The 72,089-nt window shown below is 37.7% G+C and overlaps 1 protein-coding gene across 2 annotated transcripts; it reads right to left on the reverse strand.

Annotated features, from left to right (window-relative positions):
- Positions 1-5,143: 5,143 nt before the first annotated feature.
- On the reverse strand, positions 5,144-29,397 carry LOC5567778 (luciferin 4-monooxygenase). 2 transcript variants are annotated; one of them, XM_021856635.1, is made up of 4 exons: positions 28,979-29,397; positions 28,709-28,916; positions 27,305-28,597; positions 5,144-5,424 (listed from the first exon to the last, which is right to left on the reverse strand). In XM_021856635.1, exons 1-3 carry the CDS (start codon positions 29,108-29,110, stop codon positions 27,306-27,308), a joined length of 1,632 nt encoding a protein of 543 aa, XP_021712327.1. In that variant the 5' UTR covers positions 29,111-29,397; the 3' UTR covers positions 5,144-5,424; position 27,305. The 2 variants fall into 2 exon arrangements, with proteins under 2 accessions (XP_021712327.1, XP_001657679.2); XM_001657629.2 differs by lacking the exon at positions 5,144-5,424 and having other exon boundaries at positions 27,234-28,597.
- Between the last annotated feature and the right edge of the window lie 42,692 nt (positions 29,398-72,089).

The following is a 72,089-nucleotide window of genomic DNA, read 5'->3' on the forward strand; positions in this document are numbered from 1 at the left end:
GGATCTTTAGAAAAAGAACCAATAAAGGCCCGAAGCTTTGGATTAGAATTGAAATTTGCGTTTTTGCTAGTCTTATAACTACATATGCTGAAAACTACACTAACGCAGATTATTGTACCCAAAATAACTTAGTATTGAACAATTTTAAAAGGAAACAGGAATCAAGTTCAACCAATTTTCCAGTTCCAACCTTCCCACGTAATCTTATAGCTAATTTTCAAGCAGCACTCAAACGAGTGTATATTATTTCAAATTTTAAGTTGAAAATTAACATCGTAATCACATTACCATCGTCAACGATCGCATAGGTTAGTTCATATATTTCATATTCGCCCATACACCATTTTGTATTTGAGGGTAGCTACAAACAACAGAAGTCATCTCGTAAAAAGGGAAATGCTTCTATTTTTACGGCATTCTCACACCTTTGCGCCGTAAGGCTTTTGAAGAGCGCTCTCCTCTAATGGAATGCTGTACACTATAGACTGGTTTAAACTAATTCATAGAAAGTTGGTTGAACTTTAGGCCTACTGATCCATGCAATCAATTCATTTCACACACAATCAGTATAACGAATTTTTGTTCTTTGCGTTTGGATTTTCACCTTTACCCTGAAACCATGACACTGAAATCGAGCTCAACAATGGTGTTGAAGTAAAAAATCTTCTTCTTCTTGGCATTACGTAACCACTGGGACAGAGCCTGCTGCTCAGCTTAGTGTTCTTATGAGCACTTCGACAGTTATTAACTGAAAGCTTTCTTTGCCAAAGTTACCATTTTCGCATTCGTATATCGTGTGGCAGGTACAATTATACTCTATGCCCAGGAAATTTCCATTACGAAAAGATTCTGGACCGACCGGGAATCGAACCCAGACACATTCAGCATGACTTTGCTTTCAAGCCATGGACTCTAACCACTCGGCCTTCCTTAGGCCCCTCGAATATAATGTTACAGCTTCCAGATACAATAATGTTTTATTGGCCGTGGAAAAGCCGGAGATTTCCATTACGAAAAACCCGTCCGGGAATCGAAACCAGACACCTTAGCATGACTTTGCTTTGTACCCGTAGGCTTTATTACTATCCGGATGTATAACAATTCATGTTCCTCATTTTTGTATCCATGCACCAGTCTGCCACTATTGAATGGTACTTTTGTGAGAACGCTTATTATACACTTGGTCGACAAGTGTACCCTACATCTCGGTAACAGTTGTAGAATGACAAACAAGAATGTACCATCGTCCTTTCACCGCTGTGTAGTGATGTGGACAGGACACTATCGACAACAACCGTCACGAGTGAATCAACACTGTCATTAATCATCAAACAACGACTGAACAGCGTCTGGTTTTCTTCGGCTCGTTCCTCCGTAAGCGACTCCATCAAATGAATAATGTCTTTATTATGTGTGAAAGTTCTGCTGACAGACGATATGGCAGCATCAAACTGCACTTTACGGCTTAAGTGTGGGAGGCAAATTCATTTATTTCTGGCATTGCGTTGGTTGTGGCAGGCAAAGTTGAAAAGCTTTCGCACGCGCCGTTTAATGGGACATATTTGGGTGATGGTATGATATGATATTTGACAACATTAAATTTTCATTCATTTAACGCCTACCAGACGATGGTTAGCGTAATGAACCGTAAAATGTGTGCATTTGAGTGGAATGGTGAAATGGTTCGTACTCATGAGAGATGGTTTGCGAAAAATATAACCTTGAATTTCATGATTCTGCCGTTGGTTTGACATGGGACTTTGAAAAAGTTCATATTGAATCATGTGTAAGTTCAAATATTTCAAAAATTTTGGGTCCCCCTATGTAGACTGATAACAACTCAATTTTTGTTTCACTGTCCTCCCTATTTAAAAATGATTATAAGAGAAAACTATATGCTCCAGCGAGGGGCAACTGTCTTGATACCGCTCCCCCGATCCCATTTTACATCTCCATTCTAGCGCCCATGCATATAATATATTCCATAGTATTTAAGAGATAATTTTTATACAATTCAAATACATCACAGTAAGCAAATCGCTAAAGCACCATTATATGACTGCAAACTGCATTAGGGCGATAAGAAACATTTTACAACTTGGTAAGTAATTTTTAAGTTATAGAATATTTAGTAAGCCGAGCAGTGTTGTGAAAAACTCAATTTCTCATAACTTACGCTTGAGATTTATCATGCGTGAATTGTCAATCACGCAACTCAGCAGCTTAGCTTAGCTTAGCTTAGACTGACTACACATATCAATGGTTGCTATTCCGTGATTGACCGAAGTCAGTGAAAATGCACAAAGAATCAACTAGAAGTTCGGCTGGGATTGGCCATAATCTTCTTCAGTGTGCATAATTCAGTGCCTCTATTTATACAGGGTCAATAACGGCGCCGGCCACGTCCTTGCAGTCAGGTGGGATTGGGGGAAGGAATGTTAGTGTGTAACCTTTGCTATTTGGAGACCGTGTTTGCCTCTGCATCTCCACAAAGGTTACTGGGAACGATGTTTGTTAATGGGGAGGATCGTTGGGTCAAAGGATTCACTTTGATAAGTGATTAGACCATGATAAATAGTTTTTTGTCAAATATAAATATGCTTTTATGAAAATATAATATTTTCATTTGATATGAACAATTTCTATGTAAAGGAAAATTATGCCGACACTTGAGGTGACGAACCATTCAAAGTTTGTTGAACAAATATCTAAATGTAACATTCCTACAGCTGTCAGGACGAAAGCATGTGTTATTATATTTTACTTATTTGAAAAAAAAAACAAAAACTCGATTGGCTGGAACATCATAGAACACTCTTATTCTTATGCCGACACTTACAGTGGCGAACCATCCAAAGTTTGTTGAATAAAGTGAACCTTTCGCAAGTCTACACTTGTAGTGTCGAACCATTCAAAGTTTTTTTTTATAATTACAAAAATAAAGATAAAAAGAAAGGGGTGTTTTGAAAACAAAAAAATGTTAAACATAAATAATTCATGAATTAGAGTTTATGTCGACACTCACAGTGACGAACCATTCATAGTTTGTTGAAAAATCATATTTACGTCCTACCGTTGTATCGATTAAATGTGCAGTCATACATATTTTATAGATTAGAAATAGTAGCATGGAACGAGCTCACCAATTGATCCGTCATCCTTGACTGAGCAACAACAATCCACATTCAGCTTAACTCGTTTGCTCGGCTATATAAAAGCACTCAGAGAAAATAGGCGCACGACCCGAGAGGGAAAACAACTGACGACTGCTCGGGCTTTCTTGACGCACTGCCAAGGAGCAATCGTCAAGGTCGAAGATCAAACAGAACTAACCGATCGCGGCACTTTTTCACTTTACTCGACCGACGCGCGACATGTTTGATCCTGCCCTCGTCACCCGCTCCCGCAGGAGCAAGCGTCAAGGTCGGAAGATCAAACAGAACTCTGAATTGTCAATCACGCAACTCAGCAGTCGAAAAATCATGGATGAGTTGGCTCACCTTTTTGACTCATTATCTGGTATTTCCACAGTTTACTAACACACGGCAATTATTTCGTGTTATTCTGGTAAAATTATAGTGATCCTTTCTAACGTAAAAAATAACATTCGGGTTTCACGAATTTTAGACGGGTTTTGCGACTAAATCATTTTTTACGGTTTGAGTTGATTGAGTGATTTTGCATCAAAATCTCAAGCGCGATATTTGCGAAGCAGATCTCTAATGAGTTTGCTCTCACGGAAGAGCGCATTCATTTGGATTTGAGTGTGAGTCTATCAACACTGAAGCCAAGTATAAACGGGTGGGATCCTCTTAACCGGTTTTAATTATAGCTGTCGAGAAGTCCATAAATTTGACCATCCAAATGCAGTTTCTTAACTCACTCGATAGAAGCTTTCAAACGTGCATAAAGGGTGGGTTTTCGCGAATTGTCGTAGTGATTTTACATCCCAACTTTTGCGTGTTGATGCTGAGATTGTAACGTCGAGAATGGATTGCCAAATGGTGAGCTCGTTTCATGCTTGTGATAACACAGATTTGTATCGTGGCAATGTTATATTTAATAATTTGTTAAACAAACTATGGATGATTCGTCACTTCAAGTGTTGGAATAAGCCCATATTTATAAAAATGAGATCCATGTACGTATGTTTTGTATTTATTTTTCGCAATCACTACAAATGACCTTTAAATAGTTCGACATGAAAATGTCAACGCACTGATAGACAACTTTTTAAATCGAGGCTTCCCGACCAGACGGAAGAAACAAGATTATAACATAATGTGTTCCCCTGATATGATTTTTTTTATATCACCAGCTGTTATAAAACATGTACCGTTAGTAGTTAAAATAACAAAAATTCTAACAATATTTGCACCAAATTAAACTTAAATATAACAAACACTGTTACAATTATATCAAAATTATTACAGACTGTGTTGCAAGAATGTTACAAAATAACAAAATTATTGCAAACTATGATTCTGTTTATGACATCGGATGTTATTTGCAACAAACTTATAAATGCGTTGTCAAAAATATAACAATTGTTGTTATAAATGTGTTACTAAAAATATAACACGTTGAGTACAAAGCCATCTTGATAGCAAAATTTTATCAACTTCTGTTATTTGTAACTGCTGCTGATAGGAATGTGTTATAATCTTGTTATGTGGTTCTGGTCGGGTTCATAAATCGCATCACTTACTAAGGTGATCATGTAGCTTTTGAACCCTCTCACTAACAAAACTCCTTCCTGTGAAAACTATGGACATGCAGAGCTGATCTCGGTATCTAGAGCAATGGACGTCACATTAACATTCCTTCCCTTCACCGATGACCGTAAGGACGTGTCCAGCGCAGTTATGGACATTACTAAGTTTGGAGTTCTCGAAATTATACATTGAAGATGGTATGCTACTCCCAAGCTGCATCTGTTGATTCCTTGAACAATTTTAATTATTTCGGTCAATCACGGAGTAGCAAGTACGATTTGTACGGTCATCAATTCTCTAAGCATAAGAATTGATGACCGTACAAATCGTAGCTTTCGAACGAGCATAAATTAAAAACATAAACATTTTGAGAAGACCAGCGAGAATTATTCTTTACTGTATGAAAAACGAATGTAATTATACTCTATCTAAGAGCACATCCAGCAGTCCTTTTTTGAAATTTGATCACGGTTTGTTGGTTGACTGTCGATACATGTTAAACTCTATACCATCCAATCAGGGTGTGTGCGCCAGTCATCGATACGAGTCATTAATCACAACAATTTGTGCAAACACTCAACCCACCATCGGCTATGGTTTACACAGCCTAAATATTGCTACTGTTACGTCCACCGATTGCTGTTTGTGGCACGATATAAGCTGGATACTGACTACCAGTGGGATCTGCCTGGTATTGATATGGGTTGTCCTAAAAAAGAAGAACAACTTGGATTATGTTGCTGACAGCTTCGAGGATATTGAATATGAGTGTGTACAAAATAGTTTATGGGGCAATTCGATACAGGGCTCTGGGACTTGCGTAAAGTTTTTTGTGTTCATCCTGACAATCAATAATGGATGACGGAAGTGATCTGAAAAAGTGTGATACCGTTTGATGTTTTTACAGTATCCATTGGTTGGTGTTAATTTCCAGACTAGACGTTATTTCGAACTTTGATAAAGAAATATTCGAACCTCAATCATCAACTATCTGGATTGTGACAAATAAAATTTGGAAAGTCCAAAGTCCTGTTTTTTAATACAGCTTCTTTTTCATTTTTCAAATGTTATTGTAGTTTAAGGTGAAGATAAATTAAAGCCCCATCTTAATTGTTCAAAAGCGCAAATCGGGAGAACCAGTCGATCATCCATGACTTGATCGATTGGTCGCTCGCTAGTGGAAACCGATCGATCAAATTTTCTGTGTGCACAGTTGTCTGCTGTTTCAGATTTGTTCTGTAGGAAACCTCTGGCATGAGGTTCGAAGCTTAATTTCTCAGCTATTCATAACAATAACCAACGATTTTCTCCTACAAAAAATTTCTATTTGCCTAATCTATGAAAATGTGGAAGAATAGAGACTTTCATGTTATTAGCATAAACTGTATCGTAATCCGGGGGAAAATTTGATAATAGGGAGAATTTGATCAGGTCGGTACCGTAATCCGGGGTGACATTGATCATTTTTCTGAATGTTTATTTAATATTTCGTTGGAAAATGCAAATGTTGCAATTTTTATAATTTTAAAACAAGTACTGCCACCCATAGCTCGAGACTATATACTGTATTTTGTTTATTGAAAGATTTAGGCATGTTAAAAAAATATTTTAGGTGGTTTTTTGATTTAGCTGATATGGGGTAACATTGATCACCTATATAAACAAAGATCGGTAATTCTGAAAATGTACTTACTTACTTAAATCATGGTCCCTGACGCCGAATAAGAAGGCCAAACGCTTACAAGTTGTTTACTTTTTGAGTTATTTAAAATTAAAAAACCTCGAACCACGGAATACGCCTAAAGGTAGGCAATTTCCTATGGGAATTTTACATTCTCAACAGTAATTCGGTAATTTTACCTAATTGAGCATACCAATAAAAGTATTGACAACGGAATCGTTTTCTTCGATGTCATTTTTAGTAAGAATCTCATTTTCCTTGCTTATATCGTTTGCAGAACTTATGTGAGACATGAATCTTCGGTAGTGCCATTCTTAACATTTAAAATCATTATTTCGTAAAGTTGACAAATTTACACATAAGGTAAACGCAATTTTCGTAAAAATATTAACTTTTATTAGCTCATAAATATAAGAAAGATAAGCACCATTCGTAATTTGGAGATGTTTCATCAATAAATAATAATACGAACTTTTGATGGGATGAGTCATTCCGATCAATGTTACCCCGCTGATCAATGATACCCCGGATTACGGTACCAGTATATCCCACCGAGTGCAGCTCAATGTCACACCGCTTTTGGAGACCTATTTGAGCTTTTAGATTTAGGGGGTCCGTTTCTTTTTTTGGAGGACTTCAACGCGCATCATCTCGCTTGGGGAGTGCGCTTTTCCAATTTGTTGCTGAAACAACTTTAGACAAACAACTGGTGATACTGAACGACTGAATTCTCCACTCGTATCGACCCGGCAACGGGTAACACCTTAGCATTCGACGTGTCCATCTGTTCTAATAGTTTGGCGCGAAGATTCACCTGGCGGACCTTGTCGGACATACACATCGGCGACCACTATCCGATAACAGTGTCCATACCCAAATAGTCCAATCATTGAACGACATGACAGAAATGGCTGTACGACCAAGCTGATTGGTCGTTGTACGAACGTCTCACCAGTGGAATGGAAATCATTCGTGCAGATGTGGAGTGGAACGTAGGGGGACTGGGGATAGTTTGCCCACGTTAAGTGTTTTGGCCCTTACCAACTGTTCCACCATTCCGTGATTCGTGATCGTCTAGATTTTGTCCGGGGTAGGTTGAGGCCTTCCGAAGTCTGTAGTTCCCAGGGTAGGTTTGTAGGTGTCCCGAATCAGGTAAGTATCTTCTGGTACTCCAACACTGGTACTTAACGCGTTTGGTACTTTAAAGAACTTTATTACACTGATTAACACTTATTACACTACATGAAAGATTTATTGAACATTACAGATTATTATTGTTTAGTTCGTGTTACATGAATTAATTTGATAAAACCACGATTATCCATAGCTGTGCCTCTCCAACTTCGATTTTGGCCCGCGTTCTCCAGATCTTGTTGTACCTGATCAAGCCACCTCGCTCGCTGTGCTCCCCGCCTTCTTGTGCCAACCGGATTCAACGCTAACACCATCTTTGCAGGGTTGTTGTCCGGTAGTCTTGCAACATGCCCTGCCCAGCGCACCCTTCCAGTTTCCGCAACCTTCTGGATACTGGGTTCGCCGTAGAGTCTAGCGAGCTCGTGGTTCATTCTCCGCCGCCACACACCGTTTTACTGCACTCCGCCAAAGATCGTCCTAAGCACCCTTCGTTCGAACACTCCAAGTGCTTGCAGGTCCTTTTCCAGCATGGTCCATGCTTCATGTCCATAGATGACCACCGATCTTATAAGCGTTTTGAACATGGTACATTTGGTGCGGGGGTGAATCTTTCTCGATCGCATCTTCTTCTGGAGCCCATAGTATGCGCGACTTCAACTGATGATGCGTCTCCGTATTTCGTGACTAACGTTGTTATCAGCCGTTTACAAGAATCCGAGGTAGACGAACTCATCAACCACTTCAAAAGTATCCCCGTCTATCGTAACACTGCTTACCAGGCGGGCTCTGTCGGTTTCGCCTATCAGCATGTACTTTGTTTTTGACGCATTCACCACCAGGCCGACTTTTGTCACATCGTTTTCGTTCGTCAGCCGGTGGGCGCTGAACTTTCCAATCGTCGGTCTGAACTCCTCCTCTTGGCCAACCTGAGCGTTCAAATCTCCTATGATGATCTTGACGTCGTGGCTTGGGCAGCGGTCGTACTCGCGTTCGAGCTGCGCTTAAAATGCATCCTTTTCATCATCAGTGCTTCCGGAGTGGGGGCTGTGCACGTTTATGATGCTGAAGTTGAAGAACCGGCCTTTGAGCCTCAACTTGCACATTCTTTCGTCGATCGGCCACCATCCGATCACGTGCCTTTGCATATCACCCATCACTATAAAAGCTGTTCCCAGCTCACGTGTGTTGCCGCAGCTCTGGTAGATATAAACGTTCGCACCATCGAACCTGTTCAGCACACCTCCTGCAGCGCTACGATGTCCAAACCGCGGATCTTCAGTACATCGGAGAGTATGCGTGTGCTTCCGATGAGGTTGAGAGATTTGCAGTTCCACGTACCGAGTATCCAATCGCTAGTCCATTTTTGTCGCTGTGGTCTTTGTCGAATGTTCTGGTCCGTATTCTTTCGTTGACGTTCCTGTGCTGGTGTATTTTTACGGTTGGCTTGCAGGGCCTGACACCAACCCCCTAAATGTTCGGAGGGCCATAGTGCGCAGTTTAGCTTAGAGTCCTTCTCTGGCACTCGGACGATGATCAGCCGCCCCTGACATGGGGAACAGACGCTGTTGTGAGCCGCTCCTAACATAGGTTACAGACGCTCCAGGTGTGCAGAAGCAAAAGCTAAAGCAAACCACCCCTTACCTGTCAGCATACGACCAAGGTTCCCACCGGGATTGGTTACCCGATCTTCCCCATGGTTACTTGTTCCCCGGCCAGTACCAAAAAAATTGGACTATTTCGTGGCTGATCCTATCGATTTGGCGGTTGGATTAGAAGTGATCTATTTGATCTCTAGAACTAGCTTCGCAAAATAGGTCTTGCACTATTTTAGTGACTCCATGCGCAACATCTAGAAAATGGTATCCCTTTCTCATGGAGCCTACAACCTTCTCACTAACTCACTTGCGGTTCGAGTAAATTGGTAGCATCGAAACAAAGTGTTATACAATAGGCTGACAGATAGCAGCATGGCTAATATAGAGCAAAACGTTAACACCAACATTGAGGAAAACAGCGATTTTAGATGTGAAAAATATTATTTTATGGTCTTTTTTAATTATGATCGGATAAACAAACATGTTTTCTATCATATAATAGAAACAGCTAACCATTTCAGCTCTTCTGGGGTTTCAAAATTACTATTTAAAAACCGCTTGCTTAACTGCATACCCAAGAAATAATTTTTGCCTTAAGGAAAGTTTCCCAGGGCTGTTTTAATAAACTATTAGTTGCTTAATAATTGACTTAGTTAAAATGGAACTATTATTCAAGCCTTATTCGCCCTGAAATGGAGAATCTATTCAACAATTACCATTTTAATGACATAGTATAATACATGTTTGTTCGATGATACTACCCCGGCTATTCAACAGTAGTAGCAATGTTTATTCAAAATTCATACCACCAGGTATGCATAGAGCATAAAGAGATGCTTATTCAGCATTTATAAAACAGGATTGCAAGACGTGTTATTTGGGGGGGTCCGTAGCCTTGAGGTTACGCTTTCGCTTCATAAGCGGAAGGTCATGGATTGAATTCCCAGCCCCTCCAAAAAATAAACCGTCCAGCCACCAGAAGACGCCGCACGGAGGACCGTGCATAGGGGAGCACATCCATCTTCCGTCAGTATCAGATGGTGACTAAGACAAATTGACCCACTTCGCAGGCAGCTAGCCTCAAACGACTCAGGAACACGGCAAAACGAACCACCGCAAAAGAGCAACGGACTATGGCTTATGGAAATCGATTGGACCAACAGCAGAGCACTCTCCTACCTGCTCGGTGTGAGAGCAAAAGAGCAGAAGAGAGTGAAAGCAAATGTAAATATAGATTAGTTAAAAATAGAACTGTATCGGTAAGGAAGATACAGATAAAACTGATTCCGGCACAGTAGTGGCCACGAGCACGGAGTGCCTTAATAAAAAAAAAAAAAAAAAAAAAAAAAAAAAAAAAAAAAAAAAAAAAAAAAAAAAAAACGTGTTATTTCTTATTTGTCTTAGAAAAGTTGTTAATGCAATTATTACTTATGATCACGAGTACACACAATAGTAGTCTTTGTTCAGCATTCGCTCAACAGAAAAACATGCTGAACACAGTTTGTGTTGGTGCTTTGATCGACTGAAATGGGTACCGTAATTCGGGGTGTAGTTGATCAGTGGGGAGAAGTTGATCGTTCGCGTACCCACATGTTTGAACTGTCAAGAGAGCTATGATTCGATTTCAATTAGCATAATTTCTGTGACGTCGTATTACCTGATGGCTGCTCTTAATGTTCCTTAGTTCCGTTTAACATTCAAAATAATTATACAGTCACCCCACGCAGTTGAATCACCCACAATTTATGAATCAGCTGACTTCAAAAGGCAAAATTATTATCAAACTCGTCACAAAACATCACAGAATTATTTTTACTGATAAGAAACTATGTGTAAAAATAATTCTGTGATGTTTTGTGACAAGTTTGATAATAATTTTGTCTTTTGAAATCAGCTGATTCATAAATTGTGGGTGATTCAACTGCGTGGGGTCACTGTACCATGGAAAAACAGATTTTTTATGAAATGTTTGATGAACTGTTGAAGGGTGCTTCTCCAAACAATCGATTATTGACAAGACTATATAAAGACACCATATAAACAAACTGTTTCATACATTCCAGATATATTCTGTGAATCCAGTTTTTAATTTACTTAGTGGATGAATAATCATTTTCTGAGAAAAAAATGGATATTTTTGTGCGCAAGTTGCAAATTTCAAAGAAAATTGCATACCTTTAGGCGTTTAATGTGGTGTGTTCTGTAATTTACAACATTCAAATTTAAAATTGACCGATAAATCATTAAGTTGTAAGATTTTTGAGACTTGATCCAGATTCAGCGACCCCAAATTAAGTGAATAGCATATCCCTTTATTTTAGGAAACTTATCGCAATAATTATTTCATGTCGTCAATCAGAAGTAGACCATTTTGTTACAATTTTACACTTAATATTATATAGTTTGGAAACGTTACTTTCTTAATCTAGTTCGAATTTTGATATGACATAATTTTTTGTTTTAGTTCCGATTTCGTCATAGTAAAGTCAATGGTTTCGCAATGTTTATTGTAAACAGACATTATTTGATTTAAAGGCTCAAATTTGGCATAATTTGTGCGGTGATGGTTTGTATAAAAAATACTACGACTTCGCAGTTGTCTTGAAGGAGCATAAAAATTTAATTTTGATAAAAGTGTCATCGAGTCAATACGATGCGAAACTATATCGTTTACGAACGAGACCATTGCAAATTCGCGACGTTTCTTCAATGTTTGAATATTAATGAGCATGCATCGTGCTTCATAAGATGGTAGAGGTAACCTTGTCCAACCTAATTTTCGAAGTGCGAACAACAGAAATTGTTTTTGAACTGATTCTATACGATTTTCATGGGTTGATGAAAATGGTGACCAAACTATGCTACAGTATTCTAAAATTGAACGCACATAGGTTATGTATAATGTTTTTATAGTGTATGGATCGTGAAAATTATAGCTAAATCGTTTTATAAATGCTAACATCTTGTTTGCCTTGTTGATAATTGTATTATAATGATCTATAAAAGTAACTTTGGAATCTAAAATCACTCCTAAATCTCTTATTCTTATGCATTTTTCTACTGGTTGACTCCCTAGGTAGACTGTTGTGTTAGGTATACTACGCTTTCTGCTAAAGGATATTGAATTACATTTTTTCACGTTCAATTGGAGAAGGCTTTTATTGCACCATTTGTAAAACATATCAATTTCATTTTGAAAAGTATGTATATCTTCATCGTTTACTATTTCAAGAAACAGTTTCATGTCATCAGCATATATGAGAGCTTTCACTTTTTTCAGAATGAAGGAAATGTCGTTAACGTATAAAATAAAGAATAATGGCCCTAAATGAGACCCTTGAGGAACTCCCGATGTAACTTTAATTGGAATAGATTTTACTCCTTTGTATCTAACTATTTGTTGACGATTAGTAAGATAAGACTCTACCCATTTAAGAAGGTCCGGTTGAAATCCTATTTTTTCTAACTTAAAAAGCAACATTGGTATGTCAATGCGATCGAAAGCTTTACTGAAATCTGTATAGAGAGCTTCCACGTGGTTTCCATTATCCATGGCTGTCAAAGAATAATGAATGAACTCCAGCAAATTTGTGCATGTTGAGCGTCCCTTAAAAAAACCATGCTGAGTATGAGTTATTCTGTTTTTAACCATATCGAATAAAATTTTATTTATTATTGCCTCAAAAATCTTTGGAATACAAGAGATAATGGCTATCCCACGATAATTACGTATGTCAGATTTTTTGCCACTTTTAAAGATCGGCACTAAAAATGAGCTTTTCCATGTTTCAGGGAAACTACCTGATTGCAGAGACATATTGTAGAGCCAAAATAGCGGAGATGCAAGTTCGATTGATAACATTTTCAAAAATACAGGTGGAATCCCGTCAGGTCCAGCACCTTTGGAGACATCTAGACTTTTTAGTGCATCTACAATATCATGTACTTTGATTTGATTGACGCAAATGTCATTTGGGATTTCCGGAAGAAATGAGAAATATTCACGATCTCGATTATTTTCCGAATAAGTAGTGTAAACGTCTTGAAAAAATGTTGCAAACAGATTGCAGCTTTCTTCAGGGTTCACACCAATTTTATCATCAAGGTGCATTTCAGATGGAAAGTTGTTAGATTTGTTTTTTGTTTTAACGTAATTAAAGAAATTTTTAGGACATGATTTCAATTCACGCTCAGTTCGTTCATTATACTCTTCAAATGCGGTATCAATGGCAAGATTTAATTGATCGCAAATATTTAAATAGCTAATTAAATTTGCATCATTTTTACATTTTTTGTATATTTTATGTGCCTTTTGCTTACGATTCTTTAAATTTTTGATTTCTCTACTAAACCATATAGGATACTTTGAGTTATGATTCCTTCTTCTTTTTATTAAGGGTATATCGTCGTGTATTATGTCGTTTAAAATTTTGTAAAACATTTTAACGGCAGATTCAACATTTTCTTCGTTTCTTAACACATTTTGCCAACTTACTTGATTGATTTTCTGTCTTATATTGTCATAATTTGCTGAACGATAATCATGAACTTCTTCAAAGTCGCAATCTTTAGGTCTGTTATTTCCATGCACGAATAAAGAAAACTCAATAGCTGTATGAAAAAGTTCGTTTTTCCATAAGGGAGTCAATGATTCTACCACACAGAAATCTTCATCAGTATTGGTCATTAAGAGATCTAAATAACAGTTCTGCTGATTTTTAACGTGGTTAATATGGTTTAGACCTAGACTTGCCGATGTATCACATATAAATTGCAAAGCCTCATTTTCTCCAAATATTGGCAGCAGGATGCTCTCGTTGTCGACGTCTGGGAAGAAATCAATATCACGTTGATTGAAATCTCCATATATATGCACTTTTGTTTCGGGAGGAAATCCGCCAATAACATGTTCAACAATATTGTAAAATTTCTCATAAACTATTTTACGAGCGTTTTTCGGCGGAAAATACACAGACACAAACACATGCGTTTCGCCTGCTATGTGTACTTTCACCCATACATGCTCAAACTCTTTAAATTTAGTGGTTTCTATGATTTCTGCACTAAACAATGTAGAAACAGCAATTAAGACTCCTCCTCCTGACTTCTTCTCAGACGTTTGACAGTCACGATCATTCCTAAAAACATCATAATTATTTCCAAAAACTTCTTCACTATTCACAGTTTCATCCCAGCTAGTTTCTGTTGCCAAAATAACTGTGTAAGGACATGTTAAAATTCTACTATGGATTTCTTTCATCTTAGAAGCGCTTTTCATACGGTTAAAGTTTTGGCAATAAACCAAAACTTCTGTACCTAACTGTGAAGAAGTTTTAAAAGTAGTAGAACAATCTGATTTACTTAGATTAGTAACCTCTTCATCTTGCAATTCGGTACTTGTTAAATTTGAAGATATATTTAGATCTAACACGTCATTGTTGTTTTCTTCATCTAGGGAGAGCGTCAGTTTCGTTGAAAACACGAGTACCTAGTACATCCACACGATTTGCATGATGCAGTTGATGTTGAAGGACAGCTCGGCTCCATCCAGTTTGTTGGTTGGTTGGTGGCGGGAACGTGACGTTGTTGACCATTGCAGACTGGATAGGGGTTTAGAGTTTCCCCCCTTTGGAATTGTATAGGTGGGTAGTTCGTTGGCGGTCTCGAGTATCGATCCTTTGCTACAGCCAGAAGCTCCCTGTCAGGTGGAAGGAAATTGTTTCCTTTTCGACATCTGTTTATGAACACCTTTGGTTTTTGGCTGTTGTCATGATCACTTTTTCCGTTACTTCTGCCCCTGAAGTGACTGTCGTTATAGTTCATAAAGTTTGGTAAAACATTTAACGGCTTTTCTTTGTTGTTCATAATAGTATTTGTCGTGCTCTTAGAAGTGTTGAAGCTTTTCTTTGCTTTCTTCCGCTTTTGGGCCTTTTCTTTGGCTTTTTGCTGTAGTGCACGGCGTTTCTGACGTTTGTCATATTCCGTCCAGTCCGAACGCCAAACTTTTTTAGTTCCAAGTAAACGCCAACCTGCGGTACCAGAGTTTAAATCAGCAGTTTCAGCCAACTCTTGTAATAGGCTTGGCGGTGACTCATTTTCCACAAATCGGGCAGTACCAATGCTAGCGTTATGTTCATTGCAATGAGCAGCCATTTCAATGGTTAGGCTGCTCAACGACTGAACCTCGGTACAGATCTTTTTCAATTCATCAGTCAGATCCACCGTTAACGCCTCAACAAAATCTTCAATATGTTGTTTTGAAGATTTCATTGAAATATCTAAAAGGCCAGTTAAATGGTTTTTTATAGCAATCAAATCGTTGCTGGGCATATCATTTGTATTTCCTGAATATTTTTCGGCCACACGCGATAATGCCGATACAGCATTTGATACGCTCGACGATGTGCTGCTGTTAATGCACAGCACCGATTCCTTGAGCTGAAGCTCAATTTGGTCAAATAATTCACCCATTGCGCTGAGCTTTTTCAGATCAGCAGCTATTCGAAGATTGGCGTCAGTTTGCGCCCTAATTGAATTAATTAGCTGCTGCTGTTGATGCAGCACTTTGCGGGTGTCAATGCCGGTTTTCAAATTTTGTTGACAATCGTCACATAGAGGTACCATGTAGGACAAGATAAAACACTCTTGGTGCCGTTGCACTCCAATGCACGCCGCGTGGTAGTTTTTGGAGCAAAACTCGCACTTCCATAGGAACCGATCGTCACTGATATTACAGGTTTTCACACTACACTGCATTTTTGCCGATTGATCAACTTCACCCCGGAATCAAAAACTCCACTTTTTGATTTCTTTTTAATGTTTTTGTTATTAAGTGATCATTTCGTCGAAATTTCATTTGTATAATTCGATAGACATCCAACCAGTACATGTTTTAAAAATATGTGGATAATAATACATGTATTCTACCTACTAGGAGTTACAGAACAGAATCGCTCAAAAGTGATCAACTTCACCCCATTTTACGGTATTATATTTATTTAAAGAATTGTTTGTATAAACGTAACAAAAGAGGTTTCTTAGATGTTTCTACAACTTTTATATTATAATGGAAATAACAAAAAATCTCGTATTTATTTGTACACTTTCTTACATACTGAAATCTGTGTACCTACAGTATGGCCTGTTAAAAATGCGAACATTGTTTGAACGTGAATATAGCATCCACAAACGTTATTTTCGTTGTTTTTGATAGTGAATTTAATTTCTGATTATTGTAGTATATTCTGACACAACTTCGCTATCCAGGAAAATTTTTGTCATATTTTTCATACTGTCCTAAATAATGTAATAAAGCAAATAAGTTCAAAGGTTTTGTCCGCCCAAAGCTAGAAACAGCGTCTGATTGTCGTATACTCTGATGATAAACTTTCTACCTTCAAAAATCACACTTTATTGTTGAAAATTTTAGTGTGTTTGGTATCAGAGGATGGAGGAGTTCTTAGAGAACGTGTTTTTCATGATCACAATAAAATATTTTACCAGGGTCATAGTTTTGAGGGCATTTGCGTCTTATAGGTTTGATATACCTTTATTTTTTTTTTAAGGTTGAATAGAAAATAAATACGGAGGCCGATAACAGATTTTTGAGGATAAAATTTGTTCCTTCGGTTAGAGACAACTTATATCAATACTAGCTCATAGGTTTTGAGCAAAACGGAGCCGCTTATCACACTTATATGAAGGTTCAATCAAAGCTCTCCCAAATTAGCCATCTTTTCGAAAATATGTTTAAGTCTCCATTACTGGAGACAAGGCCTGTGAAGAATCTTACACCATCGTTGATGTTTTTGAAGCTTTCATCACACAGATATTGAACTGGACGTCCGCATGATAAAATTTGAAGGAATGCTTCCAATTCCTCTCTGGTAAGGTGAAAGTAACAGATAAAAATAATGTCCAAAGCAAAAAACTGAGTCTAAATATATTAAACAATACAAGTAACAAACAATAGTTATGTTTCATTCACATTTTCTATGTAAAAACTACCATAAAACATGATATGACGATTTTTGCATTTTTTAAGGGCCATGCCAATTTGATGCATTATTTTTGAATTTCAATTGGTTAACCTTCCGATTCACAGGCGCATGCATCTTCACTGCTCCAAACAAGGTTGCGTACATCAACAGGTTCAAAGCAGTATTTAAAGATACAATAAAATAATCGAACAAGTTATCGTACATATGATGTTTAAACATCGTCTAAGTGTTTTGCTTCCCTTCGGTGTATGTAAACACCATTGTTGAACATTGTTTGTGAAAAGGTCATAAAAGCAAGACTTATCAAAGCTACCTGCTTTATTGCAGTTTCACAATAGACGAATAATTCCGTTATGAAAACATGTGGTTGAATTAATACTGTACAAAAGCTCTTATTTTGCAGAAAGCTGACAATAGACAATAAAGACTTCTACAACTTTTCTTCCACAATTTTAGTTTTTACTCGTTATGCAAGCCTGCAAGCATTTCTGGATATTCGATGCATAATTGATGGTTTATATGTTGAATAAACATTGCAGAATCTACTTATAATGTTACTATTGTTAAACAGCCGAGGTAATATCATTAAATCAACATGCACAATAAAACGTGAACAAAACGGTTGTTTTTGAATAGATTTTCTATTTCTGGGCGATTAACGCTTGAATAATAGTTTCATTTTAATTAAGACTTTAATTAAACAACTAATAATTAAATAAAACAGCCAGGAGAAATTTTTCTCGAGGAAAAAATTGCTCGTTAGGAGGTTGGTTATTAATTGTATGCTTAAGAGCTTTCAGATTTCGCGTAACGATTTGTGGTTGGTGGAAACGTTGAGTTTCAAGCACTTTAAAGCATACATGTTGAACTTCACTGTAGTTCTGAGCCATTTTAATATAGTTGAAATAGTGATGAAACAAGTGCTGTTAAATATTGGAAAAGCTTGTTATTCAACTTAATGTCGCATGTGGAATAACAGAATCTGAATCCATAGAAGCAGCTCGTCTTTTATTATTATAAAGATACTATAATGCAACTTTGAACATGCATAGGGAGGCGGATCCTATTCTTGGCACTTTTGATTCACTTCGGCAGTGTTTTTTTTTTTTTTTGAAAGCTACTGAACTCATATTTGGCCACAATATGCGTCGTATTGAAGTGCTTCTTATTGCAAAATTTTAGACGATTCGGCCATGACAAAGTGAATCATGGGAGTGGCCAAGTGGCTCTGCACCATATTTCTTTCGTTTTCGAAGGGATTTTCAAAAATTTCAGCAATGAAACCAGACACTATTTTGGATTGATGTTTATTTTTGGGTTTTTGAAATAGATGCTTCCACCCAAAGTTATTAAGCAAGAGCCACTTCCTAGTGTCTTGAAAAACGCATTTTTTTCACAAATTCAACAATAAAACAAAATTCAAAGCAATGACATTAGTTTTTCCGCTTGTTTGAGTGTACCGTGGTGCATCAATACCCGGACGCTTAAGGTGAAGATGAATCGAAGCCAAACTTCAAATTTTCAAGGGCACGGATCTGGAGAACCAAACATCCGTTTAAGCTGAAAACTTAATCGATTGGTCACTCGCTGGTGGTGACCAATCGATTAAGTTTTCAGCTCAAACGGATGTTCGGTTCTCCAGACTTGTGCTCTTGAAAATTTGAGGTTTGGCTTCAATTCTTCCTCACCTTAAGCCGACACAAATGTTCAAATGCTAATATCAAGGTGTTGTTTTAGAAAACCTTCAATATAATATTGTTTCAAACCATGTTTTACTCAAGATCTTCACGCTACTGATGAACTTTTTGGTAAAAATCATGATTTTAACATGAAAATCATTCAAATACTTGAGCATGTCTTGTCTATAAATCCGGACAACTGATGCAAACGGTGTCTTTAAATCCGGACACTTATGAATCAAAATCCAGACATCTGTGTAATAGCACATAATATTCGTTTAATTTTAATACACAATAAAATATAGATATTTAAAAAAACTTGATGTCAGCGTTTGCCTTATAATGTCACGTTTGTAATATCAGTGGTTTGATTACCTCAGCCGAGGAGCGTGTGACTTGAACTGCAATCGGTGCGGCTCGATCTGTTATTATGCAAGTTTAACACTATTTATTTCACATCGAGTTAAATTTTGAATACTCACAAAGCTTCCAATAGTTATTTTTCAGGTTTTCTCTTATTTTTTCTTGCACAAAACTCACTTACACTAATTAAACCAGGGTCTTTTAGAAGATGTCCGGATTTTAAAACACTGGTTCGTAATCCCGGACAGTCTCTAGAAGCACCGATGAATATGTATTTCCGACTTATTCACCATCAGTGGAGTCACCAAACTTTTGAAATATCTTTTCTTTAACACTTATGGTTAAAACTTGCTATAAAATATAGTTCACAAACTGTTCCTTCAATCAAACGTTGTTCGCGCGGTCATCGATCGTTAAACTTGAGTTGGAGTCAAACCGCGGCGAAATGACCTTCAACACGAACAAATTATTGGTTTTTATTTTTATTAATTATTTGACGATTAAAAATAAATGTAAAGTTAAAAATTAACGATTAAAAATAAATGTAAAGTTATAAGCATTACTAAAAATTAACGGAGTGTATAAAAACCAAACATATTGCCATTTAATTTAACTCTAATTGACTAATATAAGCAGAGTGTCCGGATTTTGATTCCCCACGGTAGTCAACATGTTTTAGAAAAAAAAAAATTTTTTTGATTACGCTCAAAATTTTTTTTACTTAAAATATGACGTGAGACCCTACTTTTTGGACCCGTTTGTCTGTAACTCAAAATCCAAAGCGATGACGTATAGTTTTTTTTACATGAATTTGATTTGACATAACGCTTTGCTCGAATAGAATCAGTCACGAGTTGACGAATTGGCATGTATCAGATGAGGAATCATTATCTGATCATCGCTACATCTTCTTTGAACATTCAAATGTAACTGCGCAGACTTTGCGTTTTAGGATTCCCCGATCAACAAACTGGGAACTCTATATTGAATTGGTTGCGACCAAATTTCATGGATATTCTCCGTCCATTGGAAATCCAAGTGATCTGGATGATGCCGTTGATACTACAACATCCTACATTATGGAAGCTTTCGAAGAAGCATGTCCTCTGCGGTCTGTAAAGACTACAAGAGGGACCCCATGGTGGAATTCCGATCTGATTAGACTCAGGAAAAAATGTAGAAGGAGTTGGAACAGACGCCGTTCAGCTGGATCAGAGTCGTTCAAGTCGGCTCGCAAGGCTTACAAGAAGGCTCTTCGTTCTGCTGAACGATCCGGCTGGAAAAACCTTTGTACAAATGTTTCCAGTTTGAGTGAAGTCAGTCGGCTGAACAAAATCCTTGCAAAATCTAAGGATTTCCAAGTGAACGAAATTCGCTTACCTAATGGTGACTTTACTTCTTCTGATGAAGAAGTTTTAGAATGTTTATTCAATACACACTTCCCCGGATGTGGGACATAGCATCTACGGATGAACCAAATGTCTTTTCATGTAGTTACGAGTCACTGACCTCGGCTCGCAGTATCGTAACTACTGAATCGATTCAATGGGCACTTAATAGTTTTGCTCCTTTCAAATCTCCAGGAGCGGATGGGATTTATCCTGTTCTGCTCCAAAAGGGGTTTGAGTTTATCAAACATGTTTTGAAAAAGCTACTTGTAAGCAGTTTTGCTACCGGGTATATTCCCAGATCCTGGCGTGATATTACTGTAAAGTTTATCCCGAAAGGAGGACGTGCGTCGTATGAAGCAGCGAAGAGTTTCAGGGAAATCAGTCTGACCTCTTTTCTTCTGAAATGTCTGGATCGCATTATCGATCATCACATCCGTGATGTTTATTTGGCAAACATGCCTCTTCATGTGAATCAACATGCTTACCAATCTGGAAAGTCCACTGTGACGCTTTTACACAAAGTTGTATACGATATCGAGAAAGCATTCGCTCAGAAGCAATCCTGCTTGGGTGTTTCTTGGATATTGAGGGTGCCTTTGATAACGAGTCTTTCGATGCCATATTGGAAGCAGCACGAAACCATGGGCTACCTACAATGATTACCAATTGGATTCATCAAATGCTCAAAAACCGACATCTTTTCTCGACATTGCGTCAAGCAGCGATTCGAAAATTGAGTGTTTGCGGATGCCCCCAAGGGGGAGTCTTGTCACCACTTTTGTGGAATCTCGTAGCAGATACGCTATTGAGGCAACTCAATAATTGCGGTTTTCCAACATATGGATTTGCCGACGACTATTGAGATTAATGTGACTGATCAAGTAAAGTATGTCGGAGTCATTCTATATTCCAAACTTTCATGGACACCTCACATTGATTTCAGAGTCAAAAAAGCTTGCATGGCCTTCGGCCAATGCCGGCGAACCTTTGGTAAAACTTGGGGCCTCAAACCCAAATATATCAAATGGATTTACACAACAGTTGTTCGACCAATATTGGCATATGGATGTCTTGTGTGGTGGCAAAAGGGCGAAGTGAGAACAATCCAATCAAAATTGGGCCATCTTCAAAGGATGTGCTTGATGACGATGTCTGGTGCGTTCTCTACAACTCCCACAGCAGCGCTCGAGGCCCTTTTCGACGTTGCACCACTACACATATATCTTAAACAAGAAGCACTTTCTTGCTCTTACCGTTTGTGGGTACTGGATCTACTGGAGAAAAATCCAGTGAATCGTAGATCTACACACACTTCGTTGTTTCCACTTTTGGTGAATTGGGACAAAATTGTCCTTGCTCCAAGTGATCTCACAATTGCTTGTCATTTTCCTTACAGGATATTTATCACACAATTCCCTTCACGGGAAGAGTGGACGTCTGGCTATTTGGAAAGAAGTATATCAAACAATATAGTATGTTACACTGATGGCTCCCTTCTTGAAGGTAGAGCTGGTGCAGGAGTATATTCTCGTGAACTAAGACTGAATCAGTTTAACTCACTTGGTAGAAACTGCACCGTTTTTCAGGCGGAAATATTTGCTCTTATGTGTGGAGTGCAATCAGCACTTCAACAGCGCGTAATGGGTAAAGTCATATAGGGCAAAATGGTCCAAAATGCCACTTTAAGGATTTGTGAGGTTTTCTCCTAATGAGATCCACATTTTAACGCCATTCGAAGTCCTAACAGTAACTTTACAATATTTGCTAGCCACCATCATGAAAACATTTCCCAAATTTAAGTTTTTTAACGGGTTTAAATCGTGTAGAAAAGTTGGTTGAAAAATGGGGGTGGTTCAAAATGACCAAATGGATGGGGTAGAATACCATTTAGTATGGAGAACTACTAGTTAGCAACCATGTTTCTCCATGAGTTTGCTCTGTGGTATGGAAACGCTTATTCATTTATGAAATCATCGGAAAACCTTAATTTTTAGGCAAAAAAGGGAAAAATGTTGAATTTCACCGGAAAATTGAGGAAAAATCGATAAGTTTATGTCCAAGGGTTGTGGCGGCAACTCTTAGCTAAACATATTTTAACTTCGTTTGGCAAAGAATACAAATTGAAATGATCTAGGAATGATTTAATGACGTGGGCCATTTTACCCCATCAGTGCGTCTTGGACCATGTTCCCCTACTTCTGTTCAGATAGTCAAGCTGCTATAAAAGCTCTCGCTTCGGCCAACTCAAGGTCGAAGCTTGTTATCGCATGTCGAACTCAAATTGAGGAACTGAATTCAGTCAACTCTGTAAACCTTGTATGGGTACCTGGCCATTCTTCCATCGCTGGAAATGAATTGGCTGATGAGCTAGCTCGCGATGGAGCATCGCATGACTTCATTGGCCCTGAGCCGGCTATTCCAATTTCGAAGTGCTGGGTGAAGCTTCAGATAAATTCTTGGGCGGCAACTCAGCACAAGCAATATTGGAATAGTTTGGAGTCATGTCGTCAAACAAAATTGTACATTACTGAGCCATCTCCAAGGGTGGCAAAGTATTTAACAAATCTGTCAAAGCAGAATTGCAGTCTCTTAGTCAGAGCGTTGACAGGCCACTGCCGACTCAATTATCACATGGCAAATATTCAGCGTGCTGACTCATTTGTGTGTGATAGTTGTAACTCCGATTATGGAACTTCGTATCACCTGATATGTAACTGTCCAGTTTTTGCGCAAATGCGATTCCAATTACTTGGTAAACACTTATTAAGTGAAACTGAATTCAGAAGCCTGAATCTTCAGGACATTCTGTTATTCTTAACCCGCTGTGGTAATGAGCTATAGGCTCTCTTTACGCTCATGCGTTATGCAGTGCCCTTTTTAGGGCGCTGTTCGAACCCATTGTGGTATGGAGCTACATGCTCTTAATTCGCTTATGCGATTTTCCCTCTTCAAGGGATCCCACTCCTATTTCCTCCCATCTTTCCCTTCCCTTTCCTCTCCCATCGGGTAGATGATGAAATAGGCTCAAATATGGCGATGGCACAAATCTCCCAAATGGCGGGGAACGTGCCTCTGGAGCCGGCTTTCTGATACCTGATACCTGATAGTTTTTTTACATGAATTTGATTGTGAATGTCAAGTGAATTTACAATACTTCTTCTTCTTGGCGTTACGTCCCAATTGGGACAAAGCCTGCTTCTCAGATTAGTGTTCTTATGAGCACTTCCACAGTTATTAACTGAGAGCTTTCTTTGCCGATTGACCATTTTTGCATGTGTATTATCGTGTGGCAGGTACGAAGATACTCTATGCCCTGGGAATCGAGAAAATTTCCTTTACGAAAAGATCCTCGACCAGCGAGATTCGAACCCACGACCCTCAGCATGGTCATGCTGAATAGCTGCGCGTTTACCGCTACTGCTATGTGGGCCCCACGAATTTACAATAACACTCAAAATTAATTTTACCCAGAAAACTACATAAAAAATGTATCTCCTGAAAAACCGAATTTAGTACTATACCATTTAATTCCACTAGAGTTTGTATCCTTTGACAGATACGCGTATTTCGACCTCAACTGTAAGGCCGTCTTCAGTGTCGTGTACTAGACTCGACTTAGTCTAGTACACGACACTGAAGACGGCCTTACAGTTGAGGTCGAAATACGCGTATCTGTCAAAGGATACAAACTCTAGTGGAATTAAATGGTATAGTACTAAATTCGGTTTTTTCATCTACTTATAGGTATTCTACTAAACAGCTCGAAGATTTATTATAGTATCTCCTGAGCTTTTATATGTTTGTAAACCAAAACTAAAGGCTATGACTTGTAATTTTTCCGTTATGAATTTTCTTGTAGATGTCAAGTGAATATTGTAGAGTAGAAAAAGAAATTTTTGATTACACTCAAAATTGTTTTAACCTACAAAGCGACATCAAAAACATATTTCCCGAGTTTTTTCGTTTGTTAATAATAGCTGAAGTCCTTGATGTGTAGTTTTTTCGGCAAGAAATTACTTGTAGAAGTCAAATGAACATGTTGGAGCAGAAATTTAAATTTTTGATTACACTCAAAATTTCTTTTACGTAAAATATCCAAAAAAAACCTATATTTTGGACCCGTTTGCTGTACCTCAAAATTTAAAGCAATGGCGTATAGTTTTTTTAGTGTTATCGGAAATTCATTTTTTTCACTCAAACATGTTCACTTGACTTTCAATCAATTTCATGTCGAAAAAACTATTTTTGCAATTTCTCATCGTAATAGGCTGTTTTTCATCACACATCAAACTGTCATGAAACGGCCAACTTTCCTGCACTGAATTATGCAGTGTGGTAATAGTCATTACACAACTGAAACCTGTAGTGCTGTAATGATTTATTACGTAACGCTTTTTCGTTACGCAACTGTTTTGAGTTGCGTGACAAATCATTACACAACATTTTTTTCAAAAATTGTAAAATAATGATGAATGCATTCCGATATGGTTTCTGGTACTAGTCTGGTTAGTGGTCTTCTACGAAATTGTAAAAAATGTTGTACGCCAACTCGTCGCAGAATTCGATTTTTTACATCACTCGTCGTAATTTCAACTTGGTAAGGATGGTATCGGAGCTGAACTCATAAAGATGGGTCCGGAAAGGCTGGCCATTTGTCTGCACCGGCTGATAGGCACAATCTGGGAAACAGAACAGCTACCGGAGGAGTGGAAGGAAGGGGTAATCTGCCCTATCTACAAGAAAGGCGACAAGTTAGATTGTGAGAACTTTCGAGCGATCACCATTCTAAATGCGGCCTACAAAGTATTATCCCAGATCATCTTCCGTCGTCTGTCACCTGTAGTAAACGAGTTCGTGGGAAGTTATCAAGCCGGCTTCGTTGACGGCCGATCGACAACGGACCAGATCTTTACTGTACGGCAAATCCTCCAAAAATGTCGTGAATACCAGGTCCCAACGCATCACCTTTTCATCGATTTCAAGGCGGCATACGACAGTATCGACCGCGTAGAGCTATGGAAAATCATGGACGAGAACAGCTTTCCCGGGAAGCTCACGAGACTGATAAGAGCGACGATGGAAGGTGTGCAAAATTGTGTGAAGGTTTCAGGCGAACACTCCAGTTCGTTTGGATCCCACCGGGGACTACGACAAGGTGATGGACTTTCGTGCCTGTTGTTCAATATTGCGCTAGAAGGTGTTATGCGGAGAGCCGGGCTTAACAGCCGGGGTACGATTTTTACGAGATCCAGTCAATTTGTTTGCTTCGCGGATGATATGGACATCGTCGGCCGAACATTTGAAAAGGTGGCAGACATGTACACCCGCCTGAAACGCGAGGCAGCAAAAGTTGGACTGGTAGTGAATGCGGCCAAGACAAAGTACATGCTAGCTGGTGGGGCCGAGCGCGACAGGGCTCGCCTAGGTAGCAGTGTTACGATAGACGGGGATACTTTCGAGGTGGTCGACGAGTTCGTCTACCTTGGATCCTTGCTGACGGCTGACAATAACGTTAGCCGTGAAATACGGAGGCGCATCATCAGTGGAAGTTGGGCCTACTATGGCCTCCAGAAGAAGCTGCGGTCAAAAAAGATTCACGCCCGCACCAAATGTACCATGTACAAAACGCTCATAAGGCCGGTAGTCCTCTACGGGCATGAAACGTGGACGATGCTCGAGGAGGACTTGCAAGCACTTGGAGTCTTCGAACGTCGGGTGCTTAGGACGATCTTCGGCGGTGTGCAGGAGAACGGTGTGTGGCGGCGAAGGATGAACCACGAACTCGCCCAACTCTACGGCGAACCCAGTGGCCAAAGCTGGAAGGATACGATGGGCAGGGCATGTTGCAAGAATGCCGGACAGCAACCCTGCAAAGATGGTATTCGCTTCGGATCCGGTTGGTACAAGAAGGCGTGGAGCGCAGCGAGCTAGGTGGGCGGATCAAGTGCGTATCGATTTGGCGAGCGTGGGGCAGAACCGAGGATGGAGAGATGCGGCCACGAACCGAGTATTGTGGCGTGAAATTGTTGATTCAGTGTTATCTGTGTAGATGTTAACTAAATATATAAATGAATCGTGCTGTCAAAATCATCATTGAATAAGGGCGTAAGTTGCATGATCGATTTCTCATCATCGATCCTCTCTTTTGTGGGTAAAGGTGACAAGATGCGGGTTTCTTGTCATTTTTTTACTTCAGACCGATTGGCAGCGATGCAATCTTGTGTCCTGAGGTGAAAAAATGCTGACAAACTTGCATCTTGTCACCACAGAAGAGAGGATTTGTTGGGTTAACGGACCCTTCCATACATCGAATAGGGGCTAATTTATTGCTCTGCCATAAGCGGATTTGGGTAGCCGGTTTGGAGCCAGTCGATTCCTTCCTTGGGGTCCAAAACTTCCTCTCTTGTCTTGGTGTTAATATGTTAAGGGTACGACTTATTTCTCACAACATTCTATGCAACAAAACAACCAAAATTCAAAATATATGAGCGAACTTCTCGGAAATCTCATGAACTGAATATTGTTTCCCGGAATATCCTTCTCGAGATCCTAGTGGAGACTTCATTCCTAGTGGGGACTTCATTCCAAGAAAATTAATATTTGATGATAAATCAGCAAGCAGCTGAAAGCTAAGCCAAGGTTTGGATTATTTTCCATATTCTTGAACACTGAACGATCTGTTCAAAGTTTCATAATTTTATTTACATTCAAACCATCACCCACATGACACTTATTCTCCTTTGTACCTTACAATTTTGAGTTAGTATTTTTAGCCAGTTCTCGTAGTTCCCGCCGAAGAATTTTCCCCGTTGTAGTTTTCGGGACTACATCGATGAAACGAACTCCTCCATGTAGCTGTTTCTGCTGCGAAACTTGCTCGGCTACGTATTTAATAATCTCTGCACCGGTTACTTCTTGGCCATCTTCCTTGACGACAAAGGCCGTCGCCAGCTCACCTACCCGTTCATCCGGGAGTCCGATTACAGCGGCATCTTTAACTTTTGGGTGTTTCAGCAAGATTGCCTCAAGCTCGGCTGGCGGTACCTGAAAGCCTTTGTATTTGATAAGCTCTTTGATACGGTCAACAATAAAGAAATCTTCGTCATCGTCGTAATAACCGATGTCACCGGTGTGCAGCCATCCGTCTTTATCGATAGCGTGTTCCTTTCCCACATAGCCTTTCATTATGAGCGAACCTTTGAAGCAAAGCTCTCCACGTTGATTCGGTCCCAGGATTTTCCCTGTCTCTGGTTCAATTACTTTAACCCACTGACCCAGCCGAACTTTGCCGACGCAACCCGCTTTGTTTTCGAACCCAGTTTGCATCAGCACGCCAAGTGTGGTCTCACTCATTCCGTACCCTTGGCGAATGAAAGCAATTCCTAGCCGCTCACGGACTTGATCTTCAATTTCTTTACTCAACGGGGCCGCACCACAAATCAGCGTCATCAGCGAAGATAAATCGTAGTTATCGACAATAGGGTGCTTTGCTAAAAACACCATCAAGGGCGGAACGACCGTCATAAGATTCACCTTATACTTTTGAATACTGTTAAGGAACATATGTACATCGAATTTTGGCATCAGCACGCATCGGCAGTTGTTGGTTACCATATTGATTAACCCAACTCCGGCTACGACATGATACAAAGGAGTAGCAGCTAAGGCAACTAGTTGATCGGGTAGCTCCAATATTTTGCTTGCTTCTTTAGAATGAGCTACGGTGGTCATTATGTTGATATGAGTCAGCTGAACGCCTTTTGGAAGACCCGTAGTCCCAGATGATAGGACAATCAACGCTACGTGTGAGTTTACATCCACCGAATCGGGCACGTAATTACTTGCGGGAGCTGTTGGATCGATTAATTCCGAGAATCTCATTACTTCCGTGTAAGCGGACACCTTGGGGTGATCTCCAAACAGTACAACCTTTACGTTAAGTTGCATCTTCCAAATCACGCCGACAATTTTTTCCAACACGTTGGGCGAGACGAAAATTATCTTCGGCCGCGATAGATTGATTGCATGCTGAAGTTCACCTGAAATAATCAAACACAATCGATTGGATTGGAACAAAAACAACCGACAACGCTTTAGATACGAGCGGTTTATCGGCGTATGCGATAATAGATGAAAAAGCGCTGACTAACCTTCCACATAGGCCGGGTTCAAAAGTGCAAGTGGTGCAGCCACGAATATGGAACCGAACATGGCAAAGCAGTACTCCAAACAATTCTCACTAACAATTGCCACATTATCGGACTTGGTGAGTCCTAATCGAGTCAATCCCGTTGACACTCGAGCTGACTGTTCCAAGATTTGTTGGTAGGTTAGCTGAATTTCACTCTCTGGATCAATCTATAAAAGAAAACATAATTGAAACCTAATTGACAATTATGTCGGAATATTACAACACTGACCAATCCAACATTGTCCGGATGCTCTCGTAGTTCTTTCACAATCATAGCTCCAAGCGATCCATCTTGAAGTAGTTCAGTCGGATCGGGACCACCGTACAAAATGTACTTTTCTTCATCGCGTGCTGACGTCATGGTTGTAAATGCCAACGAATTTTGCGTTTTGCTCGACTGATTAGCTGCTGCCTAGCTTCTTTACTGCTGCTGCTATTGTAGATGCTTGCTCACTGGAACACTGTAGGTAAATGACTAAAGGTACTTTAAGAATCGATAGAATCGACCACCGGTTCAAATCGAATGTGGCCGCCGAACATGGAAAAGAAGACTACTTTTTGTTGGTAAACAGACATTACCACACATAAGAATCCATTGAACCGGTGGATAAGCGGTAAGCACGTGGCTGTTCGGTGTGCAAAGCGAAGCCGAACTTACGAAGCATATCTACACACGTATAGCTAGTGGTGATAAGCATTCGTGCGTGGCGTCATCGATGTCGGTTGGCTGGAACTCGCGAGAGGCTCGGCTGGCTCGTGTGTGAGTTACCAGACACTTAATTATTACTTATGCATATTGGGAAAGCAATTCATGGGCAGCAATGATTTGAGCTAACAGATTTCGCATACGTTTGTGCGGCTGGACAACTTCAAGAATAGTTGAAGACGTTAGCCATTGTGACTAGCATTTTGTTCACATATGTTTATCATGCAGCGACGCGTGTGCTCACAAGTGCTGTTCAATTATGGTGGCTTAAAAATTATTCCATGACTGTAGATAACGTCAACAGTGAACATGCATAAGTACTTGCTTCCGTGAACGGCTTTAGACTATGTTGAATGAATAGTGCTAACATCCGTACTCGTTTTAAGGCACATGTACTTTTTTTGTGTTTGGTTTGACCCCCAAGGCCGGGTTGTGCCACTGAATAGAGACAATCTATGACACTATTTTGAAAGTTATGTTCTTTTAAGCTGTATTCAAGTTTTAGAAAGCCTGCTCAACGTGCGGCCCGCGGGCTGGATGCGGCTTCATTTTGTGTGGCCCACGAATTGTTTTAAGACTTTACTCATATCTACCCCGTTGATTGTTCTGCCAGCGTAAGATGAGATCACACCAAAGGATATATTAGCATCATATTCAATTTCAAGCTATAATATCAGTTCGTCGATTTCTTGTATTTTTTATTCTATTCTATATTCAACAATAATGAATGATTTAAAAGAAGTTTATATAGAAAAAATATTGATTTTATGATGCTATTTAGGAAAAAAAATTCCTCACGATTTGATAGACTGATAAACAAAAATGAACTTTCGTCAAGCTTGAAAAAAGTATTGCCAAAAAAAGGTCAAGCACAATCTCTCTGAATCTTTGGCATGATTTTTACAGAATTGTAAACATGAGTTTTAAGGAAAACTTGGGTTATTTTCTCATAAAATTTTGGAAAGTATTATTAAAAAAAATCTTTAGCAGGATTCCATAGCCTTGCAAAGATTATCACCAAATTCATATATAAACTTTTAACAAACCTGTAGACAGGGTTTTCACATAATTGTTGGTGATTATTTTGGTAGACTTATTAGTAAGATTGAATTTGAATTCTGAATATTATTCTCAATAGTACAGGGCTAGATTTTATACATTTATAAATTTAATTAATAGATTTTCTTAAACACTGGTGGTAAAACCTAGCTTGGTTATATTCTGACGTTAGAGCAAGCTTTTCACAGTTTCCGATACAAGTTTATTGAACCATGAGCAGGATGCTCAAGATTACCATTAAAAAATCTTTTGCTGAATTTTGATTGATATAACGAAAACGTTGGAATTGTTTGTGTTCTGAAAAGTTTGACCCACCAAACAATTTACTTTCTGGAATTTGGCCGCGGCTCAAAATGGTTCGGCAGGCCTGAGTTATAGGTTTGCGAACCAATGAATAATTGTTTTACTTTTTATGAAGACAATATTGCTAAATGCTTCAGTAATGAAGACAATATTGTTATTGTTTTTGGAAACTGCCCAATGACGTTTTATGGTTGAGTTTATAATAACTTATATCAAAATGATATATGATTGCCTTAATGTAATAAAAAAATGACATAATAGTCACGTAAAAGAAGAATAAAAATGTAATTCAACCTAATCCTGTTCATCTCACATATGCCACACTCATACAAGAAATTGAAAAACAATATTTCAAAATTACAACCAATATATGACATGTCATCTTTCTATAGAAAAGTTAAGAAACCCAATATAGCTTCAATTTTCTTAATAAATTGACAAAATGGAATGCCAACAATTTCCAAGAACTTCAATTAAAATTAGTTTGTTTGATATTTCATGCATCACGTTTCGACCGCATGACACTTATTTGAAATCACTTTTGAGAAATCCCGGGATTGGAAAACAGGAGTAAAAAATCATCAATTTCTAAATTCAAGACATAGGGTAATTTACGGCTATGGCACCATTCGACTATTATCGGCAACCAACATTGAAACGTTAATTTACAATATTCTTATATGGAAAAGACTTCGACTTTATTCCATAAGCTTTACTCTGCTCTGGTACTTTTTTTAAGACTGAATAAAAAAGTTTGCCCGAGTTGTTATGAATTAAAATGAATATGGCTCAAAATGTGACGGATTTCATTTTTTCCGAGGAAGTGGTGCCTCTTGTGGGCTCAACGGTTTCTCCTTGATAACCTTATACTGCATACAATTTGTTGAAAAATTCCACGGCAGCACACGGAGGTAGGACACGTGGAAATGTTGTCGAATTTAATTGTTGTTTGCGCGAGTCCATTCGGATCACTCCATATTCGTCGATGAAGGGCGACAGCTTGTAGATAGGGCTGGTTTGTTTCAACAATAGAAATATTAGTAGTAGAACGCTAATGGCGCTGTTCTCACAAAACTGAATTAGTTTATTATCACCTTTAACTGTATCTTTTCATTGTTTGTTCGATGCCATGTTGTAGTGGATGATATTTAAATTTATTTGACACTTTGAGGACCGGTACTCAAGCTGTCAGCGCGTGGCAAACTAGATGTTGGTAACACGAACAGTAGCGACATTAGCATTCTAAGGTTAATGCTTCTACTGTTTCAACAGATACTTATTGTGAAGATGAATTGAAGCTAAACCTCAAATTTTCAAAAGCACAAATCTGGAGAACTCCTTATGGCCTTCTTTCATTTTCTGGAGTAGAAAGATCTATTCTGGATACTCGGCTTCTTACACGAATCGCCAGATGGCATTCTCGGCTTCTTTTGTTTTTTCATGGGTACGATTCATCGGCAATTGTTGGCAAAACGGTAAAGATAGGCAACTGTTCGCTTGAATTTAGTGTATTGAATTTAGAAAAGCGGCCCCAATCTACCATTGCGCTGCTCTCTGTTATATGGTGGACGTTGTCCCGACATTTGGTTCCGCTTGACGTGGCCAAGACTTTTCAAGAACTCTGAACTCTGAACTCTTACACCATCGGCTATCGGCTTGCAGTTTATTGGTAGGCCGCGACTGCTACATAGCGTTTTCATTAGCCTACAGCCTATTAACGCCATCTGAAGCTCCAATCGCGGAATGGAGAGCATTTACAGCGGTGATACTTTTGCTTTCCCACCGACGAGTGCACAGCGAAAACTCTGCTTGAATAGTTGCTCTTAAATATGCTGGCAGTCTCGCTTCCGTCGACGAAGACGTGGAGTTTTTTTTTTCTTCTTATTGGCATTACGTCTTCACTGGGACAGAGCATGCTTGTCAGCTTAGTGATCTTATGAGCACTTCCATAGTTATTGACTGAGAGCTTTCTTTGCAAAAGTTGCCATTTTTGCATTCGTATATCGTGTTGCAGGTACGATGATACCCTATGCCCTGGGATGTAAAGGAAATTGCATTTACGAAAAGATCCTGGACCGACCGGGATTCGAACCCAGACACCTTCAGCATGGCTTTGCTTTGTAGACGTGGACGTGGAGTTGCAGGTCCTTTTTGTCGGATGTCGCCCGGGAAATAGCCGCGTGATACACGCACTTTTTCCAGCTCTTTGATTTTGGTGGTCCATAAACGTCATTGCTCCAGAACCTGCTCGTCAACCGTATCGTCCCAACCAGCTTTCGAACGCAAGATATCCTGGATAATAACTCAGCCGTGGATCAGGAAATGCGAAAGAATTCCTAACGGATCAAACTGGCTCATTACACATCGCAGGATGCCTCTTTTGGTGGGAATTACTGTTTTCACTCGCTGGAGAATACGAGAACATCCACGGCTGTCTTCAATTGAATGCCCACTACGCGCCCTATTTGAGAACCACCATCGCTCACGCGGCATCGATTTCCCCGATCCGTTGCAGAGTTGCCGGGTTTGAGAGCCAGTGTGATTAGTGAATCCGGCTCGCTGGTGCACCAATTTCACCTCCTCTACCACCTGACAAGTTTGATCCTCGCTGTTGAAGCTATCCAGGTAATCATTGAAATAGTGTCGACGCACGCCTTTGTATACAACGCTGCGTGTTCGGTCGCTTTCAACTTCATTACAAACTGCGCTGAATATGGCAAGCTTGTTGAGTCAACGTTGCTACGTCGATGACGATAGTTCTTGGAGATTTACCGATTTCACTGGGCCAAATAAATAGTTGACTGTATCGGTCATCCCGTCGAAGCTGATGAAATATTTCCCAGATGTCCCTACTACGGCAATTTTCCATTCCCGTAATCCGCAAAGCACTTCCGGGAGTGGTTGCACTAAATCCGGACCTTTTAGCAGCATGCTGTTCAAGGTAATGCCGTCCACTGTTGCTGCCGCATCCCATACGATTCGGATCTTGTTTGGCTTCTTCGGGTATTTCGACTGGAAGGTATCACAACCTTTTTGGGTCGGTGTCGACCAACTCATCCTCCGCGGCCTCGTGGATGTATCCCTTGATTTGGTACTGCTATACTGCCCATAACTGCATATTTGTAACATTCGACAAAAGTAGGCATTGAGTAAATGGGGTACCAAGTTTGTATTTTACTGCAGTATGGGAGGAAATTAAAATTTCAAAAAATCATTAAGAATTCAAAAGAGCTTATTTGAGGCTGAAATTTTGCACAACTCATACCGCATATTGGGTGAATAGACAGAAAATTATTCTGATATAAATTTCGTTGCAACTACATTATGAGGCTCATGTATAATCTCAATGTGACTGTTATGCGGTTACATTTGCCAGTGTGACAAAACAACTTGGTATTTTTTTCGAATTTTCTAGAACAAACTCACAGATTTTAGTAAGTTGATCGAAAGTATTTATCATTTGATGACTCTCCCCGGTATTAACTCCAATTTGTCAAAAATGTCGAATGTGACTGTTATGCAGTTATGGGCAGTATATCTGACGTTAGTTACGACCAGACCTACCAGATGATAGCCGACACTTGGTTATGGCTAATTAATGGAGTCATGCGCGCAGTCATATGTGGAATCATAACACCTGTGTCAATAATAGGAAAGCCGGCAGTTCGTCAGTAAACCCAAACACTGATTAGCGGACCAGCAGTGGAGACCAGACGCAGTACCCCAGAATCTAAACAGTTGCATTCCATTCTGAGCTATATAAAGCATAGGGACCATTTGATCATTGTCTTTAGTTTCTATCTAACTTCCAATAGTGAATAATGTGTTAGTTTTAAGTTAGGTTTAAGGAAATAAAAGTTGTTTTTTACTCAACCGAGTAGAGAAAAGCCTAATTGGCGCCCGAATAAAAGTGACAGTGAAAATCTTAGTAAGGAGTTTCAGTTAGCACAGTGATCAGTTAAGCTCTGCAAGCACGCCGTATTAGAGGATAGTGCGCAACTTAGTTAAAGTGTCTTCGAGTTCACACGTCAGAGTAGTGGAACGAAGTGAAACTTCCGAAACATAACAATATCACAATCAACAGTCAACGATTGTAGCCGTATTGAGAGGTGCCCAAGTACCGAAAGAAAAAGGAAATCAACCGCAATACCGAGACGGTTAGGAGATTATCACTGGAGCGAGTGTAGACCTGATCACAGGGAATCCGGCCCTGTCTACACGGAGTAATAGGATTCGATTAACCCGACCTGCGACCACAACTTGGAAGAAGCGTCACCGATACAGGATAGACGATTTCCAGTCACGGATCCCGCAGTCGTGTGTGTACCACACGATGGTCAGAAGTAAACTGTAAGTACCAAAAATTTTTTATATACAAGTGAAAACAAGTAAATACAAGAATTAAATACAAGAAATATAAAGTGATTTAAATATCAAATAAAAGCCAGAAAAAAGGCAAAAGCAAAAAAGCTCTAATAAAGCTAATAAGGTGAAAATGATTTAAATTTTATTCAACCCGCCCACCAGAAAAATCGTCATAGACGATAGTGTGTTTAAAACTGAATAAAGATTTATTAAAATCAAATTAAATTAAGAACGAACGCAACGAGCAACCAAAAACGAACGCAACGAGCAACAAACATAAATTTTAGATTTATATTTATATTTCTATTTTCTATTTTCATTTCATTTCATTATTGAAAATTTAATTAATCTTTTCGATCAACTATCAATCAAAATGACTACTCAAAGTGTCAGTGTTGAGGATATTCTAAGCAAACTATTTGCTTTAGAAAACGCGAGTGCATTAACATCTCAGGATGAGGATCTTAGTGATCCACCATTCTTTCCAGTTGGACCGAATGGTCAGTCTATTAATTTGGATTTTATAGAGAAAATCCCTGATTATGTTAGAGATCTTCCTATATTTAAAGGAAACCCCAGTGAATTATCAGCATGGATAAATGATGCCGATAGCATTATACAAAGTTACAAACCAAAATCAAATAGTTCTATTGATGAACGAAATAAATTTCATATAATCTGTAAAATTATTAGACGCAAAATTAAGGATGAAGCGAACGACGCGTTAGTTTCATCCAATGTTAACATTAATTGGATAGCTATAAAGAAAGTATTGTTAACCAATTATGGCGAGAAACGCGATATAACAACATTAGATTATCAACTTATGACGAGTTCACAGAAAGGTAAGTCTTTAGAAGATTATTTTGAGGAGGTGAATAAAACATTGTCATTAATTGCAAACCAAATAAAAACAAACGGAAAATTCACACACCCTGAAGCAATAAGAGCGCTTATAGATACATACAATGAGAAAGCATGGGATGCATTTATGAGAGGCTTGGATGGTGATTTATTAGGTCAGTTTTTGAAAAATTACCGACCTGATTCATTAGCACAAGCTTACGCTTATTGTGTAAGTTTTCAAAATGTTGAATTTAGAAAAAACATGATTAAAGGTAATAAAAAAGAAGAACATCGAGCGATACCTAAAAATTTAATTCCGGTAAGTACGTTTAATAAAATTCCACCAAAAATACCCCCACGGAATATTAATACTTTTAGACCTTTCCAGCAAAATTATAACCCACAATTACAATATCAACCTAGATTTTTCCCACAGCAATTTAATCCAAATTTGCAGCAATTAAGACAACAACCAGGAATCTCCAACAATAATAATTTCAGACCTCCAGTACCACAAAGGAAGGACAAGGCCGAACCGATGGAAGTTGATCAGTCGTTAAGGTCACGACAGGTTAATTATGCGAATAGACCACAAAATATCAGTCAAAATCAACCGCCACTAAAAAGACAGAAAATGTATTTTGCACCAACAGATTCACAAAATATTGAAGATCTACAATATAACCAACAATATGTAGAGAATGAAACTCTAAATATTGGCGATGGAAATTATGATGACGATCCAAATATACAACAATTTGATAGATATCTACGGACTTACGAGGCACAAGCGGAAGGTTCAATACATGAATTAGATGAGATAGAAGGAAATGATAATGTAGAGTTTAATTTTTTAGGATAAATTCTACATTACCATATTTTCTTTATGATAATTTGAAACAACCTTTGAAAGTCTTAGTTGATACAGGTTCGAATAAGAATTTCATTCACCCACGCTTTACAAAATTTTATCATCTTGTAAAAAGACCATTTAATGTTTCTTCTGTAGGAGGTGACATCTAGATAACGAAGTATTCTCAAGGAACATTTTTTAAACCTCATTCGGATATTATTGTTAAATTTTACCACATGAAAGAATTAAAAACATTTGATGCTGTTTTAGGTCATGATACAATGAAAGAACTAAAAGCAGTTATAAATATAGCGAAAGAAAAACTTATTTTGCCAAATAAAAGGATAATACCTCTACTTCAACATAAATTTCAAGAGGTTAATAAAATTCAAATTAGAAATGATCATTTGAATGATAATGAAAAGAAATTATTGAATAATTTTCTTAGTAACTATCAGGATTTATTTCAGCCACCCGATGAGAAGTTACCATTTACAACTAGAATTAAAGCAACTATAAGAACAACCGATGATAAACCTGTTTATAGTAAAAGTTATCCGTACCTCCAAGCTTTGAAAAATGAAGTTAATAAGCAAGTAGAAAAATTGTTAAGTGATGGAATTATACGACCATCTCATTCGCCGTGTAATTCTCCTGTTTGGATAGTACCTAAAAAGTTAGATGCTTCTGGTCAGAAAAAATTTCGTATGGTTATTGATTATAGAAAAATCAATTCAAAAACAATAAGTGACAGGTATCCAATCCCAGATACAGCTGCCGTATTAGCAAATTTAGGAAAAAGTAAATATTTTACAACTTTAGATCTTGCATCAGGATTTCATCAAATCCCAATGTCAGAACGAGATATTGAAAAAACAGCTTTTTCAGTAAATAATAGTAAGTATGAATATGTCAGATTACCATTTGGATTGAAAAATGCACCCTCTATTTTTCAGAGAGTGATGGACGACGTGTTACGAGAACACATTGGAAAAATTTGTTATGTTTATATTGATGACATAATAATTTTTAGTGAAACAATTGAAGAACATTTAAGAAATTTAAAAATAGTTTTTGAGACTTTGAGAAAAGCAAATTTTAGAATTCAGCCAGATAAGTCAGAATTTTTGAAAAATTCAGTAGAATTTTTAGGATTTATTGTATCTTCTGAAGGATTAAAACCAAACGTAAAGAAAATTGAAGCTATTAAGGATTATCCAGAACCCACAAATTTAAAGGAATTACGATCATTCCTCGAACTCTCAGGTTATTATAGACGCTTTGTCAAATATTATGCTAAAATAGCAAAACCATTGACAAACCTTTTAAGAGGGGAGGAAATGGTTAAGGATAACCATAAAGCTGATGTTAAAGTAACTAGACACAATTCGAAAACATTTAAAATTAGTTTTGATTCTTTAGCGAGGAAATCTTTTGAATTATTAAAGAAAATTTTAACTTCAAACGATGTATTAGCATTCCCAGATTTTGAAAAACCCTTCATTTTAACAACAGATGCTTCAGATAAAGCAATCGGAGCAGTTCTGTCGCAACAATTTGATGATGGTGAGAGACCAATAACATTTATTTCAAGAGCTTTGTCAAAGACTGAGGAAAACTACGCTACAAATGAAAAGGAAATGTTAGCAGTAGTTTGGGCCTTAGGTTCTTTAAGAAATTTTTTTTATGGAGCAAAGGTTAAAATTTATACAGACCATTTACCATTAACTTTTACAATTTCCCCGAAAAATAATAATGCGAAACTTAAACGATGGAAAGCTTATATAGAAGAACATGATTATGAAATGTATTATAAACCAGGTAAATCCAATGTTGTAGCGGATGCTTTGTCTAGAATTCAATATAATTCTTTGACACCCATTAGGAATTCAGCAGATGATGATGACAAATGTTATATACCATCAACTGAATCACCTATCAATGTTTTTAGGAATCAACTCATTTTCAAAATAGGACCTAACTCTAATTATCAGTTAGAAGTTCCTTTCCCAGGTTACAAAAGACATATTTTCACAGAACAACGTTTTACGATTGAATTTTTAAAATCAAAAATGAAAAATTATTTAAACCCAGGTTTATTGAATGGTATTTATACTAGTGAACCTATAATGGCTATTATTCAGGAAATTTATAAGGAACATTTTAATCCAAGAAATGTTAAAGTGAGATATTCTCAAAAGCAGGTTACTGACCTAAGTGATGAAGAAAGACAATTGGAAGAAGTCAAAATTATACATTTATTTGCTCATCGAAATGCTAAGGAAAATGCTTTGCAGTTGTTGAAAAGTTTTTACTTTCCAAGAATAAATAAAATTGTTCAACAATTTGTAAAGACATGCGAAATTTGCAAAACGGAAAAGTATGAAAGAAATCCCCAAAAGTACATCCACGTAAAAACCCCTATTCCAAATTACCCGTGTGAAATTATTCACATTGATATTTTTGTTTACGATCAGAACAATCTTTTTATATCTTCAATAGATAAATTTTCCAAATTTCTTAAAATAAGATCGATTAAATCGAAATCTATTATGGATATACAAGATGTGTTAATACAGTTATTATTTGATTGGGATGTGCCATCACAAATTATTATGGACAATGAAAGCACTTTTGTTTCCAACGTAATTGAACAGAGAATTAGGAATTTAGGTATTGAAATTTATAAGACACCAATACATAGATCCGAGACGAATGGACAAGTAGAAAGATGCCATTCGACAATTAGAGAAATTGTTAGGTGTATTAAACTTGGAAATCCAGAGTTATCTGTAAATGAACTGATACAAATGGCAGCTCATAAATATAATAATAGTATACACTCTTTTATAAAAAAAACACACCACACAATATTTTATTAGGAGAAAATGATCAAAATCTTACGTTTGAACAAAGAGGTAGACAAAGGGATTTTAATAATGAAAAGATTACGAACTTATTTGAGAAGGCAGATGAAAAAATAAATCAAGATAATCAGTACCAAATATTTGATCCAGGAACAGTAGCTTATGAGAAGATGCATGAATTATCCAAGAAGAAGAGTCGATATAGAAAAATACTAGTTAAAGAACACCATGATACATATATTATTGACAATTCCAACAGAAAAATTCATAAATGCGATTTAAGGAAATTTCTTTGAATTATTTTCGTTTCAGATTTATTATTGTTTCCATTACATTTTATTTTACATTTATTAATTCACTTATGCATATCCATGATCTTTCAAATAGCCCACTTGCAATAATACCCTTAGGAGAAGCCAAGATTAAGATTGGTTTTGTTAGAATTATACATCCTATAGACTCAGATGATATAAAAGAAGTTATATTGAAAATTAACAAAGATGTTCAACAAAGAGAAATTTGTAATAGTTTACAGGAGCTTATCAAAATTAAAAATCAGAAACTTTATGAAACTTATTTGAAAATTAAACCCTTTACAAGAAGATTTAAAAGATGGGATGTAATAGGATCAACATGGAAATGGATTGCTGGATCACCGGATGCGGAGGATTTACGAATTATAAACTCATCAATTAATTCGCTTGTCAACAACAATAATCAGCAGATTATGATCAACAGAGCACTTAATGCGCAGATGCAAGAAATAACGGACGTTACTAATGAACTCTTAAGGAAACAATATGACGCAATGCAGAACCACTCGATTGAAATAAGTCAATTGATAATTTTATCAAATTTAGATTTGTTGCAGAACCAGATGGAAACACTAGAGGATGCTATACTCTTGGCTAAGCATGGAATTCCCAGTAGTAAGTTGTTGTCAATTCACAGCTTTAACCATATCGCAACATCATTACAGCAACACGATATTTACCTATCATCATTCGAAGAATTATTAACCAGATCAACAGCACAGGTAGTACTGAATTCAACGCATATAGTCTACATATTGAAAATTCCCCAGCTATCGAAAGAGATTTACGAATATGATTACATTGATTCTATTATAAAAGACGAAAAACGGATCATTCTACAGCAAAACTATATTTTGAGAAATACAACACATATATTTGAAACAAATCAACCCTGTATTGAGCAGGATGGATATTATCTTTGCGAAACATTACCACTAACATATACATCGGAATGCATCGATTTACTGATTAAAGGAAAACATTCAAATTGCAGCTTTGAGAGGATTTACTCGAATGGAATCATCAAGAGAATCAACGATGGAACAATTCTAGTAAACAACGCAGTTGTGGAAGTTTCTTCAAATTGTAGTAACTCAGATCAAAAACTGAACGGAACATATTTAATTCAGTTTGAGCAGTGCAGTTTACGAATTAACGGAGAACTCTACTCTAATTTTGAAATCTCAATAGCAGGACGAGCTTATATGCCAACAACTGGACAACTTGTTCACCAAATCAATATTATTGATGCACCACCACCGGAGTATTTACGAAATCTAACATTGGAACATCGTGATAAATTGGAACAGATACATTTGGAGAATCGTTCATTATCATGGAAATTCAACGTCTTTGGATCAATTGGATTATCTACAGTCTCAATGATAATCATAATCATAATTGTTATGCTTTACTTTTCAAAACTCTCTTTCACCAGAATAAACCTGGAAATGCCAAAACAAGAGATATCTCTGAAGGAGTTAGCTACAGCACTCGAGGAAATAAGCAATGAGTCATCGGATGAATTATCAGACGACAGAAGACGAGAAATCGAAAGTTTTGTCAACATGCCTTCACCGTACAGGAATGTGAGCCAAATGCTTAGTCAACTTTGCGGACAAAGTTGATTTAAGAGGGGAGGAGTTACGACCAGACCTACCAGATGATAGCCGACACTTGGTTATGGCTAATTAATGGAGTCATGCGCGCAGTCATATGTGGAATCATAACACCTGTGTCTATAATAGTAAAGCCGGCAGTTCGTCAGTAAACCCAAACACTGATTAGCGGACCAGCAGTGGAGACCAGACGCAGTACCCAGAATCTAAACAGTTGCATTCCATTCTGAGCTATATAAAGCATAGGGACCATTTGATCATTGTCTTTAGTTTCTATCTAACTTCCAATAGTGAATAATGTGTTAGTTTTAAGTTAGGTTTAAGGAAATAAAAGTTTTTTGTTCTCGACTAGTGCTGGATCCATGTTGAAGCGCTTATTCAGACTCCATAACCGTCTCACTGCCATATCGTAGTTATCGGGAAACTCCACGATGTCGTGGCGTCACAGCAACCTGGTCTCGAAACCGCCTTCGATCCGTCTAGTGCTCTTCTCGAGAAATGCTCTGGCCCGCTTGTCTTCGTCCGAATCAGGACTCCGATCCACCGAAACTCCTATATTCTCCACCATATTGCTTCAACAGCTCGTGCAGAATATTTTCGGAATCGCAACCACAGGTGTGCAAATTACAACTCGCGATGTTCGACCCATTCGGCATTGATCCGTAGATTGCCCATCCGAGAAGAGTTTTCGCCGCTATGGGCTCTCCTACTCGACCTTCATGCATTTTCTTGGCTCCAATGAGTATTCCAGGAGCTTTGGATTCGAAGTCTGGAAACTTTCGTAGACCGACACTTGAAATCTCGACATTCATCTGTCATGAACCGTCCTTTTCACGGCTGATGTTGCTGGTCCAGGTTAGGTAGAGACTCATTTCGGTTTGTTTGGCCTGCAGAGCATCTGCTATGCTCTTTTCCAAAAGCGTAAACGAAGAACCTTTATCTATGAAGGTCAGTGTTTCGACGCTCTTACCTTTATTAAACAGGCGCATCAGCAACATACGGAACTTCGTGAGTGTGATTAGCATTCACACCTCATGGAGGATTTTTGCGTGGCGTCATTTCACCCCCTTTTGTCGTCGACTTGGTGGCAGGCTATGAACTTGCTGTTTTGTAATGCTGAAGTGGATGGTGTCGTGATTGACAACCCCCCCCCTCTCCGTTACAACGAGAAATTGGCGCTTGAATGTTACCCAATCGAGTTTGAGGTTCGCTGCGAGCTTATCCACAAGTTCCTGGAGCTAGATCGGGTTGAATTGATGAAACACTTGGCCAGCCGCCTACAGGCGCTCGCAGAAGTTTTGCACTAACATTCCGATAGTTATCAAGATATTCGCTTTCGGTGCCGGCACATCTCGTAGCTTCTAAAGCAAAGCATATACACCGGGAGACCGTACAATAACTGCAACGTTTGCATCACTTGTGGCACAGATTTGGTAATACAGAAATGTCCCGATTTTGTCAACCCCAAACTTGTTGACAAAATCGGGAAAGAGCTAAAATCAGGATAAAATTTTTCGACTGGTTTCATGTTTTATTTTAACTTAAGGTTTAGGATTTTGTTAATATAAGCATTGTTTTTTACTTCCATTTTCTATGTACCGTAATCCAAGGTAACATTTGTAAGATTCTTGGATAATTATTGAGAATTTCAAATTTCAAAAATTCGATCTTTAGATGATTGTATGTATAGACGTGGCTAAGGTCATAAATGACTTTACGCACCCAATATTGCCAGTATAGACGTGTTTTGTTTATATTAAATAAATATAAATTTTAGGCTGGCAAAATCGGGCAAAAAAGGATGCTAAAATCGGGGGCTGACACAATCGGGTCATTACTGTTGCAGTAAGCGGCTGCAGACTACTTCCAAGGCTCCACCTTTCAAACAGCGTTGAAGTCTCCCAAGGTTCTCCACATTGCTGTAGCCACATGCTTCTGTGAAGTTGTTGAAAGCGCTAAAGACGTCTCTCTTCTGAATTACCGTTGAACGAGACGTTGGTTTGGTCGATGCACGTTATCGATTTGTGCATCGAGAATCGTTTGCGCGCTGAATGGCACTTGCGTGACATGTGGGTTGGTTTGAGGAAGGCTTGTAGGAAGGGTGGAGGAGCGTAGGAATAGCGTGTATTTATTGAATCCAAATAAGGATTACCTGACCCTACACTACCGTGTGCCTATTGTGAAAAAGCTGCCTAGTCTGATACGAAATTACTTAAGCTACTGATTACCTGGTACGGTTGGCTTATTGCGTATCCCGATTGCATCGGATGACCTCCTAGTTGTTACACCAAGCTGACGTATGGTGGCAAACACTGGGTGGAGTTGGTTGGATTTTCCCCTGGGTTGCTCCAAATGTCACCGGTCACCGGCGTCGATGATCCCGGACGGTTCGCTCCTCCTCCAGGTTGGAAGACTCGCATATAACTAGTAGCTAACCCCACCGCATACGTACTTGATGACTGGTTTGCTGACTAGGCGATCGTAGTAGTAATTTGTGGAAGACATCGACATCCTTCACTTCCATACAGAGCACCGACTGGTAGCGATGCCGTCATTACTTCTGATGTCGTATTTACTCCTCTCGCTGCGGTGTGCTGCTGTCTCGTCCTGAGATTCGATGAAGTCGTCGTACTCGCCGACACGGATGTTTGTTGGTACTGGCTGACAACGACCTGATTCATACGACTTATCCAGTTTCCAAAACCGCCGCTTGAATTATGCAGTTCAACCTCCTTCAACAAGACGGCCTTGCGCTCCTCTAACAGTTTGAGGTTGAACTGGGCGAGCTTACTAATGGATTCTGCCCTTCCTGTAGAGCTTCTCGTCTTCTGCTGTCCATCGGTAGCTTGTACATTCGAATCTCCGCCAGTGCTATTGGAAGATGATTTAGCAATACATCCGACACACCTCCAGTTTTCTTTCTTTCTCCCATCGTCAAAGCTGACGCATCCATAATACGACCACTTAGTATGGACCAATGCACGAGTTCACTAATTTGACATTTGAGCGGTGCCGAATTCACGCGTTGCCATGGTCGCGTAAATAATACGGCACCGCTCAAACGTCAGATAGTGAACTCGTGCATCGGTCCATATCCCTCACATTGCACATCATCGTTGTTATTTGCGAGCTCGCACATCTGGCAATCAAATAGATCGGTCTCCGGCATCCTGGTGCAAGTTTTCCTGCGTAGTTCGCCACAATTTGGAGATTCGTGTTGGAACGTTTCGGACGTTTTCGGAGTTTCTGTGGCACGCCGTTTTACAGGCTAAGCGAGCTCCAAATGTTTATTAGGCAAAGTATTTTTAGTAATAAATTCAGTTTCACTTACAATTGGTCTTCTTATTTTATGACAGGATGACGGTTCGAATTCACGATCTATATTTTAGGTAATTTTGATTTTTAATGGTTAGGTTTTGATTTTTAATGGTTAGCGAATATTATGACTGTGCTATATGCCATGGTTTGACGGCTTATCAATGGACCAATGCACGGGTTCATTATTTGACGTTTTAGCGGTGCCGTGTTATTTATGTCACCATGGAGACTAATGAATTCGGCACCGCTCAAACGTCAAATTAGTGAACTCGTGCATCGGTCCATTGATAAGTGGTTGTAACCTGAGACGAGACTCGCGAAGACGGTCTTCTTTTTCTGTGATTGCTGAGTTTTTTTCTTATTCCACTTTGTGTTTATACCAATTATGCGCATGCTGTTCAAATCCTCACATGAACCTCTCAGCAAAAAATGATTGAGTTTGCATCACATCGAATCATAAATAGCCGTTTGAGTGAAATTTCATGCCAGAAAACGTTGCAGACAACCTCTTCTGCTTAGATTTATCAGCATCTTTGGAAAAAACTGCTCCGCCGATTGAAGTTTTTAATAACAGTTTACTTTGAACACAATACTTTTCACTTTTTCAGCCATAAAAACGGTGGGCTGCATTTGACGTTTCGTGAGAGGGGAATCTGGGCTGCATATGACGTTGATATTTTTCCTCTTCGCGAGTCTCTCTCAGGTTGTAACGACGAGCAGTGGCTTTACAGTGGCGTAGGTTTGACCACAACACCACAAGTACCTTGACGGCGACTTAGTTGGTGAGCTGTCTGGCGGCTTGGCTGATAGGCTGTCGATAGCGGCGGTAGGCGGTGATATAGATAAGAAAGCGTTTCGCTGAAAACGTGGCACCGTGATGGCGACTTGGTGGGCAAGCTGGCGGTTGATGGTGCAGTAAACGGATCTGAAGACAACGAAATGGCGAAACAAACGAAGGATCACAGTTAGGGCGGCCTGCTGCGTTGGTTATATAGCGACAAATACCACGAGGCTCCCAGAATGCTGACAAGAGGTCGACTAAGAAATCCCGAAAAAAGGGGCAGTTGTACGTAGAGTAGCAGTTCATAGAGAAGATAACCGTAAAGTGCCGTAATTCAGCGCACCAATTGTTTGGTATCAATACCCCTCGTATACGGTTGAGTGACTTGTGCTATAAAACCCGATCGCAGTTCGGCTTTCGAACATGACAATCACCCATGACAGCACGAACACTCTCGACCATCTGGCCTCTTCCTATTCGGATCGTCATCATGTGAGGACCTTGGGTAAGTCGTTGCTTGGCACACCAACGGACAACGCGCCGGATGGCGAAACCGCACACCTATGATTGTAATTTCGCGCATTTTGGGATATTCCTAATAAATTGAAAATGATTTTCATGATGTTATGAATAACAATTGCATTTGTGATATATCACCATCATACACAGAAATCGGTATGGCAAAAATAAAAATTTTTCAAATTTCGCCAAAATTTGAACCAAATGCGCGGAATTAGGCAACGCGCAGAACTAGGGTCTTTTAAGGTTCTAACATTATATTTATTGGTATACAATAATGTATGTAGTTTTATTTCCTTTAGTCTAAACTGAATTAAGATTATGCAAATGTTTTTCAAAAAAGTCTATTTAGTACAATATTGAAACAATAATAAACGCACACATTGCGGCTCAATCGCATATATTGCGGCCTCCTGTCCGTTATTTAATTTATGAATAGTTTGTTGGAGCTTATTAGGATCTTTGAAATTAAAGCAGATTATTGGATTTTAATACAGTTAAACAAAATATAATTGCATAGTTTCACAAAATAGTTCAATATGAATTTTATTACTGCGACAATCAAGCAAAAAAAAAAAAATATAACAACTAAAGGTACTGAATCTTTAATTATCATAACTTGGAAAAGCTCAATTTTCTAATAGGATATTTGTTATTGTTCTTTAATCATGATATATAAAATTCCATAATTGTACAGTCGCCCCACAGTTATGGATAGCACACATATATGGATCAGAGTTGGATTTAAATGGGAATATCTCATCAAATTGAGTTGCAATTCAACTCAAGCTTCAACAATAGCTCTGGTGGTAAACGAGTGACGATGACAATTCAGAGATCGTTTGTTCAATTCCGGACATGTTTTGTTTCTGTTTTATTTTTTCAAAACAGGCTCACAATCTCGATATCGAAGGGACCGAGATAGGTAGAGATCGAGACAAAGAATGTACTTTTAGTGAATACTAGATTGAAATCCACTCCGTTGCCAGGAAAATAACAAACAAGCAGACATCACCTCGTGTTCCAGAACTGTTTTGATTAAATAAAATCGGGTCTAGTAACCTTTGATAATGGGCATATCGACATACGGAGAGGGAATCGAGAAAGAAAATCAATCAGGAATACATCGAGACAAAGAGATATCGAGATATAGAGGATATCGAGGTATGGAGAGAGAAAATGTATGCAGACTAAAGGGATCGAAGAAATCATCGACATAGGGAGAGATATCGAGATATAGAACATCGAGATGTGGAGAGTCGACTGTATTGACGCCACGGTTTATATTTTTAGTAGGCTCAGTGCTCCCGAACGAAGATTCGACCATAACGAAGGAAGCTTATTTGTTCGTCAAGACGGCGAGCCTTTGTGGTGGACAACTGCAGCAAATCGTTCTTGCTTGTACCAATAGTTGCGGTAAAGTGTTCCTATAAAGGAAGATCCCATAAGAAAACCACAGATACCGCAACTATAGGAACACAAAATAAAAATATACCGCAACTAAAAGAACCGTGTAACAATAGTGGAGGTATTATTTTTCACCGACATGGCGTGGATTACTGCGATTTGTTCTCATTAAGTCAATGGTCGTTACTTCCCGTTGCAACATTAACATGTACATTAGTTGCGCTTCTTGAATTTAGGCGGTTAAATGAAGTTCAATAGTGCTTAGTACCTCCACTATTGGTACATCTACCCTACTGAGTGATTACCTTGAAAATGGTCCATGATTCCAATGATACTTAAAACTTAAACATATGTGTGCTACCATTACATTATTTTATTTTAGATTAAATGGTTAAGATGGAACATGTTTTCTCACAACAACCAACCAGCACTAATTTTACATGTGAACCTAACCCCATTAATAACCTGGCAATGTCAGGCATACGACCACATAATATGTGAATGCCAGTACATAGCCCCGTGCTAACTCAGGAACCGCTATGCTCTTCAGGTATTTGTCTACCCCCTCGAGAGAGTGATATTCGTCGCGGTAAAGTCAGACCACTACCATATCCCTTCCCAGCAGCATGCATAATATATGCAAATCAGCTCAAATTAGCTGCCCTAGGTGTGACTGTGATGCATCTTGTGAAGTATTAACGTGGCTTGTGCAGATGATTTTCCTCTCTCCTTTCCGTGCAGTAATCCAACCTGGAAGCGAGCCACGAAGTTCCACCACCTGACGTAAATAAGCTCGCAATTGAGGAGGATCAGTAAAGAAAACCTAAAATAATGCATTGTAACCGAGACCCGTAGTGTCATTCTATCACAGCAAACAGCAAAAATGCATCCGTTGAGAATGCATATCCCTTGCCTTGCCAACCAGAACCCGTACCTGATCAGAAGAAAATAGCCAGCGTATGATTGTTTTACATAAGTACACTTGGTGGTACCTATACACGATTTTGAAAAAAAAAAAAAATGATTTGTTCTACAAGAATGCTATAAACAAGCATATCTTTTTCCAGGATTGACCACAAGAATTTTAAACATTGATTTTTATCTGGGACACCCAAATATACCTAGTTGTTATGGAATCGATTATTGTTATTTTTTCTCTCATTAGAACCTTATGAAGACAACAAACATTTTTGCTGAACAAATCGCTCTTAAACTTTTTTCGCTTTTTTCAGTTGAATAAACTATTATTCAGCTATCAATGTTACTTGGTTATACACACTAAACACACTACGGTGAATTTCACCGTAATCTCAACAGCTGAACAGTTCGGTGAAATAAAACACCGTATTTCGTCGGAATTTAACGGATTACGGTGATTTTTTACCGAATACTGTAAAAATTTACCGTACTCCGTTAATTTATTTCACCGAACTGTTCAGCTGTTGAGATTTCACAGGAATCCGTAAAATAATTTAAGTGTGTAGTATGCATGTATTTGAAGGCAATAGAATGTACTTATTTCAGTTCAATATTCGAAGGGTGTATAAAGGGAATTGCTTCTGCACTGATTCTATGCGTTCTTCGGATTGTCCGACATTTCCCCAAAAACCATTTCCCCGAATGCAATTTCCCCGAATAACGTTTTCCCGAATGAACCACTTCCCCGAAAACTTTTTTCTCGAATGTACCATTTCCCCGAAAAAATTATTAATGTTAGCTACATACTGAAAGCTATTCATAATCCTGCTGCCAAAAGGTATTCAACGTGCTAACTGATGTGAGATTAGATGAAAATTTGTTACATTTGTTATGAAATCCAATGTGTTCGAAGTAACTGGTGCTCAAAATGGGTGCCGCGTGCATAAAACTCAAAACAACTTGAAAATCGCCCATGTGATAGCCTGACATGAAAAAGCAAGCAATGATAGGCAGTTTCATTGTAAGGGGTATGTTTAGCCTATGGCTGTTTGGCTTATGGACATTTGGGCGAAAGAACATTTAGCTGAGTTTTGCCTTCTTAGAATTATGGGCTAGCTTAGCTGATAATATTTCAATTTAAATTTTCCCTTCTTTGTTCAGCTGTTCTTTCAAATTGTGTCTGCAATAAGCCCAGCTTTAGTACGGTAGGCTAATTAAAGAATCTATAATTTCTTGCCATTGGCAAGTTGCCATACATAACTCCCTTCTGGAAATTTTCCCTTTCCCTTCTGGAAATTTTCGAAAAAGAGGCAACACTATGCTTCTATTTTAATTTTCTGACAATCAATATCAGTGTTAGGATAAATGTCTTTGTTATGTCTTCATTAGAAACAAATTTGCCGAAAATGACCTAAAACTAATAGCCGAAATATCAAATAAAGTGAGCCTGTAAATAATGCATACCCAAAATGTTTACTTACTTTACTTAAATGGAAAAAAACATTCCGATTCAATGAAAAATCATTATCTAGAGTAGATCGGAAGCATTGGAAATGTTGGGGCAAAGCATTTAAATCTGCAATATTTGCATTTACAATAAAATATTGAAGAATAACATATAATTACCATTAATTGCTTTGAGTTTCAGTAGCTCTGTTATTTTTTATTGATATATTTATCTATGAAGAACAGCTTTCTAATTAAAGAAGAGGAAATTCCTGTTGAAATAAGGAGCAGCTGTAAGCAGAACAATATTAACACAGCAAAGCTTTAAAGAACTGCCTACGATTGAAAAAATTAAAGCCTAGCTTTAGAATTATCACCTTTTCGTGGTGCGTTATGCGCTAAAGATCTATCAGTAAACCTTAGTCCTGACTGCTTCAAACGAAGAGAACAGGATGTTATAGTAATCAAAGGAGCACTTATTAGCCCTTGTTAAATCTCAAAACTTGTTGAAAGTGACAAGTCTCGGTTTTTCGAGTTGCCGAGAATGATCTTGAGGCAATGAATTAAATTGAGTCGCATACAATAATTCATCAATAAATTGAATATTTTCTAATCTTTTATTTATTTAGTTCTCTAGTTTGAATATGTAAAGATAAGGATTCTGATGCATGGACAATATCGGTGTAATTTCTTGGCTTCATCAAGGGATCCGATTTTGACTGATAAAGGAGCGCACTCACCACACTCTTCGAAGGGAATAAATAGCAGAACCTTTCAATTACAAACCTTTCCTGTGATCAAGTTAGGAATTACAACTGTAAGAAAACCACGGTGTCTCTGGTAGAACAAAATTAATATAAAAAAATCAGTATCGCTAAAACATCCACCAAATGAAAGCTTAGGCTTTCCCCTTTCATTTGAGACCTGTTTGGAAATGTTCTATCGGGGGGTCCTGAACATTTTTTTCAAAACAGTACAATGCCGTTTTTTCAGTACTGATTTCTTAAATATGGTTCACACAGTCATTTTCTTTCATGCTTATCTAGGTAGCCATGAGAAATTGTACTACGAATAGTTAACCAGTTAATAAAAAGGATTTAGATTTAGCATTATTCCATTCTATTCAAACCAATGATATACACGACATATCGATAAAGTAAATCAGGATAATACGGTTTACAAATGCTCACTATTGTACATTACTACAGCTCAAAGAAGCTGTCGATCATATGCTTCGGAGTTCTCCGATACCTTAACATGATTCCAAGCAACTTGAAAATCGAAATGCACGGTTTCACTGGCTTGTTTCCCGTATTTGCTCAAACCACTTCCTGTGATTTCACAAAACTCCGGGATATGATATCGGAAATATTGAACTTCGAGTTATTGGGTAAGCAATCCACGTTTTTGAAAAGTTCTCAACTTTTCTGCCAAATCATCATCCAGACTCGTTTGAAAACAACTTTTATGTACCTGATCAGAATGATCAAGCGCCTGAAATACATTTTTTCATTTAAAAGAGATAATTTACAGAACAGTACGATAAATTACAATTGCTAGCAAACTTAGATCCCATAACACTTCCAAAACATGCCGATATTTCAAAAGCTTCTGACAGTTTCATCTGGTGAATCCACTTTTGTTGTGGCGTTGGCAACTGATGATCCTCACCTGTGATAAAAGAATTATTTTAGGGTCATCTTTATGAATCACACAATGCTGATGCTTACCCATTCCTCGACATTATTTGGATCGATTTGGAGCAGTGGATAGTAAATACAATTGAAGAACTGCTTCGCCAGTTTATGGTCCGAGCCGAGACTTTTCCATTTCGCAGGACGCGTATGTGACAAAGTATTCGTGGATGACCAGCTAAATTGGATAAATCTTTTTTGTATGGTACAGTATGGGCAAGGAAATGTTGAACTACCTCCCATTATTACGAAAAACAGATTGACGATTTTCAAATCTCCAGCAATGGAGCACCTAAAATTATTCAAAAGCAACAGTGTCTTCTACATTTTCTCAATATTGCCATATTTTTCTGGAACGCCAGAAGCAACAGCAAACAGCAACAGTATTTTTACGCCAGTATCCTTACATCGGCCTTGAGTCCCGATGACGTCGGAATTATACTCGATAATCGACAGGGTAAATGATTAAAGGACCCTTCTCCATCGCTTGCAGATCGAACTGCCCAGACGAATCCCCCTTTTTGGACGTCACATAATCAACTAACCCCTGAACGTTCTTCTTCTTGTCATTAACGTCCTCACTGGGACAGAGCCTGTTTCTCAGCTTAAATTTCTTATGAGCACTTCCACAGTTATTAACTGAGAGCTTTCTTTGCCAATGTTGCCATTTCGCATTCGTATCTCGTGTGGCAGGTACGATGATACTCTATGCCCAGGGAAGTCAAGGAACTTTCCTTTACGAAAAGACCGGGAATCGAACCCAGACACCTTCAGTATGGCTTTGCTTTATAGCCGCGGACTCTAACCACTCGGCTAAGGAAGGCCCCTGACCGCATTTATATGCATTTACATTTACGTTATTACAGTTTCTGCATTATCATTCAAATCAAAGTGCAAATGTGTTACCTCTAAAAACCCCTGAACTAATTGGTTAGGTCTGCTGATTTTGAAAGCGATGTTTGGGGCGATTGCAACATCCAAACCCCTTAGACAGCTGCTCAACTGCAACGATCATCTGGTGCTCAAATCAATTTTTTTTAATCAAAAACAAGTCATCAGCGAACAAATATTTTTTTTAGGTTGCACAGATGTTGAATAAGATTCTCAGTTGGGTGGTAAACCGTGTAGATTCGACAACCAACCAATTCAATTGGTACTTACTTTTTGCATTATTGTGTCTACCACGTTTTCCCTTTACTTTTGGTGAGATTGTTGTTCTCACATCATTACATGCTTCGAGTGGTAGGTTTTAAATTGTATTTATATTTATACAGTGCTATATTCAAAAGTTTGAACTGGTTACTGAACGAATAAACGTGCAAGCTTGACATATTTTTGTAGGAGAATACCAGACTGTAATCCTGATGTCGTGAAGAATGTGCTGTTCAATAATATCAACCACTATTGCTGATAACGGTTGCAGACACAAATTCTTTAAACACAATACGCAAATCTTCGAACGATTGTCTTCATGGCTTTTCGGCTTCATGTTTCAGGTCTCCTGACAGAGTGTAGTGTAAATATATATATATAGATATATATATATATATATATATATATATATATATATATATATATATATATATATATATATATATATATATATATATATATATATATTATTAAGTGTGAAATTGGGATATATTTATTGTAATTATTAACAGGCCTACCTCTAATCAGCAAACCAAAATGTTGACCCAAAACAATGAATTTATAAACTTATCACGCGACACAAGCACCAATTTTTCGCTATACCACCTTAGAACGCGACAACTTAAGCAATGAAGCGTTATGACGCAGCGCCGATTTCTCTACCATTGATGTTAATTTAGTTGTTTTTTGCAATCTGTGAAACCATTGGTAATGTAATGATCCATGAGTAAATGTTTTCAAACGCATTGGTTATTACTAATCGTAAAAAGCAATATCTTATGAAAATATATTTGAATTTTAAGACGGTAGCATACAACTGAATCTAAATAATGGCTATTTATTGAAAATCTTTCAAATCTCTAAACATTTTTTTTATTCAAAATTTTAAATACTATTTACAACCATTTTAGTTTTGTATAAATGAATAAATTTTGATTAAAGATATACAATTTTACTATTCACTGAATTTATAATCAACTGAATAGCAACACTGCCAAAACAAAAACAAGCTTGTTTTATGGAAATCTGAACAAACATTTAAAAAGGGCACATCGACATAGGTAAATAATGTCTTTGTAAGACGCTATTAAGCCCAATTCAACTCGATCACGTTTACCAATACTACTATCAGGAAGAGCTAACACTAATCTTTCTGATAGTGGTGTTAGTTTGCATGGGCGAGCTAAAAAGGAATTTACAGCAACGTTTCTGAAAAAAGGCTCAAGACCTCTCCAGCCCTTTTCAAATGTTTGTCATGGCCTTCTACGGTTCTATGGAGTTGTCATCATATGGTACAAGCGATTCATTGTATTGGTGGAATTGGTGGAAGAAGATGACCTATGGTACTTACTAAAATAAAAAAAAATAAAAATGTTCAGGACCCCCCGATAGAACATTTTCAAACCGGTCTCAAATGAAAGGGGAAAGCCTAAGCTTTCATTTGGTGGGCGTTTCATCGATACTGATTTTTTATATTAATGTTTTCTACCAGAGACACCGTGAAACCGAATGCTTTATCACATCTCGATAGTGACAAAGTTACACGACATGCTCTAAACAAAGGACACGGAAAATACTGCAATAGATCAAATATTGGTCGCAGTAGTTTATGTTCCGAACAGAAAAAAAGTAAATGATTATTACAGCAGTAGAGTAAAGAATAACAACCTAGGTTTAAAGAAGGGACATTTATAAAATTGAAAACAAGCAACTTTTATTTTATCATTTTATTGTTACAGAAAAAAAACAGAACATTTGCCTATGGTTTATGGGACACAAAGTACTAATGAGGAAGCAAAGATTAAATAATGGCCACGAAACGATGTGCTAATCTGTCAGATGCGTCTTAAACAAACTTATCTACTATTTTTTTCTTTTAAATTTCTCATGCAGTGAATATCTAGATGTCCCTTTTCGGTAACGCCAATCAGTAAAACTTTATTTCATAATTTTTAACATATTTTTAAAAGTAGGCCTTCCGATTAAAAAAAACTGTCATGGATTTCCAATCCAATCGTCTGTCGTTTTTCGATAAAAATCATTCATAGTTGAAAAAAAAATAAAATAATGAAAAATGTGTTTTTGCTTTCGGGGAAATGGGTTTTCGGGAGAAAACCCATCGGGGAAAAATCATTCGGGAAATGGTTTTCGGGGAAATGTCGGACAATCTTTCTTCGTGTATGACATGTTACGGGTTCCATACTGTGTGGCACTGAATAAATATTGTCATGGATCTTGGCTTCCAACCCTGTTAGGGTGGCTGACAATCAAAAGCCCTTTATAATGACTTCGAGAATGTAGCATCGGATCGCACATCAAACGATCTAGTAGGCATGGCACAACTTCGACGCACTCTCCTATAGTAACGTCAGAGTAAAAATGTCAAGCTCTTCGTGGGGCTCCCGTTTGCCAACAACGATTTAGAACTCCACACATACTAGGTGACAGTCACGGCATAAAAAATTAGGTGTCCGGCCATTTGGCCGAACGCCGTTTGGCCGAATGCCGTTTGGCCGAACGCCATTTGGTCGAATGCCATTTGGCCGAATAACGAACAAAAATATCTCTTTTTTTTCAACACTGATGTGTACACGCAAAAAAATTGTGCGGTAAAAACTACCATTTTAGGGGGTTAACTTAAGCGCTCGCACCGGCAATTTTCAGCAGACCAGATATGCGCTTGATTTTACCATGTCTGTAGTCGGAATCAGATTGTTGTAAATTATTTCTGTCAAATGTACCAGTAATGCGGTGAGGTGTACCGTAAACATAGTAAATTGGTCTGAATTTCCATGGTAATTTCAAGAATAGGCGTAGTCAGCTAAAATAGTTATTTTTACCACAGAATTTTGTTCCGTGTAGCATTATCATAAGTGTGGCCCAATAATTGAGCAACTAATTAATTTGTTGATCTTAACGATGAGGCGGGATATCATGTTTGTCGATATATAAGTGCTCCAAGAGCATAATCAATACGATCCGTTCATTCCGGACGAAGTTGTGAGCTCGCGTCAAGACTCTAAGCTGTAGATTACCAACGGTGTGCTAGGGTTTGAAGTTTTTTTTATATTTTCATCAGAATTTTTTCCTTCTTTCAAACATAGGCTTCAAACGATTTGTACTGGTTTCATTATTGGAATATTTAGCTTATATTTCAAAGGAATTTACCTTCTTTAAATCATCGGCAGTTCTTTGTAGTTACTGATATAACAATTATTGCGTTACACTTGCTTAAAATTTATAAGAGATTTTTCCTTCTTTTGATCATATGCTGTTCTTTCATATTTGAATATTTTTCATAGTTATTGGAATTCAGTCTGAGTAAAGAGTTTTATTAAAAACATATAATTTTTAACAAAAGGGATGATGTGATGTCATTCTCGACCAAGATTAATATTACAAAGTGTTAACGGAACTCTGCACCGTTGATTGCGTATATCAGTAAACGGACGAGTTGGAAAATACTAACATCAAATAAGCTCAATGTTTCACAGTTGTGGAGAAGAAACCAAACTTGTGGTTGCTAAAAATTATTTAATTTACTAAGTACGATCAGAATGATTGAAGCAAACTCATGCTACAGAAGGACGAATAAGTCGTATATCGTTTTAGTAACCGTCAAAAGCTGACTGACTACAAATGCAATGCGAAAACCTATGCTGGCAGCTATTTCCGCTAGCAAAAAAGTGAAAAATTGCATATATCTAGGATGTTTCTCTAAACTGTTCTTTGAAATTCAGCTTTGAAATTAATTACAAAATGAATGGTAATTGTAGTTCACTATTTTTTTTTTCAAATTCGGCCAAACGGCATTCGGCCAAATGGCATTCGGCCAAATGACCCTTTCGGCCAAATGGCGTTCGGCCAAACGGCATTCGGCCAAACGGCGTTCGGCCAAATGACCCGGAACCAAAAAATTAATAAGGCAGGTTCTTCACTGATGTAAACATCAAGTTTTGTTGTAAACATGTGACGTCACTCCTATCGTACCATACACCTTCCGGACCACTAGATCATTTTTTTTGAAAATTTGTTCGTGGTGGATAGGAATGACGTCGTCAAGTAGCTGTCAGTTACCTTCTTAATTTATTACACCGTGGGTGACAGTATTCTAGAATTGGTCTTACATATTCTTCTTCTTGGCATTAACGTCCTCCTGGGACATAGCCTGCTTCTCAGCTTAGTGTTCTTATGAACACTTCCACAGTTATTGCCTGGAAGCTTTCCTTTTCGCATTCGTATATCGTGTGGCAGGTACGATGATACTTTATGTCCAGGGAGTCAAGGAAATTTCCATTCCGAAAAGATCCTGGACCGACTGGGAATCGAACCCAGACACCTTTAGCATGGCTTTGCTTTGTAGACGTGGACTCTAACCAGTCGGTTAAGGAAGGTCCCAGGTCTTACATATGTAATATACAATAATTTGATAGTATATGGGTCTTCAAAATTGTTACTGAACCTCTTAATGAAGCCATGCATGCTTATTATGGAATCATAATGTTCTATGCTAAGAGTAGGTATTCGTTTGCCATTTTCTTCTGGTCGGGGAGCAGTTGCTATTTTCAATCGTGAGAAGAGAGCTCCCATAAAACCTATAATGCCACGTTATATATCGATTTCATACTTTTGGAGGAAGGAAGGAAAGTACCGCATATGATGGATTTGAATTGCATTTTTCAGTTACTGGTTCAATGGCAACAACGCTTGAGAGTTTTACATTATGATGATCCCGCTGCAGCGCTGTTAGGTCGTCACTGTGAGAGCCGATATTTTTTTTCTGCAAATCCGCATTTAAGTGGAGAAGTTTTCATCAAAAAATGTGGCCAAGGTAGTAGCTGAAGAATTGATGGGCCATTCCAATTGAGACACGAGTACAGTTCTTAGGTGTGTTATTTCTGCAATCGCTTTAAAATCCATTGCCAATTGGGTTACTTCCATTGGCGTTATTACAGGGGCGCTAAGGTGACCTGCCTCCCTCAAACTTTGGTTTGGTCATATATTTTTTTCTAAAGAAATGAGATAGTTATACTTAAGGTGAAGTTCAATCGAAGCCAAAACACACATTTTAAAAAGCACAAATCTAGAGAACCAGAAAACGGATCAAACTGAATATTCAATCGATTGGTCACCACCTGCCAGTGATTAATCGATCAAGTTTTCAGCCTGAACCACTGTCCGATTTTTCCAGATTGGTGCTCTAGAAAATTTAAGGTTTGGCCTCGATTTATGTTCTTAATGTTGAATATCTATTTTCAAGATTGCTGGATGATCATTGTTGGGTAGGTAATTGCAATAGTTTTAAAACGATTCATACTGCCATACTCTTTACTGACCTTTATGTTTTCCATGTTGAAGTTTGATCCATTAGTACAGTAATCCGGGATATCATTGATCAGCGGGGCAACATTTATCGCAATGATCCTCCTCGCAAAAGTTCAATTCAACATTTATCGATGAAATATTTTCAATACATGAATGGTGATTCTCTTCCTTCTATTCATAAGCTAATACACAATAAGGATTTTGCAAAAAATAAGTTGTGTTCATGCGTATATTTTTTACGCTCAAAGAATCATGTCTCTCATGAGTTCTGGAAACGATATGAGCAGAAGAAATGCAGTTATTACTTAAAATGACACCGCCAAAAACGATTTCGATGTCAATACTTTCATAAATATGATCAGTTAAGGTGACACATCTCGGAATCCAAACATGGCAGGCACAATGGCCGGCTTGTGCCCCTACTCACGATTTCAAAGGCACTAATCTTCTGAAATAATGAGAATACAAAGTCAATCTTCTTATTTTAAGCTTTCTGCTGATGCTTCTTTCGCTAGATTTGTGCCTTTAAAGTTTTGGTACATTATTGAATTTTGATTCCAAGCTGTTTCACCTTAAGCATAATTCACAAATTCATAATTCATAATAGTATGAATGCAGACATTCCTTGGGTAACTGCCTACATTTAGGCGTATTTCATAATTCAATGTGTTTTTAACTTGATATAACTTAAAACTAAATGACTTGTAAGAGTTTGGCATTCATATTCGGCTCAGGGAGCATGACTTTAGAAAGTAATGATATTTCCAATATTACCGAACGTTGTTTTCATGGGTGATCAATGTTACCCCATATCAGCTAAATAAAAAAATCACTTTAAACATTTTTTTGAACATGCTTTCAACTTTCAGATTCAAAATACAGTATGTAGACACGAGCATTGGGTGTCAGTACTTGTTTTAAAAATATAAAACTTGCAACATATGCAGTTTCAAATGAAATTTTTAAGAAATATCCAAAAATATGATCAATGTTACCCTGGATTACGGTAGTTATATTGTTATTCATAAAATTTATAAATTTATAAAGTAATTCAAGTTGTTAAGCATTGTTACAAATTTTCGAACAAGTTTCAAGGTTTTGGAAATAAATAATTTGAAAGTTTAGCTCAATCAATCATTTTGAATCATAATACGGATCATGTTTGTTACTGGAAAATGTTTGTATATAAAAATTATATTATATTCACATCTATTCTGTTCAGAGATTTGTTGAAATACCTTTCTTTATTTTAGTTAGATTCTGATTTTTTATAAAATTGCTGTATTTAGAAGACGGAGAACACAGCAAGCTGTGCGCGCAAGCTGTGAATGCATTTTCGATTTTTCTGTCACGATTAATCTCTGTTCCGCGATATTTTGGATTCGGCCGATGAAGTGTTGAAAAGAATGATGGTGTTATGCCACCCGAGAAGTGTTTTAAAGAAAATTGATGGTTTGTCTGATGATGCCGTGTGGAGCAGTGAACTTTTTTTTGTTACTCCAAATTATGCCTTTAGAGAAGATACTTCTAGAAATTTAACGGCCAATACTCTAACGTGATTTGTTATAATTTTGCACGATATTTTGAAAAACAGTAAAAAGTGATAAAATATATGGGATTTGAATTTGTCGGCGAGAAAAGTGAAGTAACCAGTATTGAATGCGGTCATTTAACAGCTTGGAGTTGGTTGTTTTGGTGAGTTCGTTCCTGCTCATCGTTTGTTATCTCTTTTGCCCACAAATAATTCCATGAGTCTCCCATGAGTCGCCATATAAATACCAACTCAGAACTTACCCTTTTATATCGAATAGACCTTTCATCAAACTACTGCTAGTTCTATATTTTTTATATTAAACACAATTAAGTGCATTTCAATCATATAAACAGTTCTACTACGTTTAATAATGTGATGAAAAATTATCACAAACAACTTATTTTTTAATTAACTCGGGAGAGAGGTCAGAATCAGTTTTCTTCTCGTTTCAGAGATCGCGTAATGGTGCTTTAGCCTAGGCTTTATAGCCAGGACATGAGGAAGAAATACCCGTGTCCCATCCCAGGAAACGGAAAAGGATCACAAACGGAGTGTGCATCAATATTATATACGATTTTATTTTTATCCCTGAATTGAAACGGTTGGGACGGTTGTCCCCGTTTCTTCCTCAAAACATTTAAAAATTTTCGTCAATCATGTTATTTATACGTGAATAATCTGATTTCCGTAAATTTTTAAACTATCTTAAAACTCAAGTCTGCACAGTGGGCCTGGCCATTTTTATATCTGTGTCATATTTTAGATATGTTACAAATATTAATACTGACAAGGAAGCAGGGTTGCCACATTTAAATCTATATTTATTTCTAGAATTATCTGTATTTCTGTATCCTGAAGAAAAATATCTGTATTTTAAATCTGTATCCACAAAAATTTGTAAAGAAATTAGATTTTCATGAAAAACTCAAATAAATACTAGTCATTAGTAATTATAATGCAGAATTGTCATATCTAAGATTAAATTTAAATGTTTTAAGTATTACATATTTTCAAGCGAACTTGGAAAATCTGTAAAATCTGTATAAATTTGGTCGAATTCTGTATACAGAATCTGTAAATCTGTATTTTTACAAAAAATCTGTAATCTGTATATACAGATTCTTGGTCACAAAATATTCGAAAAAATCTGTAAAATACAGATAAATCTGTATATGTGGCAACCCTGCAAGGAAGTGCCAGAAGATGATCCGGTATTTCCAGGATGCTTTTCATTGTTGGCTATAATTAGAAAACGTGACGTTACTTGTAAAATTAAAAGTTCTTAGAATATAACAGTGCTGCATCATGTTATTCAAGCTTTTCTAGAACTTTGTTGAAGACACGAACTTTCTAGGTAGGTGGTCAGAATCAGCCCTGTCGTCCTGCTTAGTCGAGCTTAGTCGACGACTAAGAAGCTTTTCTCAGATTTTTTTTAGAATTTTTCACCCGAAGTCATAAAAAATTATGTGTGAAATCAACAACAATCTAACGCCCCATAAGATATCAATCGAAATTTCCAACCTGTACCTACCAACGCTCTGGAGTAATTGTACCCCATTCCATATAAAACTTCATATAGAACAGGAGCATATTACCGCCCTGTAGAAAATCAATAGAAATTTACGAGCTGTATCAACGCCATAGAGTAATTTAACCATTTCTATACGGTTTTACAAACGCCCTAATTTGATGAAGTAATTTGACCTTATGCCACGTAGATCTAAATTAAAAACTCCCAGCTGTATCAACGTATCCATTATGTAGATCAAGTGCATCTTTACGTCTATCTTTACGCCCCATCACATCATATCACTTGAATATTCCAAGCATTATCAACGCCCTGGAGTAATTTGGACACGTACCATGTAAATCAGCTGCATCTTAACGCCCTGTGGGGCAAATATCAAGATGTATAAACGCCCTTGGCTGATTTGACCTTGACATACGTAGATCAGGTGCACCTCAATGCCCTGCATCGATTGAAAACTTCAATTTGTATCGATGCTCTAGAGTAATTTGAACTTGTCTCATATAGATCAGCTGCATCTTAACGCCCTGTAGGACATTATTTCAAGCTGTATAAATGCCGTGGATTAATTCGTCCCCTTGATGCTACAACTAGATAACTCGAAATTTGATATTTTTGACTTCAATATGTCAAAACATTATTCTCAATTAGATCTGCAAAATATCTACAGCTCATAAGCGTATGATTCAAAATACATAAGTTAAAGTTTATTTTCCAATCATATTGCTTTGTAAAACGGTTATATTTTCAAAGTTGAACTTCTCAAAATTTTGATTTTATAGTTATCTAGTTGTAGCATTAAGGGGACGAATTTCACCTCATCCCATGTAAATCAAGTGCATCTTGACGCCCTGTATGACATCAATAGAAACTTCAAGCTATATCAACGCCCTGGAGTAATTTGAACTAATCCCATATTGATAAAATACATCTCAACGCCCTGTAGGACATCTATAGAAAATTCAAGCTTTATCAACGTCCTGGAGTAATGTCACCTCATTTTATGTAGATCAAGTGCATCTTTACACCCTGTAGGGCATCAATGAATATTCCAAGATTTAATAACGTCCTGGAGTGATTTGACATTGTTTCATGTAAATAAGCAGCGTTTTAACAACCTGTGTCAAGATTTATATACGCCCAAATGTCAAGATTTATATACGCCCACCACTAATTTGACCTTGTCTTACGTAGATCAGGTGCACCTCAATGCCCTGTATCAATTGAAAATTCCAATCTGTATTGCGCCCTGGAGTAATGTGACCTTTTCTCAGGTGCATATTAACGCCCTGTAGGATATCAATTTAAATATTCTATGCTGTACCAACGTTCTGGACTAATTTGGACTCGTGTCATGTAAATCAACTTCATATTATTCGATATCTATTTTCCTTCTCTTACGACCTACGTAAAAAGATCAGGTGCAACTTAATGCCCTATATCCATTGAAAATTCAAAGTCGTGTCAACGCCTTGGAGTAATTTTACCTGATTCCATGTAGATCAGGTACATCTCAACGCTCTGTAAGACAACAATTAAAAATCCCAAGCTTTAGCAACGCCCTGGAGTAATTTAGCCTTATTCCACGTAGTTGAGAAACATCTCAACGCTTTGTAGAACATCAATAGATCAAGCTATATCAACGATTTGAAGTAATTTGACTTTATTTCATATTAATGTTTGCGAGATCTGATGTATATTTACGCCCTGTTAAAAATCAATAGAAATTTCTTAGTATCAACGTCCTGGAGTAATTTGAATTTATCCTTTGAAATTCAGGTGCATCTTAACGCTCTGAATATATCAAAGACCTGGATCAATTTGTTCCTTTCTCACGTATACTAGGTACATCTTAACGTCCTCTAGGACATCAATTGGAAATTCTAGCCTGTTCAACGCCCTGGAATAATTCAAGCTTATCTTATGTAGGTCAGGTATGAAACAAACTGTATTATCGCCCTAGAGTTATTTGACCTCATTCTATGTAGATCAGGTGCAACTTAACGATCTGCAGGGCATCGTTTGAAACCCTTCTTTCATTGATACTTGGCAGTTCGAAGATTCGCTTATATATCTCACGTTAAACTACAAAAGATAAAACCATAGCGAAATAAATTGAAATCCAGAGCCAGTGTTGACCAGACTCATTTCCCCGAAATTCGAATTGTGAAGCCATGAACTGTTATAACTGTGCGTTGTATTCCTGAGATGGAGGGGGAGGTGGTTGGGCTTGAGTGTTGCACATGAGATCCGACAGTTTCGATCTCGGTGGGCCGCAATTCAAGTTTCGGTGAAATGATTCGCACTCACTCATTTCATTTCACCGAAACTTGAATTGTGGCTCTCTGGGATCAAAATTGATCGATTTTGTGTGCAGTACTCAAGCTTAACCATCTGCTTTTCTATCTTAGGAGAAGAGCATGGTTGTAGTAGTTCGTGGCTTCGTAGTTCGGAAAATTTTATTTTCGGCGAAATGTGTCTGAGCAACACTGTCCAGAGCAAATGTTGGCTTTTTTCATTTTGATATTACCTCAAGAGCGATATTTTATTTTTAATTTAAGCCATATATTTGGCTGATAATCGAACACCTTTTCTTTAAGTTTAAAAAAACAGTGCGAACGTTCTAGATGTCCTGTCTTTAGAAAACTCTTTGTAAACTTAATTATTTGATTCTTTTTTTAACCTTCCAGTCGTCGCGTGGTTGACCACCTTCAGAACCACCACGCTGCTAGTGTGATCGAATAGTGAGGTTTTTCACCATTGTTGTACAAAATACAACAGCGCGGCGACTAAAGTATAAATATCATATATTTCTATATGTATGATTCATATATTACTTTGCGTTCAAACATAATCAAACATTTGAACCATTGAATCTTAAGTATTGATTTATTTATGCTTAACTTTAAAACTTTTCCTTGCATTCTAGTCAAGCCCACAAATTTTCCTAGTCTGACGTGACTGAGAATACGTATAATATTTCGTTTAAAAATGTTTCGAGTTATGGTTGAGTAATTATCGCTGAAACGCTACCCACGGCATACATAATTAGAATTACAGTTTGCGTCGTAGTTCGCTTGAATTTTATTAAAATAGAGGAGAAGTGTTTTGGTTAACTCAAATTGCTGGACCTTAGCTTGACAGTTTGCTGAAGGCTTAGTTTTTTTTTTTATAAATTCTATGTAATTCTTCACGTATCTTTCTTCTCATATATTCCTTGACACACAAAGCATCCTTTGGGGAATTGCATGGAGAAAAGATGTAGTCTGATTTAAAACAATGTTGGCGACCATTTTGAATTTGATTCCATCCAAAATTTTATTAGAAAAACGTGTCTCACACTTAGCGCTTCGTTTTGCATTCTGAGATCAACATCAATTAGTTTAAAAAACTGAGTTACACAGAAAAAAAAAATAATTTTTCGAAGTCTACTGTAAAAATAAATCAAATTCGTGTGTTGTTACAGCATCATGTCAATTTAAATGATATACATTTAATTTTCAACTTAAAATGGTTGAGTATTACATGATCGTGTAAATTTAAAGTGAATTCGATTGAAAAATAATGGATTGGTCGTTGAAATTTAGGTTTATTTTGATGCTCCAAATATGTGCATGAAAATAAACTTAAATTTACAACATATTTTTAGCTGTGTAGAGCAGCTGCAAAAACTGTCCAATAATATTTACCGAATGAACGAATTTCTTATTAAATGCAAATTTAGTCAATTTATCAAACAAAAATAAATACAATATCTAGTAATAAAAAAAATCATACAATTCAGTTGTGTTGTCAAAATTATGCTTTTGACTTTCGAAGAGCTTTATACGGGCAAAATTGTACCAGAAACATAAATGTACGTTACCCGAAAACTACTGCATCAATTTACTTAAATTTTTCACATTTTTTTAAAGCAAATTGTAATACTAATATATTGTTTTATATGCGAAATGCCAAACATAAATTTGAACTTCAAGGCAAACACAAAAATATTTTCAAATAAACGATCGGTGAGGTTTTTGGTTGGCACTAGATGTTCCGTTTTGATTGAGATTTCTGATAACAGGGCACATCGTAAAAGTCTTAGTTGTTAGTTTCTAAGAAATAGTCACATAGCATATAGAGTAGTATATAAGGCATTTTTATGGTAGATTCAATTGATACAAGGACAACATTACTTTCACTTATTACATTAGCAAATTTTTCCACTCAATAATAATGTTTAAACCTAAGTACTCTTCATTCCATATTTTAACAAAAAGTGAAACACAAACTAAATACGTGAAAAATCATATTGGTTTTCGTTTGTTAGGAATGTGTATTAAAGTATTTGTGATATTTGTAATATTTATATATTAATAAGTTGGTTTTTGTAATTTCCGTTTCTGATCTGTATAGACTGAAAGTCGAGAACCCATAGCAACATACCCTCCATCACAGTTGATCCCTATATATTGAAGATTTGTGTTATTTCTTATGAGAAGACATCATTAACGTCTGGGAATAGAACCTCTGGGCTATAGTAACGCCCCCCTCAAAAAGGGACGACTAAGAAGCTCAAATTTTACGACGACAGGGCTGGTCAGAATTATAAGCCAAAACCTGCTATACCTACCTTGATGGCTACACAAAACCTGCTATAACATGATCAAATGTACATGCACACTTAGATCAGATTACCGAATTCGGTAATCCATTTACCGAAATCTCAACAACTGACCAGTCGGTAATCCGTTCGGTAATCCAACAAACTAATCGATCCTTCGGTAATCGTTTACCGAAAAACTGTAACCCCAGACGACCGGGTTTTTTTTTTCTCGGAAACCAAATTTTTCAGGGAGCGAAAAGCAAATCATAATCAATAAAATTATTTTATTCATTCAGATGATATGGAACAGATGAAACATAATGTTGTTAACTTGTTGGATACAACAATAAAATTCATACGCATATGGAACTTATTTCAGGTGCATCGATCAAAGGTGATATCGTCCGTGTGATCGGGGAAAAATAATCCAAAAACAGCACTTGTTGATGGCCGGCCTGCAAATAATTTGGTTTATCATTACTGTCATTACACAGAAAACATCCAAACTGTACTTTAGTTACCTTCTTTGTACTTATTGGCCCACAAAATGATTTAAATGACTCAGCCGCTCCAAGAACTTTTTCGCAACGATGAAATAAATCACACGTCACGGTTTGATGTCTTCAAATTACGACATTACCGATTTCGGTAATCTATCATATCGATTACTGAAATTTCAACAGAATACTTTACAGTTTTCGGTAATGCTGAGAATTCACAGATGTTTCGGTAAATTTGTTGACAGATTTATCTCAGTTTACCGAACTTCAGTAATTTTCAAAACCTGCGCTGTCAAAACCTGTAAATTTACCGAATCATCGGTGATTTTGTGAATTACCGATTAGTTTCGGTAATTTTATTTACCGAACTCATAGCCTCTGTTTAAGTGTGTGTACACTAGCACTATGTAGCGGCAATATTGTACATTAAAAATTCCACCTCATGAATGCCATAAATATTATGGACAACTTTGTCGAAGACGCCATCTTTCTAAGTGAACAGGTTATTGAGCAATCTGCAGAACAAAAGTTTCATGCTCACTAGCGCAGCCTGGTAGCAAAATATCGAAACTTTTAACTCGAACAATGTTTGTCCTTGTGCTACTGAACAACTTTGGCGAAGACGCCATTTTTCTAAGTGGTTAGACTATAGAGCTATCCGCAAAACAAAAGTTCCCAATAAACTAGCTTATGATTCTAAATCCAATCGACAATTCGTATCCGACTCAATCATACGGATGTAGAATCAGAACCTAGTTGACTAAGGGCCGATTTCTTCGCGTTCGCTTTAGCCGTAAACCACGTCTTCCCATACAATTAAACCAGGTGAAGAAACCGCATATAAGTCACTGAAAAATTCAGAACAATTGAATAAATGATGCAATCTGACGTCATTTTCATAACTCCCAAAACAGTACTGAAAAGTGCTACTTTTCGACACTGATATTAGTGCTGAAAAGCACTAATCAGCACTGTTTCTTTTGGTAGGAAAAGTGGGCCATTATGTTGTCCATTCTCTTGATAAAAAGTAGGCTGATTTGCAACGTAATTGCAAAATAGCAGTTTTCTGCTTCAAAATCGCCAATTCGGAGAAAATAAAAAGATACACCTGTTTTATTTTAAAATAAAATAGCTGTGTTTTTTTAATTTGTTTCGATTTGGGGATTTTAACGCCGAAAACTGTTTTTTTCAGTTTTGACACTTGTTTCATCTTTACTTGGGCCTTAACATACACATTTCATCAGTTCCGTATAAAAGTGGTGTGAATAAACGGGAGGTGATGAAAATTAACTTTTACGTTACGTAATATGTCAACGCTCCCTGTTGAACTCATCATCGTGTAGCACCTAAACTTGTTATCCACTTTTCCTAAGACACTGTATTGCTGTTTGCGTTTGACGTGCAAATGCAGTTCAACTGAGCTTCAAATGCGGTAACACAAAGTAATAAAAGGATACCGTAAAACGGGGTCACTTTGATAATGCGGGTAACTTTGATAGTTGCAGACTCACAACACACTAAACGAAATAACAAATTTTCTGTTAATCAGTCAAATATTAAAAATTTACAAGATTTTAGCATTTTTGCAACGCTTACAAACATTATAGTAGAACAAGAATTCGGTCTCAAATCTCTTAGCGAAAACCATTTTTACAAACTGGGACCATTTTTGTTAAGTCAGAAATTCTTATATATCCATTCAGAATAAATCTTTTGGCAATCTATCATGTGCAATCGATAGCTAGGATGTCAGTACTTGTTTTATAAATATAAATTGTAATTGTTTGAAACAAAATGCATAAATATTGAGGTTTTCTTCGAAAAAACTATCAAAGTTACCCCGTTTTACGGTACTTAGCAACCATGATCCATATCACCGCCAACCCAGCAAAGAAAATCCATTTTTGACTTCGCCCTCCTTGTTAAAAATCTTACCGCGTTTGGTGTTGCTGCATTTGAAATTTGCATTTCAAACGCAAACAGTAATACTTCTATAACGCGAAGATCATAACCAAATTTAACATTAAACATATCAAGTCAGCCACGAATGTTTGAAAAAAGCCCCAGTAGGAGCCGGGTCCTATACTTGGCACTTTTGATTCACTTAGGCAGTGGGGTTTTTGAAAGCTACAGTGGTCATATTTGGCCACAACATGCGCCGTACTGATGTGCTTGCAAAGTTTCAGACAATTCGACCGAGAAAAACCTCCCATGCCAACGTGAATCATGGAAGTGCCCAAGTGGTTCTGCACCCTAGTTGTCATAATCTCGTATGAATACAAAATCCGATGGCATCTAATCGAGACTGACTGCAAAGTCAAGAAAAAGCAACAGGCAATATATTCTGAGAAAATAAGATTAATTTGCACTTTATTCTCGACACTAACTGCACCTTATTACAACTTACAACTCAGTTTATTAAGTCATTACCGCACAAATTAATATTTCTCACCCAGAAAACGATAAAACATTCAAAAACAATTGCAAAAAATAACCAGCTTACACCCCCCAGTTCTAAGTAAGCGAGCTGTGGTTTCACGAGAAAAACAACTGTGCCCTGGATACTAATGCCCTTTTGATTTCGGTAACGTTGTCGAAATTTCTACTGGATTACTACCGCCCGGTTTAGCAGGAAGCAGGCACCCGTTTCAAGCAGAAGCAAAATCCTTTCGCTTGCCAAAACGCAAACCGCGGCGGAATGGCTTCCCGGGACCTTGCGGTAGTCAAGTATGCAAAGCAAAAAGTGTTGAGAACCGAAAAACCCAAATCAATCCCGCTGAGATTAATGATCCTTCCAATATGTTTAAAAGCCGCTGCTGATTTCTTTCCCTCGAATCCACCACCTACTAAAAGGCGATTCGATCAAATGGACCCTCCGAGGGGAGCCATAAATATTCTTCCAGATTTGTTGAAAAACCTAAGGCTGAAAGTCTCTTCTACGATTAAATTTGCATAGCCACCAGCTTAAACGTGTTGAGAACCAGAAATGTTGTTTTTTTTCTGATAAAACAGATGAAAGAAACAAATTTGGAATAACAACCCAAGACATAGATGAAACATGAAAGGGGAGGTTGCGGAATAAAGGCTTGAACCGAAGTCAATCATGGTTCAGTGACTGTTCGCAAAATGGAGGGGTGGCTTTCTATTCGATGAATGCTGGGGGTAAAAATTGGGCGGGAACCGTTTAAAACTCAATTTATCTTCATCGTGATTGATTTTTTACTGAGGTGATAATCGCGGATCAGCTTTTTTATTTTGCATAGGATGGAATTTGCGGAATGTTCTGAGGCGCTTCTAAAAAGATTCAAACATCAAATGGTGTGTTATGCAGCCAACAGACGCCCAGACGGTTTGACCAACATTGACTTCGCCCTCCAAGTTAGTCAAGCCGATTTACGTTGATGCAACCGTCTGACCGACTATCAAAGTTCGTTGCAGCACTATATTTCTTCGCATGTTTTGAATCGTGGCAAGTCTTGAAGTGATTGTTATTTTTTCGCTTTCTGTGGCTGTGGGGAGAATTTCTCTACAATTTTCGGACAATAATCGTACTGAGGAAGAGTAGAGCTTTCAAAATTACGGTAGCGAAAAAATGTAACTAAAAATTAGTTTCAATGATTCTATCACGCATTACCCAGGAATCACATCACGTATTCTTGCAGATACTTCTCAAAGGGATTCCTCAAGAAATTCATCACCAGAAATTCTCCCAAGAATTTAACCTGGACTTTTTTCCAGAGCTTCCTCTTAGAACTTCTCTTTAAATTCCACAAGGAGTTCAGAATTTACACCAGGAATTTCTTAAGCAATTCTTTCTGGTATGTTTTCTGCAGGTTACTTCAGGGATTTATACAAAATCTTTCCATCCAATGCTTTCTTCGAAAATTCCACAAAAAAATCCTCCAAAGATTTATTTAAGAATTCCTCCGAAACTTTAAGAATTTCTGCGATTCCACCAGGAATTCATCAAGAACTCTTAAGCAGAATGCTCAAAAAATCCCTTTCATGAAATTAATACAGGAATTCCATCAACAATTCTTTCAAGAATTTTTAAAGACAATTTAAAAGACAATTTACACCGTCTTCAGCACATAGGCTGCACAGACTGAACGAACACTAACATTAGGCAACGGACAACACGAAACACCCAGTAGCCCAGCGATGAATTTTTCGTTTGACGAAAAGTTTTCACCAACTGGAGCGGGAATCGAACCCACACCCCGTGGCACAATACGCCTAGACGACTGACGCCGCTAACCGCAAGGCCACGAAGCCCGAATTTCCACCAGGAATTGCTATCAAATATCTTCCAGTGGTTCTTCTAGTGATTTACCTAGTAATTCCTCCACAGATTCCTCTAGAAAACCCTACATTAATTTTCTCTAGGAATTCCTGCAAAAATTCCTACAGAAATACATGCAAAGATTTACTCCAGGAACTCTTACAATGATTCTATCAATAATTTCTCCAAAGGTGTTCTGATACCACTGCATCGCCCGAAACAGTCGGACAGAAGTTTGACAGTGAACAAACGTCAGCGATGAAAGGTCAGGTGGGAAATAAAAGACAGACAGAAACAGTAACAGGTGCGACTCGCGCGATACAATTGCTAACAGATATTGAAAACCTATTAAAATAATAATTATATATTAACTGTTGAGGTTCAAACTTAGTTAAACTGTTCGCGTGCGTTAGTTTAAAATAACATAGCGCAGTTTTGAATTTAAAGAGAAACAGTGGGTAAGAAACCATTATATAAAGTTTGTCATCATCTAACAGTAAATAATGAATTCCCTTGCATCACTAGAATTGATTACCCTTATTACCCGGGCGTAATAAGAGAAAAAATAGCTTCGGATAAATTTAGATAAAGGGAAGACTTAATGTAAGTAACTACATTGAATTGAAAGTGAAATTATCTATGTAAATAAAAATGGAATGGTGTTTGTATGTCACGAAATGACTTCCGAACGGGTCAACGGATTTGAATAATTATATTTCCGTTTTGTTCGTCAAGTGTTCCGACGTGTTTGTGTGTATAAAAATTCCCGGATATTCACCGGGAAAGTCCGAAAAACGGGCGTGAACCAGCCTACTTGATGACAAGACGAAGTTTGCCGGGACCACTAGTAATAAATAAAAAAAAATCGTTTTCAGCTTTGAACTGTCCATCGAGAATAAAGCTGTTCCAAGGAACTTCTATCTATCCGAACAAAAGGACTCATCAAGCAGTTCCTCCAGGCATTCCACTAGAATTTTCCAAGGATTCCACGAAACAAAAATAATGCAAGGCATTCCCCTAGAAATTTCTGCAGGAATTACTTCAAGAACCTACCAGAAATTTCTCCGAGGATTCCTAAAGGAACTTATCCATCAATTCCTTCCAGTATTTCTTGAAGGATTTTTCCAAGGAATCCATCAGGAATAACATTAGAGAATCATTTAGGAACTTCTTCATAGATCCTTGAAATTATTCTTGCTGTGAGTCGCAGGAATAACTCCTGATAGAGTCACTGGATTTCCAAATCACTGAAATCCTTATAAGAAATGGTAAAAATGCAGGATGAATTCTTGAAAACCCTCAAAAATACCCGACTAGAGGCTTGTAACAAAAATATAATACAATTTTATCAGAATATGATATGCATATCATATTATGATATAATTTTGTTAGGCTCCGTTATCCACAGAACATAAT

Source organism: Aedes aegypti, chromosome 1 (assembly GCF_002204515.2).
Source record: "Aedes aegypti strain LVP_AGWG chromosome 1, AaegL5.0 Primary Assembly, whole genome shotgun sequence".
NCBI lineage: Eukaryota > Metazoa > Arthropoda > Insecta > Diptera > Culicidae > Aedes > Aedes aegypti.

What these genes read in the sequence shown, in the direction of transcription:
- LOC5567778 (XM_021856635.1), bottom strand. Translation starts at nt 29,110, where the DNA reads ATGACGTCAGCACGCGATGAAGAAAAGTACATTTTGTACGGTGGTCCC. An exon ending in ATCCGGACAATGTTGGATTG is followed by an intron (nt 28,917 to 28,978) that starts GTCAGTGTTGTA and finishes TTTCTTTTATAG; the next exon opens with ATTGATCCAGAGAGTGAAAT. An exon ending in GAACCCGGCCTATGTGGAAG is followed by an intron (nt 28,598 to 28,708) that starts GTTAGTCAGCGC and finishes TGATTATTTCAG; the next exon opens with GTGAACTTCAGCATGCAATC.